Raw genomic sequence first — 72,089 nt, forward strand, 5'->3', positions numbered from 1 at the left:
TATGGAAATTGCCTTTCTGATGCAGAGAGTAAGTCTGTAATATGATCGTTTTCTAGTTCTCTCTCTCTCTCTCTCTCTCTCTCTCTCTCTCTCTCTCTCTCTCTAGTGCTGTATAGGAACTGGATGAATGCAGAAGAAAATGAAACTAACTAATGATCTTATTGGCTGGCTCCTAACACGGGTCTGCGCACTGGTGTTATAGATTTCTTTAATTTTCTTCTTATCTCCTCACTCAACGAAGTCAAAACTGCACTGCTGGCCAAGGACAAAACCGTGGAAGAAGACAAATTTACAATATTAACTTAAGGGGGAAATGTAGATAGATGTGCTATGAATGTTTGGTTTAGTGACTTAATTGAAGGTTTCTTTTAAATTCATATCAAAGTGAACATTCCAAAGAGCATCATACTAGATCCTTCTAGCTTTTAGCTCCCCTCCCCCAATGTGAAGCTCACTATCTTCTCATCAGAGCAAAAATTTTTCTTTTCTCAGCATGGTGCCATGGTAAGAGAATTCATCTAATCAGATAAGCTCAGTCTCTACTCTATAAAACCTTTTGAAAAGAATGTTTTCATTTCCTCTTGGAAATTTTCATACAAGTATGCAATGTATTTTGATCACATGCACTCTTCATTCTCACCTTCCAACTCCCTTCCCCGGACATCCCAACGGGTCCCTCTCCCGACTTCACATCCTCTTTTATAATCAAAACCAATAATTATTATTAACAATAAATTTGAGTCCAACTCTTAGTGGTGACACACGTGCATCGGTGTGGAACCATCGACAGGGGAATGAATGGCCTCCTAGCCGCCACGTTCCTAAAAGAGAGTGACTCTCTCTCCCTCAACAACCAACAACTGACAGCAACTCCTCCTTTAAAGGTGGGGCTTGGGGAGCCTCCCTGCCACGTGCAGGAACTTGACCAAGCTTGGTCTTGCGCAGGTCTTAGGCAGTCAAACACAGATGTTGATAGTTGATGTGTGTAATGGGCATGCTATGCATCCAGAAGACAGCACTTCACGGCTCTGCTCCCACCCTCTGCTACTTACATTCTCTGTGATGGAAATTGTTAAAGAATGCTCATATGACTCCCACAATACTGCAGTAGATTTAGGCAACACACATTGGCTAGGTCTGCACAGAGTGTTTAGCAGAATGAGCATAGAGCCCTACTATGGCTATCTAGTTATCTACATACACAGAATACGGCTTGATCTTTTACATTTTTCATCATCGTATTAAGGAAAGACCTCAGAAGATGATCTTGCTGCACCATTGCATTGGACTAAGAGAGGAACTGCTTCTGTTTTTTTTTTCTTTTAAATTTTTTTTTGTAAATGCATTTTTAGGGAGAGAAGAAAATTAAGCAAAGGGTCCTGTATGACTCTGTTTTTGAACCATTGGTTGTTGGATTCCCATCTTGAGGGAACTACTGTTAACAGAAGAATCTCTTTGGTCAGTGAATTGCTGAACAAAATATATTCAGTGCAGAGGAGTTCTAGGCAAGTGCAGGCCTGGTCCTGTGGAGGCTGCCTGCTGTTCACAGCACGGAGTGCGAGAACACATCCTGATGGTCACCTGGGGAGCAGGCTTTGAGAGGCTGCTGATGGATCCATCATCATTTGAGATTTTATAGGAATTCAGCCTTCAGGGTTAAACGTGCCCTTACCGTACTCTGTGTTATATATTCACCCTCAGGTATCTATCGAGAGTCAGTGATGTGCAAAACAAACAAAAACAACTCTGAATAAAATAAAACTGCCTGAGCTATTATGGCGTCACTGGTCTCCTAGAGATGGAAAGCTAATACTGGCAATACCAGCTGACACTTAGCAATCCTTAGATGCCACACAGAGTAAGTTGTAGGTATTTTCACCTGCTTAGCATAATAAACATAAATGAGAAACATTTAGAACCTGCCTTACACCTAGAAGCCTCATCCCAAGAAGTGGACAATGTGTAAGAGAATGAGAACAGTTTTGGAGTAAAGATGGAGAGGCAAAGATTTTGTAAAAATCAGCTAAGAGACATGGGCCTGTCCTTAAAAATGCTTTGGTGAGACTCCATTGGATAAAACTGGTTTTTCTTTTTAATTGTATTGATTTTTATTGAGCTCTAGATTTTTCTCTGCTCCCCTCTCTGCCTCTCTCCTCCCCTTCAACCCTCTCTCAAGGTCCCCACGCTCCCAATTTACTCAAGAGATCTTGTCTTTTTCTACTTCTCATGTAGATTAGATCCATGTATGTCTCTCTTAGGGTCCTCATTGTTGGCTAGGTTCTCTGGTATTGTGATTTGTAGGCCGATTTTCTTTGCTTTATGTTTAAAAACCACTTATGAGTGAGTACATGTGATAATTGTCTTTCTGGGTCTGGGTTACCTCACTCAATATGATGTTTTCTAGCTCCATTCATTTTCCTGCAAAATTCAAGATGTTATTTTTTCTGCTGTATAGTACTCCATTGTGTAAATGTACCTCATTTTCCTTATCCATTCTTCTGTTGAGGGGCATTTAGGTTGTTTCCAGGTTCTGGCTATAGCAAAAAATGCTGCTATGAACATAGTTGAGCACATGTCCTTGTGGCAGGATTGAGCATCCTTTGGATATATACCCAAAAGTGGTAGGTATTGCTGGGTGTTGAGATAGATTGTTTCCTAATTTTCTGAGAAATTGCCACATTGACATCCAAAGGGGCTGTTCCAGCTTGCACGTCCACCAACAATGTAGGAGTGTTCCCTTTTCCCCACAACCTCTCCAGCATAAGTTGTCATCAGTGCAAAACTGGTTTTTCATTTGGGAATGGTTACCAGCTGGGAGTCCCTGGCTTAGGGGTGGGGCTCAGTTCCTCTCAGTGCTGGCCCCACATCTGCTGCAGACCTTTGCAGCTGCTGCACATCTTTCCAGGGTCTTTGTGTGTTCAAATGTGCATCGGACCTGCTGTGTTGGAGGGCTTTGTTTCCTTAGTGTCCTCCATCCCTTCTGGCTCTACAACCTCTCTGCCTCTTCTTCCTCAGGGTTCCAGTCCACATCTGATTGCATCTAAGGCCAACTCCCTTCCAGGGAACCCATCCCTGACACTACTCAGCTGTCTAAGAATCTGAGACCAGATAGACCAGGGACCTAGGGAAAAAACAAATACTGCTGGTTTAGTAGAAGCATAGCAATAAAATGACACCTGGAAATATTGTGCTATACTCATGGATCAGTGCCTTGCTCAGTCATTGCCAGAGAAGCTTCCTTCTACAGCAGATGAGAATAATACAGAGACCACCAGTCAGCAATGTGGAGAGAGAGAGAGAGAGAGGAGACACCTGGAAATATCGAGTTACTTGTGCCATGTTTGCCAGTGTTTGCCAGTTTTTGTTTCACCTCATAGATAATTTGTGTGTATATTACAGTTTCCAGTTTCGAGTTTGTATGAAATAGCTATGTGTGAATGTGGGTTTCTGCATCCACATTTTTCTTGCTTTTTCTTTACTTTTTTTTTCTGTTTGGTTTGTCTTATCCCAACTTGTCTGCTTTTTTTTTATCTTATTTTATTTCACTCCTGTTTTCTAGATGTCCATTTGTTTTCTAATGAGAGACAGAAAGGGTGTAGATTCAGATGGGAAGGAAGTGGGAACACTCTGGGAGGAGTTGGGGGAGAATCATATCAGAACATATTGGACAAAATTAATCTATTTTCAATGAAAGAAAAGTAGAAGAAAAAAGTCAGCCAAGCATTACCAAGCATTGCTATTAGTTTTTATTTTTATTTTAAATTGCATTTAACTGATTTGTGTGTGTGTGTGTGTGTGTGTGTGTGTGTGTGTGTGTGTGTGTGTGTGTGTGGTTATGCAAGCTATGGCACCCATGGAAGTCAGAGGACAGCTTGTCTGAGTTGGTCTTTCCTTCTACTTGTGAGTCCCAGAGATCAAACTTAAATGAGCCAGGCTGGGCAGCAAACGCCTTACCCCCTTCACCATTTCCCCACACAGTGGTTGCTGTTCTTCCTATTGCTTGCCATTTCTCCCCTTCTCGCCAATTTCACGCTGTTGCGATGTCCCAGGGCATGGTCCTTATCTTCCCTTCTCTACTCTCTATTTCTTCTTTGGTACAAACACTTGGTCCAAGTTTTGGCACCTGAATACATCCTGACAGTTCCTACATTTGCTGGACTTGCAAAACTTGTCTCCTAAATCCTAAACATGCGTATCCAGCTCCATGTTGGAAACTGCTCATAGACCCAAATCATATGTGTTCACGCATGAATTCCTCTCTTCCCCATTCCTGCATCTCTCACAATTGATAAATTCATAATTCCAGTTTCCCACAATAAAATCATTAAAGTCATTTTTTGATTCCTCTTATTCTCTTGCTCCTCACATTTTAATTTGTCAAGAGATATTGGAAGCCAGCACTACCGGTTAACAAGTACGTTGACATATTCTGCTGAGATGTATTGAAGACCTACAGAGTTTCTACAATTTCTTGCTAAAGATCCTATACAATATCATGAGGAAATATAAGATAAATTCAAACTATCAAACATGTTACAAAACACCTGACTGTTACTCATCGAAAGCGCCCAGCCATGTGATGAGGAAATATTGAGCATCTGTGTACACAGATTAGAGGAAACTAAGGGGGCATGACCCCTAAAGTCTGTGTGAGATCCTGGAAGAGAAACAGACACCAGAGAAGTACACTGGGGGAAGACAAGGAACAAAGAGAATAATATGAGTTAAAGCTAGAGGAAAAACAAATATGATCTGTAATTTATGTTTATGAGCATTGTAAAATAGACATAGCAGCTAATAATGGGGGAAACTTGTGAAGGGCTGGGCAAACTCTTTCTATACTTTGCTTGCAACATTTCTACAAAGCAAAACCTATTTCAACAACAAAAAGAAATCTTGGGGAATCCTCCTTCACAAATTATGTAGCATTAGACCATATATATCTCGATGAAAACCACTCGAATTATGCTTCTAGTATCCATGACGCCATTATGAGCTTGACTGCATCTCTCAGAGGGGTTGATCCGTCTCTTTGCCTGAAATTTCCTCCACTGTTGTTCCTTATCACTGGTCAACAAGCCAAGATTGGTTTACGTGCTATCCAAGGGGAGCTTTTCCGCAGAGAACAGGATATACACATTTGGGCTCAAGAGGAAGTAAGTTTGAGAATTGTCAGTATGTGTTGGTTTTTGTAACAAAGGTTGAATGCGTGCACCAAGCAGAAGCAATGACAGAGAAGCGAAGAAAGAAGACCGAGCCATGCACACTGCAACCTGCGCTGCAATGGGAATTCCCAACGATCTTCCTTTTGCTATAATTACATTTTCCCCTTATTACTTTCTCAGCTTCCAAGAAGCTGTCCACGTTGTTTATTTGTCACCGCCACCACCATTTATTGTCACCGTCGCCACCATCACCATTTCTATGAGTGAGCTGCTACAACTCCCATGTGAACTTCAGAATGTAAGGGATTCACTTCTCCCTACATTTTTTTGGCAGTGTATCCCTCAAGTTGAGACTACTTCTTGGCATAGTGTAGATGCTCTAGGAATCCTCACTGCCCTGTTGAATAAGAGGTCGGGTAGATAGGAAGTGGGAAGGACTTTGGTAGGAAGAGGAAAGTGGATAGGGTGACTCCAGAGCTGTGGATGCGGTGACAATGACCGCACTGTACTCCATACAGTACATACTCCTTCCCTAGGCAGAAGGGAAGAGAGGTGGCAAAACTTCCTGTAAAGATGTTCAACGGTAAGCTCACTGCGTATCTCTGCCACTCAGAGGGCGTGTCAGGGATGGGCGGAGAAAACTGAAGGTCCCTGGTATTTGTGGGCATGAGAGAAGTAACAAATGGAAAGCTGCTTACAATATGTACTATATATATTCACGATTCATTCATTCATGATATATATGTGTGTATATATGTTCTTATCATGGCAGGTGGAAGCATGTGTGGGTGAACTCCTAGAAGGCAGGGGGTGGGGTGATTGAGGTGGGGGTGTTGATTAGGTAGTGATGGGGGACAGTTCAGAAATGAAGGTCACTGCATGTTAGACACGTGGTATGGCTCCTTCAGAATTTGGCAGAACGCTAGCTGGCTTATAGGGAAAGTGGGGGAGGCTTAGGGAATGCAGATATAGTTGCTCTTCATGAAGCAGAAGCAAAGGGTGGGGAGCAGAAACTCAAATGCCAATTCCATACAAATCAAAGCAGTCTCAACATAGGTGACATTGTCCTATTGTACCTGGGGCAGGGGACGAGTGTGCCAATAATGAGGTGTAGAGACACTGGCCTCTTAATTTTGTAAACGCCAAGAGCTGAGGGGACACAGTGGCATTTCTGTTGGTCTCTCTGACTATCACCTTGTCCTTGCCTTGGCACATAACTTTGTCATTACAACTTGCGCTTGGCACCGATCTGATTCATCAGGGAAGGCAGAACTCTGTGTTTGTATGCTTTAAGAAGAGATGAAGTCTACTTTGGCAAGGCCCACAAGGAAAGAGAGAAAAGAAAATAAGAGCCATAAATCCTCTGGGGGCCAGGATGCAGGATTAAAGACACTCGATCTATTTTGGAGAGGACGCAAGCATGTGTTTACCTAATGGCAGCTTCCTCTCCTTTCAGACTCTGGTCCAGTCTTTTTCCATCGGTTTGAAGTGTGGAAGTGACATTTTACATGAGAGAGTGCTGTGGGGTATAGTACGACTCCGTTATTCCTCAGTGACCCTACCGGGCCTCCTTGTGTTTAACTAGCTCCACCTTGGAGTCTTTCTCTTTCTTGTATGTGTATGAGTATATCTTCAGAAATAATAAACACTTGCGACTCAACCCCTGCTGCTCTGTGATACAGAATCAAGAAGGGCAGGATTCCCATCTTAGAACTGACCTGAGCCCCTTGATGTCACCAATACAGGTCGCATGCTCCTGAAGTCTTGGTGAAAATCAGATTCTAAGGGAACACATCCTTATAGAGGCTGAGAAATGTCTATTAATGGGTTCTGAGCTTTTAGATTGTGTTCTCTGAGACTGAACTTTAGTGAACTTTTCTTCCTTTTGAGATCGCCTAAGAACAGGTCTCCACCTCATCGTTAGTCACCTCGCTAGTTCTTGCCTGTTGAGTTTGTAATAAAATGTTGCTGATCCAGTCTATGCTGTCATTCTACATTCTGTGAAAAAAGGACAATATGTATTTTCCCAATTAGACCTTAAGTTAGATGTGCAAGATTTAGTTGTCATTTGCCCTTAAAGGGAATGCAAAGATGATTCTAGCAGGATCCTGGGCGGATAATACCGAGCTTGACTTCTCAGGGCTGGAAGGGTGTCTGTCTTACAGGGGTTCATCAATGTCTGTTTGAAAATGAAGGGGCTTGAAAGAGAGGACCAGAAAGATGGCTCAGTGGGTAAAGACACTCGCTACACAGCCTGGTGGCTTAAGTTCTATTTCTGGAACCCACCTAAAGGTGAAAGGAGAGAACTGGCTCCACAGAGTTGTCATGTAACCTCTTCATACATTGGGACATGTGAGACACCCTCCCCATAGTGCACATGCGTGTGTGCTTGCATGTACACACACACTCTCTCTCTCTCTGTCTCTCTGTCTCTCTGTCTCTCTGTCTCTCTGTCTCTCTCTCTCTCTCTCTCTCTCTCTCAAAACATCTACTTTTTTAAAGGCAAGAGAGGGAGTCATTGTTTTGGAGACCTTGAAACCCTTTATGCTGTAGCTGAACATAGTCAAAAGTAGTCTTCAAATGACGGCTTGCCAGTTACTTGTTTGCAATTAGAATGTATTTACTCAGAGTGGGAGAAGGTGGCCAGGGTTTCCTCTTCCTATGTTTCCAGTGTGAGGGTGCGGGGACTGAGGAGCTGCATGGACCATGAGTAAATATTTGTGGGATGAGTACATCAGCAATAAGCCAAGGAGGAAGCGTTCTATTGGATTCCAGGGACAGGGGCGGAGGGGGGTGTCTCTCAGACGTGTTCTCCTATCGTTCACTGGTCATACTGATAGAGGAAGTAGTGACAGACCTACCCCTGGAGACTCCTCAGTCTATCACCAGTATGAAGAAAGTGCCCCTGCCTCTTCTTGAACACTGCTAAGAAAAGATCACAGTTCATTTGGGAAGGGGACAGTTAACGGTTACAACTGGGTTGTCTTTCTTGGATACTCAACCTTCCTTCTGGACCACAAACTTCATCTAGCAACTTACCAACTACCTACCGGAAGAGAGTCTCCATTTGCAGTCTCTCCCCCCCAAAAAAAACCACGTTTGCATTAAGATGTGAACTTTAGACCATCCGAGGTTTTGAAGGGAAGGTAGTAACAAAAAGGGGGAGAATTTTGTCTCCGCTTTTTTATAGCTTACACAAACAACATGGCATCCATTTTCAGACTTTTTAACCAGCTTGAAGTCTGCCTGTCACAGTAGTGAAACCTGGGATTCTAGTTAACCCCTTTACTTTCATGAGCCCCAAAGACAAAAGTTAATCTCACTTTGTTGTCCTGGTTCTAGTCATCCATGCCAGGCTCTGAGAAGCTTTGCCTTGCTTGGACTTAGCCGTGCCTAAGTAAGTCACAGATGTGGCTGGTGGTGCTGTTGTTTCGTGACTAAGCAGTCAGACTCCCGTTTCTAAGGTGCATTTGGTTACTTCAGGTCAAAGGGATTTATTGGCATGAGATTTTTTTGCAGCTGGAAATATAAATCGCATGCTTCATAATTGCGTGTGGAATATGGAAAGCTTTTTTTTTTTTAATTAAAGCTTCAGAGCAGATTGGATTCATAGACCGTACATACTAACAACAGTAAGCCCCGCAACCTGTTGTAAGGGGCTACGATCAAGAGTTGAGGTCAGGTGGAAACCTGGGTTCCCAGGAGCCCTTGTGATGGCAGCGACCAGGCGCTAGTGCTGAATAAGCAGAAAACCGAAAACTGGTCCCCCCCCCCCCTTTTTTTTCCTCTCACGTGAACAGTCAAGTCTTGGGGTGGGGGGCAGGGCAGGGAGCAAAGCCTGAGAAGTCGACACACAGTTCGAATCGTTACACTGGAAATCTGAGAAGATGAAAGGGTGAGCGATTAAGGTGGTTTCGGTCTAAGCTGTTGTGAGTGTTCAGCCCTCGTTTTGGCACAGCTTGATTAGCCAGAATCGTTACACCCTTCCCCGGGCAGGACTGGAGGCTGGAAGATTAAGGGCAGTGCAGGTTAAAGGTGAGCTCCGGCAACTTCTGTCTTTGGGAGAGTAGACAAAAGCCCTTGTTAACCTTGGCTTTTGAAGGCTGAGCTGTCAGTCCCTCGTGTTCACGATCACGTTTTCATGTAGAAATGTTTTTGAGCAGTCTAGTATCGAAATCGGATCTGTGTCTCTCAGGTAGAAACATGTTGCCGTGCACAGTGCCCGTAATGCTGTGTGCGCTGGCAGCTTCCTCCTGGAGATGCCTATCATGTGAGCTATTCTTTTGTTCCTATAACTTTCGTTACTATTTTAGGAAAGAAGGTAATTTCTTTCTTTTTTTAAAAAAAGATGGGGTATGGCAAAAAGTACTTGATTAATCTTTCAAGTGTTTTTCATTTTTTAAAAATTTTAACCTTTGGGCTCCCTGATGTTTTAGAGACATACCTATCCTCCTTTCTCCAAAGGCTGAGTGTCTTTTTCATCTTGGGGGAACATAGCAACAGGCCATTATTGTTTGCTGATTGCTTCTCCTATGAGCAGGCAAGCTGCCTTAATGACAGCTTATGCAACAACAGACCGTGATATATAGTACTTACCTGGATGTAGCAACAACTGTGCTGGAAGCCAAGAAGAAGGGGGGAGGGGGGGCAGTCAGTCCCTTGTGCGTGAGAAGCTTGCAGATACCCCGAGGTGACTTCATATAATTCTAAAATAGCAGGTAGCTTCTTGCATAGCTAATCAAGGTATCAGTGCCTGGAGCAAGTGGAGGTGGCTGACAGTGTACTTTGGTTTCAGATGCATTCAGCTCTTTTTGAGTGATATGAGCTTAATTCACATTCTAGTTTCTATACGCTGAAAGTTCATGCATTCGGCTTTGGCAAATCGCCTCCCGAGGAACTAGAGAGCTCTGAGCTCTGACGAAGGGGCTGACCTTAATATCTTACCTGGTGTTTGTTCATTCTACGTGGAGGGAAGGGTGATAAGGCTGAATAAAGGAACATTTGGGTTGTCTGTTTTGTTTTCTTCAGGTGTGTGTGTGTGTGTGTGTGTGTGTATGTGTGTGTGTGTGTGTGTGTGTGTGTGTGTGTGTATATATATATATATATATATATATATATATATATACAGTTTTGTTTATTCTTTTTCTTTGTCTCTACCCTCTGGTTTCCACTCGTTGCTGAGCAGGGGACATGGGTAGCTCACCTGAAAAACTCGAAATTCACAGTCCAGGAAGGAAGAAAGAATTTAAAGAGAAAGAATTCACTCTGCCTTGCACAGCAGACAGGTCATTCCTGGGGAAAGCAGTCCCCGGGTCAGAGTGAAGGTCACTGGCTGACAGCCCTGGGTAGTTTCAGTTCCTGTATCTACAGATGACTTTACGATTTTTTAAAAAATCTTTTCTTTCTCTTTTTCATTTTCTTTTCACGTAGCCTGCTTTGCCTTGAGCTCTCTAGGTCATGAGAGGACAACTTTGAATTTCTGATCCTCCTGCCTCCGCTTCCTAAGTGCTGAGATTACAGGCATCTGGTTTCTGCAAGTGCTGGGGATGGAATCCAGGCAAGCACTCTGCCAACTGAGCTATATTTCCCCTCCCAGGGCTGTCTCTCTGATTCTACAGGGCCCACTGGTTATTGCACAAGGAAATAGTTTTTGTTAGGACCCTCTGCTGCTGTGTGAAGTATACCTGTCTGGTTAAATGGAAAGCTCTGAGTCCATTTACTGCCCCAGTGTTCAGGAATCAAGTGGAAAAACTCCATGTGCAAAGAGCCCATAATTTTACCCAACTAGATATTTAGCAGCTTATGGGAAATAACAAGGACTGCATTCACCCAGGCGCCATCCAGGAAGATGCGGTGGGTATTTTACATTCCTGTCTACGAAAGGAAAAACATAATTTTTCATACTCTCCCAAGATATATGGATATTCTGGTATGCAAAGCGATAGCACCTTGAAAGCTGAACCGAATTCTGCTTGGCCCAAAAGGATTTATTGCTGTCTGTATAATGCGGGTCAGTCAATCAAGTTGAATTTTTCTTCTGAATCAGTGGAAGGGAGCTCGCTCAGGCAGCTACTTGCTTTCTTGCTTTGTTCATTCACATAGTATTTGGTTTTCCTGTGCTTAGCTGACAGGTACAGCACCCACCAAGGTGAACTCTTTAACTCGTCCGTCTGTGCCTCTCTACTGCTTGCCCTGCGGACCCTCACTCATCTCTAACTCCCCTCTCTGTGTTCCTCTCATGTTCACACTGCTGTCCCCCGCCCCCCAAACTCCTCACCCCTGGGACAGTTTGAGGCTCTGTGGTCTTCTTTTCCACACACTCAAAACTCACTGTGACTAAGAAGAATCCGCATCCCTTTTCCTCCTCCAATCTCCGACCCCTCTAGATTAAAGTCTGCCACGGAGTGATCTCCCCAGCCTGTATTGTCCACTTTCGATTCCTCATTAGTGCCCTCTGTGCGTCCAGATCGGATTACTGTCACATAAGCAGGAGTAAGGGGCAGGGCTTCTCCCAGCAGGGGCTCACGCTCTGCAGTTAACACCAGTGGGAGACACATCCTTCTGACTTAGCACTCAGGGTGTGAGTTCTGTCACTACCCTGTAAGGCAGTGACAACGAGAGGACTTCCCTCGTGCGTGCAAACAAAATGTGCGCACTGCTTGACTATTGCTCGGTTCCAGTGTTGATGCTTCTCACTGACCTTCCTTCTCTTCCATCGTACCCTCCCACAGTCAGTGCGGTTGTCTTCCTTGCACGAGGAATTCGTCCAGACCCTACATTCTTTAGCCATCATTGTCCTGTCAGTGGGGGCCTTGGCACACACCCAAAGTCCCTCCTGTCACACCCTTCAGCCGCAGTCTCTGCCACTATCTGTACCCTGCCCTCCACCCCAACAGACATCAGTGCTTCCCAGTCCGTGCTTTTTAGGTCTCTGTGCCTTTGCTTTCTTTCTCTGCCCCTTGCTAAATTCCACTCATCCATTGAAGGCCTCATCAAATGCCCTCACCTCGACGAAATGTTTCCATCTCAGTATGTTCCCAAGTCTTCCCTGGCTCTGACTGAATTTCCTTTGGCCACAAATTTCCCTATACTTTGCTTGTGTTTCACGTTAGACTCATTTTGTTGTATTTTGGAATAGAGTCTGTTGTTTGTATCTGCCTCCTTCGTGGAATTCTAAATAAATTTAGGGCAAGAATTCTGGCTTAAAACAATTCAGCCTCTACTTAGTCTTACACAATTGATAAATGTTTTAAAATTGAATTGAAATTGAGTACTAAATGCCTTTCAATATGGGTGGCTGAGCTGGGGCCATTGGTCTGGGTACGTGATAGTTCAGGAAATGGAAAGAAAGGCATATCCCAATCTCTTTGACCTACAACAATGGAAATAAATGGTCCTTATCTGTCCCAGACTGTGGTCATACATGGAAAAGAATAGGAATTTCTTTTTTTGCTAAAAGTATGGAGAAAGATATGGGAGAGAGGGAGAGAGATGCTAAATAATCCCCAAAATGTGATTCTTGTGAGAATGAAGATTCAAGATTATAAGGAGTTTCCAGATTGGGCCAACATAATATCAGAAGGTTTGCTTTAGCACAGCGTGGAGCATACATTCTCATTAGCTGAAAAAGCTGCCTAGTTGTGGAGATGAGGAAGGTGTACAGAATGCCCATGGTGAGGATGCCTCTCAGCCACCAAAGCCACTTCCCCTCCCTTTCCCGCAGTACCAGTCATAGCTGAGGTCTGATTGAGTGCCTAAGTTGACTATAGTTTCCAGCTTCCCTTGCAGCTAGATCCTAGGGAAAACAATGTCCTCAATGTACGTAACATCCTGTTCCCATATTCAAGGACAATTACTGATGCTAGAACTGCTTTTGCCCCTCTTCCTTTGACTTTGCTGAAAGTTGATACTGGATGCCAGTTGTGGAGCATGACAGATCTGTGTCTTGGCTCCCTGAGCACCTGAGTAAAGGAAAGTCCTGTTGGAATTGGAACAGTGTCAACCATTGCTTTGCGTTTGTTTTTAGCAACTGCCATGTCTTTGATATAGTGTCTGTCCCTTTTTTCATCCATATAAAACTAGTAACAAACGTCTATTGAACATTATGTTAAGCCCTGGGGATATAAAAACAAGAATGAATGTGTCTCAGTCCCTGACCTTAGGCGTTTATAGTCAGATTGAAGAGATAAGACACATAATCATAAAATGGACCTTACAAGGCAGGCTGTCACTCAAACCACAGAGAATGCACAGCAGGGCAGAAGGGGTTCTTTAGGCTAACGTGAGCAAAGAGGTCTCAAGAGGCGTTGAGTCTAGAGACAGAAGGAAAAGTGTAAGTTCACTGGTTTAGAAGGAAAGGGCAGCGTTTTTTGTTTGTTTGTTTGTTTGTTTTCTGGGGGAGGGGGTGCTATTTGTTTGTTTTAGATGTTGGGATAGGTAATAGTGAATTCATCCTAGTTCAGGGTAAAAGAGCTAGTTCACATCAGAACATGGTAGAGTGACCTCTGGGGAGGTAGCTGGGATGTGACGGAGGTGAGTCTTGAGAACCAGGCTGCCTAGGAAATCCATTTCTCTCACCCAGACACCGGTGAGCTGTCTCAGGCAGCATTATTGGCTGCTGTTGTGACTCTTCCATGAGAATGTAGCCTCCCAAGCAAGAGTTGTTCACAAATGTATTTCCCACGAGATGTCTGGTTTACAGACGTCTTTCTACAAACAGCTGATCCGTGGAGCAAAGGCATGAGGCCATCCCACAGGACCAACTGCAGAGGGACAAATATGTGGTTACATGTGTCATAGGCTTAGCCTTTTTCTTTTAACCTCGCCTTTAAAACAAACTTCCTCTCATCTTCCTGGTCTCCCATTTTCTGTGCCAATGAGTTCTCACTGTACCTGTCTTTGTGTAATCACTTCTTTTAAAAAAAAAAAAAGAGTGCAGGTAAACTCCGCATGTTTAAGCCTATTCTTCTTACCTCACTGACTGGCATTTATTGATTTCCTTGTCTCAGAAGTCATGTTCAGACTCGGTTCCTCCAGAGTCAATCTTGTTTGTTTGTATTTATCAACCACCTAGCAACACAGTCCTCGAGGGAGCTCTCCCAAACAATTGCTACCTACACGCATTTCTACCACGTGGTGGAGGTTTTTCCAGCCACACAAACTCCTCTCTCTTTCCATCCAGTGGCAATTATCACAAAAGTTGAGAAAGGCCCATCACCTTGTCTTTCGCCCCTGGGAACACCAGGCCTGTGGAAAAGTTGCTGCTAGGTGTTTTTCCTTGTTTTCTCTCGCGGGTTAGACTTCTGTTGTCTGGAAAGGTGCAGAGGTTTGCATGAAAGGAGTTCCATTGCAGCTGGCAACATTTGAGTACAATCTTTCAACTTGGGCGGGCTGACATTAGCTTCAGTGTGTTCTCTCAACATGTGAGGTTGGAAGGCTAAGATGCCGGAACAGTTTTCTGTGACCCTTTGTCCTGGACTGATCTTTCCTGAGTTATTGGATCAGAGGAGGGAGCGAATTGTGTAAACAGAAGAAATCTTCCTGTCTTTAAAAGCTTGAGCTGTACACAATATTATTCCTGACAATGTCACGGAACATGTTGGATCAAGCTGCTTAGCAGCTCAGGACTGGAGACACCTTCTAGGATGTAGTGAAAGGACCTCATCTGGGTGCTGAAATCCCAGTACCTAAGTCATGAAGTGACTGGCAAAGTCTCTGGTTTAATCCACAGAACTGTGGCAAAAGTCCGGCAGGCGAGCTTCCTTTCTGTCTTCTCTGACAAGCTAGGTTTGCATAGGTTGTGGTATAGTCTCCTTTAAGTGATACCCATATGTTTCCTACTTGTAGGACACATTCTATCAGTTTGAGAAATGGGCCTATATTGGTTTCCTGGGCTATATGGAGGTGGAGTTAGCAATATCCCTATTGCTCAGCCACTTACGATTTTTCTGGTGCTTTCTCTGTCTCTTCCTGTCAATTGCTATTGCTTCCTTAGCTTCTCTAATTTAGTCTTCAATTTTACTTCCCATAGTTCTTCCTTTGTGTTTGTGAAGTTTACAGTTGGGGCAAGAAATGATAACTAATGTTAGATGGGAGAGAGATTCTTTCCCATAGTTAAAAATACGTTCTGCAATAGACTCTGACGCTGTAGAAATACAGTAGGTACTTCAATGTCTTTGGTTCTACTTTCTGGAATTTCAGTCACCTGTAAGTATTGAGAGAAAAGTCCAGAAAAACAGCTCATAAATTGTAAGTTGTGAGCTATTCTGAGGTGTCTGATGAACCTCTAAGCCCTCTCTGCATTTTCAATTATTTTCTACCTCTCTGTCTATAATGTATATGCTCCCTGTCCACCTGACCCTTACTAGCCGTCATGGCTATCAGACTGACTGTAGCTATATGATAGTGCTATATTCTGATCGCCTTTATTTCTCTTAATGACCCAAGTGCAAGACCAAAAATGCTAGAAATTTGAATTTACCAAAGTCATGGACAGAGTGCTTTCTGTAAGTGAAAAAGTGAAAATTCGGGGCTTAATAAAAAATAAAAAATAAATAAAAAATTCAGTGGAGTATATGTTAATGTTTTAAAGGTCTAGAGTAAATCAACTTTGGACTCTTAACTTAATTTGCTTTGTCCATTAAACTGTATCATGGTTATGACTATAGAGGAGAATTCATAGTATATAATACAATGTTTGATAGTGTCTTCAGTTTGTGTCATCTGCTGGAAAACTTGGACTGTTCTCCTTCATAGAAAATAGAAAAATGTCACCTGTAACAAAAAATTAAAGGTACACTGTGTGTGAATTCTATTATATTTATTTATATAATAATATATAATTATTAATAATATACAACAATATATAATAATAATATAATAAATTATATATTAATTGCACATATTTATTATATAAATAAGGAATTACAAGTTTATTATAGACATTTATTTGTATAATAAAATTTACACACTGTACCTTTAATTTTTTTTTTTTAAAAATTGCTTTTATTGAGCTATATATTCTTCTCTGCTCTCCTCCCTGCCTCCACCCTCCATTTCTATCCTCTCTTATGATCCCCATGCTCCCAATTTACTCAGGAGATCTTTTCTTTTTCTACTTCCCATGTAGATTAGATCCATGTATGTCTCTCTTAGGGTCTTCATTGTTGTCTAGGTTTTCTGGGACTGTGATTTGTAGGCTGGTTTTTCGTTGTTTTATGTCTATGAGTACATATGACATTTGTCTTTCTGCATCTGGGTACGTCACTCAATGTGATATTGTCTAGATTCATCCATTTGCCTGCAAATTTCAAGATGTTATTTTTTTCCACTGTATAGTACTCCATTGCGCAAATGTATCACATTTTCCTAATTCATTCTTTGGTAGAGGGACATTTAGGTTGTTTCCAAGTTAAGAAAAATGAAATGACAAAAAATGTCATGGCTAAAAAAGTGTCACGACATAAATGATATTGTTGCTTTCTAATTTTTTTTACTACTTTATTAATGTTTTGAGAACTTTATACAGTGTGTTTTGGTCATATGTATACCCCCAAGGCTGGGACTGTGTGAAGTCCTAAGTGAATGTATATTGTCTGACATCAGTATGGCCATATCCAGGACCCTAATGCCTCAGACCCATGGAAGTGGAAAAGCTTTCCCTTGGGTGAGGCTCACAGGGATGGCAAAACCTTCCTCCGGCCTAGGTGCCAATGTTGACCGTGTGTGCAGAGAGTGCTCCTGCCGAGCCGCACTAAGCTGCCTCCTTGCTCAGTCGTGCATATTAACCCTGCCCTTTGTTCATCTGTCTACAAGAGTGCTGCCTCCCGTTCAGTCGTATGCACGAGCCCTGCCTCTCTGTGCGCTATGCTTTAATAAACATGTTGGGCTCCCAGGAACGCTATGGCTTCTCTATCAGAGTCTACCCAATCCCAGCTCTTTCATCTATGTGTGAGTCTGTTACGTCTTCGTCCCCTTGGAACGCGAGTCAGGTCAGTCCCTGAGACTGTACAAAGCCATGGCACCCTACTCTTCCCCTGGGTTTTGCAATCCACCCAGCCCTACCTCCCTGACACCCAACTTTACGTCTCTGTTTTTCTTTGTCTCAGTTATCCGTGGACTCGAATTTCTGCTGCCTGTATATTCCTGGGTATTGGGCCACCCATTGGGGTATGGCTGGGCCTACCAGGAGCCACACCATTAAAAAAAAGCCATCAACTGTCAATAGCTCCCCAGGGATGGGGTCTCATGATCCCCTTTCCACTCCATGCTAGAACGCTGACTGTTAATTGACGTGATCTTGTATGATACTTTCTGTTCTTATCAGCCTTTCATGTAGCTATGTCAAAATACGCTCTGCTTTGATTCATTTGTCAGATTCATCAAGCACCATGCTTGGCAATAGTGATAAAGAAAGTAGAAAAAAACACAAAGCAAACAACAAACCCTTATGTTCAAAGGCTTGTCCTTATAATGATTGAAACAAATAAACAAATATATATTAAAAATATTTAACACATTAATAGCTCTGTTAATAAGGATGGAAGGAAAATATTGTAGTATTTGTCTAGGAAAGAGTCACGAGAGAAGTTGCTCTGAGCAGGCATCATTTCAGGCAAACCTAAATGATGGGAAAACTCGGACATGAAGATTCACAGCGAGGCAAAGCAGTTCACTGTCGACGTATCTGCACTGGGCAGTCACTGGGACACACGGAGTGGAGGCGTCCTATAGCTAAATGGATAGCTTCAAAAGAAGACCCACAAACCAATCAGAACGTTGTTAATATATTCCATATTGGGGGGCAATGCTTGATCTTATTATGGTAAGGGCAGTAGAGACGCAAGAATTCTTGGTTTGAGAGGTATAGCCCAGTGCATGTATCTTTTATGTTTTCTGCTGCCTATAACTGTGGCATACACAGCAGACGTCTTGCTGAATGAATGTTTGCAAAGGGATGTTTGGGATGAAATAGTTAAGCAGCAACAAAGAGCCCGTGAAATATTGATCTCTGATGGCAGGAAATACAAACTTTTACATTTCGGAATAGTCGAGTTCCGTTAGGTGTCGCTGGGTTGTCAGAGCCTGTGATATCAGTAGAGATCAATCAAGGGTAATGCTTTTGTATATCACTCTCCATCAGAAAGTGATGCCGAAAGAAAGACTTTCATCTGCAGTTAGAGAGACGGTGTAAGGGAGAGTCGGGGAGGGTTTGACTTTGATATCTTGCTGTCACCTATTCCTGTGTCTCCTCACCCTGGTGCTATTTGTTGAGTTAAAACACCCTTTCTAAAATGCCAATACACAGCACATAGAGAGACACCATCCGTGGACTAATATTCATTAGGGGCGCAGAAATGGACGTTATATGATATAAGGTCTATTTTCTGAGCAATCCATCTCACTACTTAATACACAAAGAGGCCTCCAAATTCAGAGACAATCATTTTCCCTGTTTGGGTGTCTTCTTTCCTGGAAATGAACTGTGTCACATGAGGCCCAGGCGTCTTTTCTGGGAAGCAGCTGGCATGGGAGGGAAAGAGCATGTCCACGGGATGTCAGTTTATATTCCGGTTCTGTCACTTGAGCCAAACACATCTGGCTTCAGTGTTCTCAGCTACAGCATGATGGAGGAAATATACTACTTTAAAAAATAACTACATGTGAGTGCTAGTGAGGGGTGAGCTATCTTACCGGAGGTAATTGGAAGAACAACCTCTTTGCTCCTTCCCCCAGCCCCACTTCCTTTACTAAAGATGCACGTAGCTATCCGATATCATTTTCATGCTGGTCTGCATCCTGTGTCATGAGCACAGAGGAGCCATGGGTTCTAGGCAAAGGCTCAGCGTGGTGCTGAACTGGGTACAGAGCGCTGGCTTTCCTGCAGGACGTGCCCAGCTAGCTAAAGCAGCCAAGGATTAAGTGAACTGATGGGTTTCTGTGATTAAGTTAGACTCTCAACTCATGGTAAAGATATACGACCTGGGAACATGAGCAAGTCAAAGCTAGCTGTGCTGGTTTATGCTTGGACAAAGGCTGCTGAGAAAGGAAAGGGCTGGCTCTTCCTTCAGATGCGCGTGTTTGACTTGATTACAATTTGTTTCCACTCCAAGCTGCCACTTGATTTCCAGCTTTCAAATGAAGAGCAAGCATTTGCTTTTGTACCGTGACAACTATGATCGCTCCCTGGAAAAGGATTACCGAACTTTCTGTACCTAGTGTTTATGCATCTCGCAAGCACAGTTGTTCCCAACTGTGAATACCTTTTTGTACTGGGACGTTTTTGTATCTCTGCATCTGAATTTTGTATCTCAGTGTCTGGAGAGCTTGTCTCTGTAGCTTCACAGAGAAATCTGACAAACGGTAGAAATTTGTTATCCGCAGGGCAGAGATGGACAAGTCCCCCAGGAGCTTGGTGAACACACAACAACCACCGTGCTGTGAACCAGGGGTCGTTCTTTCCTAAGAAAAAGATTTGTAGACGGTGAATGGTTCTTGCATGATATCAAAATCAGGTACAGGAAGATTCAGCCACAGCAATGCAGCCTGGAGGCTTTTTTGCCAGCAGAGAAAGGCCTGCATATGTATTTGCACATTTAACTGGACTTAAAGGTTTGAGGATGCTTTTGTATTGACAGTCAAATGATGTCATTGAAGAGGGCAATGCAAGCAATGACTTGGTAATAAGACATCCCTAAGCTTTAAAAACCTGGGCATGAGCAGGAAAATGTCATGTGCAAAGCAATGAGATTGCGGAGAAAAGCAAGAGACAGATGTCAAAGGACTTGTTGGAACAGCCCCCGGGGCTTTGCTGTGTTTGGAAGAAACTATTGGAAGATGAGGAAACCATGGAGGGGAGGAATCAAATGGGGGATGTTAATTTCAGAGATTTAATTTAGAAAGGAGTCTACTGCTGGAATTCAGTGGAGGCTTGATTTGAGGGGTGAAGTCTAAAGGTGGGGAGACTGGGTGACGCTTCATAGAAGACTCATGGGGATGAAAGAAATTGTGAATTAAGGCCGCCATAGCAAGGTGGGAGAGACTAAGCTCAGCCTTGGGTGAATAGCAAATAGATCAAGAACCAGTAGCTGCATGATAACAATTATTAGGAGACACAATCAGTGTAGACTCTTGGCCCATATGTCAGCCAATAGGCGACTGACGACTACACATGTGCACACACCCACAGGGCTCTGTATGTGCCTATAGGTAAAGGCCAACATTGACGTCTAGATATCTTTTTCTTTTCTTTTTTGATTAATCCCTTACCACCTTACTTCTCTTGCTGAACCCAGGAGCTCACTAATTTAGCAAGACCAGCAGCTGTGAGCACACACACGCGTATACACCCACACAATATACATAAATAAATAAAGCCACATTATTTTGAACTGGGGCTTTAATTAGCTTTAAAGAAACAAAATTATCTCCAAGTCGGGAAGTGAGAAAACAAAAACCACTAGAAGGAATTTAGAATAAATTCTAGAATCAGTCTTTGGATATCTTCAGGAGCACACAAGAGCAGTCAGTCTCATGTCTAGTACTATGGGGTAGACAAAGGCATAGTAACAGTAACATATCAGCAAAAGCATCAACATCTCATGGCAGAGTTTTAAAACAGATTAACAGAGCAACGACAAATTCAAGGTAGTTGGAGCTGAAAGAGAAAGGTTGCTTTCCATGATGAATTAGCCCATGAAGCAGCAGGAAAACTGGCGTTTCCTGAGCAACTGAAATGGAGCAATTAGGAAGAAACGAAAGACAGTAAGACACAACACCATAGGATGGTTTGTTGTCAAGCGCATCCAGTGGGACTGGCTCAAAGTGCGTTTAGAAAGGTTATAGAAGTGGCCCAGAGCATAATAAACTCTTAAGTCACCCAAGGAGAACATGACATGGCAGTGTGTAAATAGGCAATATGTCCAACGTGTCAACGTTTTATCTCCAAACATCCTAAGTTAGCTAATTGACCAACTGAACAAAATGTTCACTGTGACACTGTGAAGTGAAACTGTTGGCAAGCCAAAATAAATACTGTCGCATGTGACATTTCCGAACGACAAGGCTTCATAAGGATAGGAGAGGAAGAAATCCTCACCAGTGATGAATGGGACTAGAAACCCTGGGATCTTTAAGAAAGACAAACAAAGCCGGGCGGTGGTGGTGCACGCCTTTAATCTCAGCACTCGGGAGGAAGAGGCAGGTTGAATCTCTGTGAGTTTGAGCCAGCCTGGTCTACAAGAACTAGTTCCAGGACATGCTCCAAAGCTACAGAGAAACCCTTTCTTGAAAAACCAAAAGAAAAAAAAACAAACAAAAAGGAAGGCAGAACGTACAGCAGTAGTGGTTTAGGGGCATGGACTGCATCTTAGAAAGCCTGTCATTGTCTCACTCTTTCCTCCAGAAGCTCTAAGGTCATGCCCGGCAGTTCGGGAGAAATCTGTTGCCTCAACTGCCATTAGGACCCAGACTGCATTTTCTCTTCTACAGAATGCATGGACTGAAAAAGAAAGTAGTTCAGTTCTAGGTTTGCCTTTCTGTGACAACTGATGCTCAGGGAGATATTTTCATGTAGGAACTTAGACCCTGTTTGCTATCAGAGAGGAGATTACTGCAGGGACCCTGGAGTTCTACTGTGGTCTGTGACAAGTCACTCACTCATGGCCTCAGAACCACATGTTTCTTACATAAAATCATAAGTCAAGTGTTCTTTAAGAGCTTTAGTACACACACACACATATATAAAATGTACATATAATAATATAATATATAAAGTACATATAATAATCTGCCTTAGAGTGGGCCACCACACTGGGAATTGTCTAAACAATCACCCCCCCACACACCTAAAAAAAATTATCCAGATACAGAATCAACTCTGTTGTGGGTGACAGAGACTGTAGTATCTTCTAGAAAAGAAATGCTTCCCACAAGGGGATCTGATACCTAGCCCTGAACATGGCTCCTAGTGGCTGTGGTGATAGGGCCTTGCAGGAGGAGGGGTTGTTGGCTTTTTTGGGTTGGGTGCCAGGTCGTTTCCATGTGGTGTCCCGAGTAAGGTCGCAATGGATATTGTTGCTGCCATACCATGGCTGTATATAAATAATGAACTTTTGGTTGGTTCCTTAAGTGGCCATGGTTTTCATGTATATTGGGGAGGCCTACTAAGGGCCTTACATACTTTTCAGAAAGAGTGTATATATGTAAAAAGCCTTAACGTCTTCACTGTATATGCCAGTGGTTCCTTGGAGCCGTGGAACAACTAAACCACTTTCTTGGCTGATCACTGATTTATAAAGAATTTTGAGGAAGAATAAAGTATTTATAATATTAAGGTAAAGATGGATGGTGTAGCAAACACCACAATACATAATCATACAGTCATAGGGAAATTTCACCTTGCTAATGTAACAGAGAAACTGGCATACAGCTTTCCTCCATGGGACCATTCAAGGGCCTAGTTCCTTCCATGTTGTGGCTCTGTCATTGACAAGATAAGGTTTCTAAAGTTGGCATAATTTGGACGAAATCAACTGAAGTGGAAAGGGCCTAGAGAATTGTTTGAAAAACACTCTAGCAAAGTCATGCGTATCATTGACTAGTATTCAATCACATAGTCCCATGAAACTGAAGACTGGGAAAAGTATCGTATCACAATACAAAGAATAAAACAGACTTGGGCAAGTCTTCTGTCTTTTAACAATGTATAGTAACTCAAATGTTATTCAGATGTTATTTTCTATCTTAAAAAGTATACATATGATATAAGACACAATTCACAGTTCTGAGTTGAACTATAAGCAAAATTCAAAGAATCTTTTAGATAGCTTCAGCTTCTTGGTACTTGTTATACTTAAGATCCTTAGGACTATGTAACCTGTGCTCCCTAGTTAAAGATTAAGAAGGGTCCAAATTCTGCACTGCTTCATTCATAGCAGGCATTCATTGTATATGTTTTAAAGAAATAACTCGGCTAGTAATGTTTTGAAATACCAAAAGTAAACCTTACTTGCTTGATTCACAGGAAGCAAATGAATATGTTAGAATGGCCTAGCTTCCTTCTGAAAATATTATCCTTTGGCCAGCTTTCAGGCTACCTGGTTTATTTTAGGAAGTCTTACTATAAAGGTAATATGTTATTAGCCATTAATAGCTCATCAAGTCTTAAATTTTAACTTAAGGGTGAAAACTGGCCAAATCAAGCCTTTGAAAGTGGAAAAAGAGGAGAGGTATCTAGAAGTAGCAGGCCTTAAGTGGTGTATTTAGACACCAAAACGTCAGTTTCAAACTCTAATTAATTGTGTAAATAGTGTTGATTCCATAGGTAAATTGGGTAATTCTGGGATGAGGCTAGGAGATTGCATTTTAGCCTGCCAACTCCATGGTTCTGCAGAATATGACCCAGGAAACATAGCCATGCATAGGGTGTGGTGGTACACACCTTTAATCCCAATGCCTGGGAGGCAGAGGCATATTGACCTCTGTGACTTCAAGGGACAGAGGTAGAGATTGACCTCTGTGACTTCAAGGTGTGGTAGCACACGCCTTTAATCCCAATACCTGGGAGGCAGAGACAGATCTCTGTGAGTTCAAGGTGTGGTAGCACACACCTTTAATCCCAGTGCTGGGGAGGCAGAGACAGAAGGATCTCTGTGAGTTCAAGGACAGCCTGGTCTACAGAGTTATTCCAGGATAAAGATATATACAGAGAACCTGTCTCAAAAGCCAAAAGTTAAAAGTAAAAATAAAAGAAATAGAGGTTGAAATAAAGCTGCATAAAGATGGAAAATACACAGAGACTCTTGATACTGTGTGTTATTACGCTCTCTTTGAATTGTTTGAATGCTGAGGAAGGAGCAATAGCTGCTAAAAGACTTTTGTTTATAAATGCTGCTGAACTAACCCAAGATAGGTATTTTGAAAATACCTTGGCTTCAAAACTGAAGTTAAAAGGTTTGTTACTTTGGAGAAGAGATTTTGCTTTTGTTTCCACAGAAAATGAGAGGTTGTGGATTCATTCTGAGTTAAGAAAAATCCAGTATGATCAAGGAAGACCACCTGAGAAATCTCCGACAGGAACAGATGGCCCAGATGTCTGAGTTCTACATCCAGAACAGATTCAAGACTGCTGCCTGAGATGATCAAGACTCACAGGATACTCCAGTTAGGACTTGATTATAACTCTAAATTTTCTTTAGGTCCCCATAAGATCATCAGCGCCCCCAACCAGCAGGAAGTAGCCTGAAATACTACGCCCACTTTCCCAACAAATGGACTATGGGTATTTTCCTTTGTTTAAAAAAAAAAGAGGGAAATGGTGTGGGAGAATTGTCTGTATTCTGTCAATCATATTTTAATAAAATGCTGATTGGCCAGGCAGGCAGTATAGGCGGGAAAACCAGACAGGAAGTAGAAGTGATGCAATGAGAACAGGAGAATTCTGGGAAGCAGGGAGGTTCCTCTGTCATTCCTGCACAGACCACTGAAGAGACAACATATAAGCTGACAGGTGAAAAAGGTACCAAGCCATATGGCTATCATAGATAATAATAATGGGTTAATATAAGTTACAAGGGTTAACAAGATGCCTGAGCTAATGGACCAATTAGTTTATAACCTAATGTAGACTCCGTGTTATTTTCTTTGGGAATTGCCGGTTGTGGGGTACTGGTTGGACAGAAACCCCAACAAGCCAGCCCTCATGTTACACATGCAGCTGTATAAAGAATGCCCACCATACTGGATTCTTGGAATTCTTAGTGAGTTCTGATCAAACTATCTTCCCATTTTCCGTCTGTTGCTGTGATAAAGTACCCTGACAGAAGGCAACTTAAAGAAGACAGGATTTATTGTAGCTCACAAGGCGAGGTTATAACTGGTAATCTCAGGTAAGTCAATGTTACGGGAAGCTGAACTAGCTAGTCACATCACATCTACAATCAAGAGCAAACAGAAACAAAGCTGAACATGCTTGGTAGTACGCTGCTTTCTCTTTGCACCTACACACTCCAACATCTTCAGCTCATTCAGATAAGTCTTCCTGCATTAATAATGTAGTCAAGACAGTTTCTCATAGACATACGTACATGACAATCAAGACGATTTTCCATAGACGTGCTTACAGGACAGATAATCTAGATACTCAGAAAGGTTCTTCTTCCCTTCACATCCCAGTAGACTCTGCATATTATGTAACTAGGCATTTCAGTGTATAAAGGAAGCCAGCCATCTTGGTCCTCTAAAACTCTTTATACATAATCAGTTAAATATCTATGAGCATTCCTTGGTGGACCATCAAGTTTATTCAAATTTGTGGCCTATACTTATACAATGGTTGCTTTAAGCCATTACTTTACATTTTGGGTGGTTTGTTAGGTAGTTTGAGTTGCTCATTCAAGTAGAGTAGATTTATCTTGGCATTGAAAATAATTGAGAATTTGTTAGAATATAGGTGTTGTTAAAGCTGCAGAATTAAATATGGTTATTAAAGCTGTAGAATTAAATAAAGTAACATGATGAATGTAGATTAGGAGAGATGTAAACACTGAACTTGGCCTCTTGATCTTTAAAATGATGAAGGCCTAACCAAGGAGTGGTCTGTGAGATCATAGGAGAACCAACGGGAAATTGAACCCAATAAGCCAAGAGAAACAAGCGTCCTAAGGAAGGTGATAGGATCAGATCTGTCAAATGGTACTGTTCAAAGGCAGATGGTAGCCGAGAGTTAGCCGTTGGAGTTGGTAAAGCCGTTCGTTATTGACGGCACTGATGAACGCAATTCCATGCTGTCGCGACAAGGGCGCTATTATGGTTTTGATTTCAAGGGTTTTCCTAAACCACATATGTTGAAGACTAGGTTCCATGCTGGTTGGAAGGTGGTAAATGTCTAGGAGGTTAGGCCTAGTGAAAGGAAGTTAGGTCTTTCGGCATGTGTTCTTTTATCTGTTTCCTTTTACTTCCTGGCCTTTCCGGATAGCAGCTGTAGCCTACAGGACCATGATCTCCTGCCTTGGCTACTTCTGTAAAAACAGTGGGGGCCAACTGATCGTGAACTAAGCTTCTGAAACCATCTACCAAAACGATTTTCTTCTTTGAAGTTGTTTACTTTGCATACGTTCCCCCCACCTCCGCAGTGAGACAAAGATGACGCAGATCTGACTGGAGTAAGCTCGGGGGAGAAAGGTGAATCAAAAAATCAAGGTGGGAATAAAAGACACCCTCTCAACAACCTTTGCACAGTTACAGGGAACAGCAACACAAGAGATGGGTCAAGAAGCTGTGGTCTTGTTGCTCAATGGGAATGAGAACAATGAAGTAGAGAGAAAGATTGACGCGGGATGCTATCAGGGAGTCAGAGACAAATAGGTAAGAAAAGTAACTTCACATGAGGACAGACGCTGGGGGAGATCCAAGGTGATATGTCTGAGAACAATGAAGTCCTGCTGTGAGTGAGGGTATGGAGTGTGAATGAGCCCTTTCTGACATGTTCAAGTTGAAATTCAAAGACCTTTTCAATGAGCAAGAGAGGGGAAGAAAGAAGAGAGTAGAGACAAGACAGAAAGGAAAGAGAAAGATCAAGTGGTCTCAGAGGCCTTCGGCTGTGGGTGTCTGTGGAATGATGTTAGTGTGTACCCGGAGAAATGAAAACCTAAGGCACCTGGAGCTAGACATAACCAGGTTGCAGGTCTGGAAATTGGATATAGATCATGATAAGTTTAGATTTTATTGTAAATGCAAGGAGAATTCTCTAAAATATTTTAAACAGGATAATGTTTTAATATGATCCTTAGTAGCGGTGTTAATAAAATTGTAACATAACATATTGCATTTGTAGGTTGATCTCAAACTCTCTGCGTAGCCAAAGATACCCTTGAACTCCTAATCTCCCCAAGGCTGTGACCATAGGCATTTACCACTACATTTGGCTTCGCCTTGTATTTTCTTTATGGTATACAAATGTTAATGTCATCAGTGAAAGTTTGCATTGCTCAACTCCTCTGCCCAGGCTCTGAACACAAACTCAGGCATCAAGCTCAGAGGTAAGCATGGAGGAGGTCATACAAACTCAGCCGCATCACCTGCAAAGACAGCATCATTTCTCCCACCGCCTTGAGGAGGCTGCTCTTCTGGACCCTTCTTCATATTCCCCACACCTGATTCATTCTCTCATCACTGCTCCTCCACAGAGTCTCTCAGCTGCTACCCAGTTTTCACTTTTGCATTCCAAGCGGCAAACGACTTTATTCTAGCTCTGTAGCTTTCTTTGCTGCATCTTTGCCATTGCTCTTTATTTTATACGATTATAACAATTTCTCAGTGGTGAAGGACTTTGCCTGTCTTATATGTCTTTCAGTCAATCTTACTTTGAACAGAATAGGTAATACATACTCCTTAGGTAAATGAAGTGATGAGTTTCAAAGGTTCTCCTTTGAACCTATGAAATCCCTCATTGATATATTAGGAATGATAATAGTGGGTACTGTTTTGATATTTGAGATTTCTGATCAAAGTTGTTCTGGATCTACTAGAGCAGTGGATCTCAACCTTCCTTAGGCTGTGACCGCTGCACTTGGCTTCACTTTGTCTTTTCCTCATGTTGTGGTGACTCCAGTCAGAAAATTATTTTGTTGCTACTTCATAACTATAATTTTGTTACTGTTATGAATTATAAAGTGAATATCTGATATGCAGGATCTATGATATGTGACTCCAATGGATCGAGACCCATAGGTTGAGAACTGCTAATACCAAAAGCTATTATGTGTGATTGGAGCAATTTTTGTAACATGTGGGGAACATTTACTATTACCAAAACCTGTGAACTTTCAAACTTAATAAATTGCACCAGAAATCAGAAACATTTCTCCTCTGTACAATAGAAGGTACTTTAAATTATTTTTAATTTAGTCAGGCAGTAGTGGTACACGCCCTTAATCCCAATACTTGGGAGGCAGAAGTAGTCAGATCTCATTGAGTTCCAAGAACAGCCTAGTTCACAGAATGATTTTCAGGACAGTCAGGGCTACACAGTGAAATCTTGTCTTGAAGAACCAATAAAAATAATAGTACTAATTTATTATCATATGCACTGTGTGCCGGTGTGGTGGGTACCCATGTCATGGTACATATTTGGAGGATAGAGGATAATGTTGGGGAGCCACTTCTCTCCTTTGATCGTTACGTGGGTCCTGGGGATTGAACTCGTGTCCTCAGCCTTGCACGGAAGGCAAACACTTTACCCACTGAGCTTTCTCACCAGCATCCTCTTCTCCCCAAAAGTAATTTATTTGAATGAGGAACTTACTTTTATTGATAACCGAGGAAACATACCAATTACCTAAAAACAAATTGGATCAAGGATCTGTCAATTGTGCTGGTTGTAGTGACACATACCTGTACTCAGCACGAGTCTGAGGCTAGCCTGATCTATATGGCAAGGTCTTGTTTCCATAAAAAAAAAGATGAAAATCAATAAGATTTTTTTTATTCAACCACAATTCAATGAACAGGACTCTCAAAGTTTTTGAAACAGTGTATTTCCAATCTGAAGTCCATGTTTCAATCAGAAAGCAGATTAGAAGACTTTCGTATTCATTTTATTCATTATTTCTGTTTGGAATTAGTCATGTATGAATTGTGCTTTGCAACCTAAAGAGCAATGCCTGTTCAATCAGCTTTAAAGATTCATATCACCATCTCAGAGGCATGGGGCTCATCTAAGGGAATGGGGATTAATTGTGAGAACCATGCATTTTCTAAGTGGCTTTGGAACAACAGAATTTGTACCAAGCTGATGCAGAGAGTTAGCAACTAAAATCAGCCCATTGGTTTGAGTGTCCCTAACCTATTAAAAAAAGTAATAGCAAAAATGAGAAAATATAGTCTCTCCTACTTCCATTAAGGAAATAAGCCAATGTAAGTAAAATTTTGTTTTGTTTATCAATATTTTGTTTACTTTCTATCAGCTACCGCTCCATGGGAGTAATATTATTGTCAAGGTCTTATGCATTGCAGAAAAGTTTAAGTCATTCAAAAATTAGTATAAATAGAGCCATTTGTATTAAGCTTAGTTCATAACTAGAGATCATGCGATTTTATTTTAGGTGGGGCATACACTTAGTGCAATGTTAGATGCATTTATCTACAGCTCAATTTTTTCTACCTTATGTGAGAATAAGACCATTTTTTTTAGACTTTAAGAGCATCAAGAGGCAAAAGGGAACATCTCCCCCTAAAACAGAAATCATTTCCCTTGCAAAGGAAGATTAGCGCAGAAGCCTTCCTGTGTGCATTATCAAACCGAGGAGCTGCTTTGACAGTGAGTCAAGCAGCTAGATCATATTCTTATGCTATTAAATCCAAGTAACATAAAAGAATCTATCAGGAAATCTACCCACGATTCAACAGCAAGCTGAGACTTGGAAATACTAAGGAGCACCGATCTGTATCAGTTTAGCTTAATCATGTAGATAAAATTAAGTTTTTGTTCTCACTCAGTAGCCATTTATTTATTTCAGTTCAATATACTGAACAACGGAGAGCTCAAGTCTTAGAGAGTGCAGTTATTAGCCCCCCTGCCCCTTGTAAGATGTGGGCCCTGCTCTCAGGGGGTCTATGGCCTGAAATCAGGGAAAGGCGGGGAAGGACTTATTAGTCTAGTGCAGGTCTGGCTAATCCAAGAGCTGGGAGCCATGATGGCATAAAGGCAAGTGTCTTCTATTTCACCAGAGGAGTCGGGAAGGCTTCAGAGAGTATAACGTAAGTGCGTAACTTCAGAGAGCGTAATGTAACTTACATAAGCAGAGATCAAACAAAGGGCTTTCCAAGAAGAGGCACATTAGTGTGGAACACATCTCACTGCAATACTTTAGAGTAGTAAAGAACTCTGTGTGTGTGTGTGTGTGTGTGTGTGTGTGTGTGTGCGCACACAGGTGCATGCTCACGTGCACAGATATATGCGGTGCATGTATGTCATAAGGCTAGTGGATCCCGGACAAGGTAACCATGCTAGACTGACTGCACAGTGAGCCATGGATCTGCCTGTCTTCATGTGCCGAGATTACATATGCGTGCTCTGACACCCAGGCTTTTGTGAGCGTGGCTTCGGAAGATTGAACTAAGGTCACAGTACTCGCTAGGCAAACACTTTACCAGCCAATCCAATCTCAATTGGTCAGCCAAGCTAGCGATTCAATTTAGGGCCTTTCACAGTCACGTGAGGACTCTACCACTGAGCGTGTTCTCAGCCCAGCATAGTGTCTTGATAGGGGATAATTAGAAATAAATCTATATCAGATGACAGATTGGAAAAAAAGGTACTGGATCTGAGGATGCTTCTGAAGGCCAGGGAAGCCTTGACAGAGATGTGACCAACACAGGGTACTGTAAGGAGGTGAGAGTGTTTTGTGACCTTGTTTCTGACTTCATCATGTCCTTTATCTGTGCCTGAAGTGGCCTCTGAGGTCTTTTCTCCTCACCTTTCAAACCTTAGCTCCAAAAATGCCTGCAGATGAAGCCCTCCCACACCCTCTCTGAAGCCTCATTCAGAACTGTCAGGCCTCAGGACTTACTTAAAGTTATAATCGTAAGAGAAAACAGAATTCTTTTCGCCATTTACAACGAGTGAGCTGTTTCAGAAGGAATTTTTTTCCTAAAGGAAAAAGGAGTTAGAACTTCGCTGTTGTCATTTGCCGTCCCGAGTGTGACGGTTGGTCGGTGTTTTTCCATTTGGTTTCTGCAGAAATGTCTTATGTTGTTGACGGAATGCACAAGTGTAGCAAATCAACTATAATCTCGCCTCATTCTCAATCACTCAGAAAAACTCAACAAGGTGCAACACCACAAAGCTTGGCACTGAGTTTTCTCTCATGAGCTAGAAACAAGGGTAGAGACAACCTACCCCTGAGCTGTGGGTTGGCCTCATGCACTGTTGGAACACTGGCAAGGGGGTTTTCATGTCACAGCCAGTTCAGGCTGAGGGAAGGAAAGGGCCTGCGAAACCCTGAACTCATTTAGAATGTTCGATGAAGATATTGTTCAACTGTATGAGGCTTGAGAAGTGAAAATAATATGCTGAAAAGGAAACCTGGGACCTGAGGGAGGGCTCTTTGGTTAAGAGTGCTTACAGCTTTTGTAGGGGACCCGAGGCAGCTCCCAGGACCATAGTTTGTGGGTCATAACTAGCTGAAACCCCAACTCTGGGAGCTCTGACATCTTTTTCCGGACGTGTCGGAAACCAGTACATATGCGTATGTGCCCTTGACCCACAGATACACAAGAAATAAGAGAAATCTGAAGGAAAAAAGGAAGGAAGGAAGGAAGGAAGGAAGGAAGGAAGGAAGGAAGGAAGGAAGGAAGGAAGGAAGGAAAAAAAGTCTGGCTCATTGGGCAAAACTTTGGGAGGATTTAGAAGATTAAGGACAGGGACAAGGACTTGGAAGTCATGGCTGGGACAGAGGACTTGAGAGGGCCCAAGGGAACCCGGTAGGCAGCTGGTGGACTCTGTCACTGTTCATTGCTGGGTGGTTCGAAGTGAGGGCCAGAAAACAGAAGAAGGCCCAGGATTACGAGGTCCCTAAAAGTAATCATTTGAACTCGGGACAACGGGGAAACAGGTACTTTCCCTCCCCTTTGTACCCCAGGAGTTTTGAAAGCTTTGTGGCAAATGCATGGCCTTAAGTCTTTAAGTGCCATTCAGTCATCAGGGATTTTCCACAATGCCTTACAAAAATGTAGATTGCACTGTAAAAAAAAAAAAAAATTCTTTCAGTCCATAAAAGTTAGTTTGTACCGAGCAAATTTCTTTATGATGTTTAACTTTGGTTCAGGTCCCGATTCCGAGAAGTGACGTTTGGTGGCGTGAGAAGGAAAAGCAACACGGAAATAAGAAAAGACCCACGATGGATGGCCATTTAGAACACAATGGGACCTTGTTTACTCGACCCAGACTCCAGCGTTCCCTTAAAAAATGCAAGTGATTAAGAAAATGCTTTGGGAACCTAATAATAGTCCCCTGAAACCCGAGAGCCACCTCTCATCTTTCTGACTCTCAGGAACCTGCTTAATAAGAATGTATGTTTTTCATAGACTGATTCTTAGCAACAATGTAGCTTTTAATGGGTACAAAAGTCAAATAAGGCGCTGTCCATTAGTGGGCACCACAGACAGCTTTCAGTGACAGGCACTGGCAGAGAAGTTTACATGTCATCTCTGTACCTGTAATTGAGTTTAGTGCCAGGTCACTGTGGGTTCTCTCTCTCTCTCTCTCTCTCTCTCTCTCTCTCTCTCTCTCTCACGTGTGTGTGTGAAATTCCTCTAAACAGTTGTTTCACAAGGCTTCTAAATAGTGACTAGAACCAATGCACAATTCGAGAGTCCAACAGTCTTCCTTGCAGGTAGACACAATACACATGACACACATTTAGGTAAGAAACGGTTCACTGTCTAAGGCATGATTTAATATTGTGCTCTAAAAATTGCTGGCTAAAGGTACTGTCGGAAGCTTACAGTTGTGTCAAGGAAAATACTTCTCTCTCTCTCCCCCTCCCTCTCCCCCCACCTCTGTGTTGCATGCACACATATGAACAATATGCAGGCAAGTTCATGTGCATGTGTGTGGAAGCCAGAGGTCATCTGGCATGCCCTCCTCTATTGATCTACTTTGTTCTGAGCCAGGGTCCCTCTCTGAACCTAAAACTCATCCATTTGGCTAGATTGGCTGACTGTTGAGCTCCCAGGATCATTTTTTCCTGCCTCCCTACCTGATATTACAGGTACCGCCATACCTAGCTTTTTCCTGGGTGCTAAGGATTTGAACTCGGGTCCTTATACTTGCATAGCAAGCAATTTGCCAGCTGAGTCATCTGCCCTGCCCCCAGAGGCTGTCTTTTGAGTAAGATAAATAAAAATAAAATCCCAGGACTTGAAATAAGCCCGTGAGACCCAGTTGGATGGTATTTCACAAGATCAGATACAAATGACCCGACCAATCCTTTTTGGTTTTAGTGTTTCTAATTCCTCATGTTGAAACCTACAGTTTTCTGAGCTAGGAAATCAAGTCTTGGCAGAAGAGTGCAGTTTTTCTTGCATGACTGACTTGCCCAAAAGGAGGAGGACGTCCGAGAGAGAACGTGTGCCAGGTCCTACCACATCAATCTCAATCAAAAGCATCTTGTCTGTACAGGTGTTGTAGCAAGAAGTTTTGGACGAAATAGGATGCCAAAAATATGAGGCAATCTCCCTCTATAACTATCTAAAACTGTTCTCCTTTCTCTGGGCAAAGCGTCAGTAGACGTGTGGACGTTATTCCCGGGCTCCTCACTGGATTCCAGGCAGCAGACAGACAGAGGCAGGGCCTTTTTAAAAATATGTAGTTGTCATGATTTAAGTTGCTAAGATCTAGAGTATTTTGTTTGTCTGAATGTCTAAACACTAAAAACCTTGGCCGTCATATTAACATGGCAAATTCTATCCTTTGGCATTTGAAAGCACAACATACATGATCCTTTATCTGTCTCCGAGCTATTAGCTTCTTGGCCTTTGGCTGGCCGATGTATACAGTATCTATAGTTATTGCGTGCAAGGGCTCTCCACTGACTCCTAAGGTCTTTGATCAAACCAGTTAAACTTGATTTTCCAGATTGCTGAAGAGACAAGACCTACAACTATCAGCTTTTCAAGTCCTGGCAAGTAATGGAGACCCCTTGCTCCCTCCCTGACTTTATCAAAATCACGGTAAACAGGGGCCCGGGTTCTCATTGAAATATGCGGCATCAGGATCTCACCTCAACTCTCACAGTCGTAGCAGCACAAGACAAACAACAGTTGAAGTAAGAAAAAGGTTCCCTTGGCGGCAGATGCCAAACTAAATAATGACACCCAAAGCAAAAACATGCTTCACTGAAACCAGGCTTCAGTCCGTTCAGCCCTACTGAAAACAAAGCTTTTCTTGTGATTTCTAAAGTGAACATTGTACTTTGCTCTGGCAGCCATTTGTGTGTTTTTGAATGATCCGACTATGCACAAATCCCTGGCCTGTGGACCTTTCAGCACCTCATCTCAGGAGTGATTTGAAAACACCACTGAAAATTTCTGCACGAGAGGCTTGCAAGTTCCTTCCTCTTCATCTCTTAAAACACAGCCTTCAGGTGACAATGTTTGACACACGTTGCTGTTCTCTCTCCGTCTCTCCCCTTTCCTCTTTCTCTCTCTCAGATATTTACAGGAGACAGAGAACTGCATTCCTTATCCCCTGGACCCCACTCTTCACTGGCCCTCCATCTTCTTGGGCACTGCTCTCTTTCTGTCAATCCCACCAAGGCACACTTACCTACTGGAGGATGTCTGCAGTCACCATCACCGCAATTTGTGCAGCCTGCACTGGGAAGGTAGCACACAAAGCCCAGAGAGTTTGTTCTGTTTTTATACTTAGTTTTCTAATTGAACAATGATATTTATGCTTGGTTAGTAAGTAGACAATTAGAATAGCAGAGTATGAACAATACCAGTTTGAGAACACATGAGTGTTGGGGAGGGAGTGTGATGTAGGAGGGACTTTTATCTATCTGTTGCTCTCATTGGTTAATTAATAAAGAAAACTGCTTGGCCTGATAGGTCAGAACATAGGTAGGTGGGGAAGACAGAACAGAATTGTGGGAGAAAGAAAGCAGAGGCAGGCAGATGCTATGGCTCTCCTCTCCCAGATGGACGTGGGTTAGAATCTTCCCGGTAAGCCACAACCTCGTGGTGATATACAGATTATTAGAAATGGGTTAATTAATATGTGAGAGTTAACCAATAAGGGGCTGGAGACAATGGGCCAGGCAGTGTTTAAATGAATACAGTTTCCATGTAATTATTTCGGGTAAAGCTAGCTGGGCAGCAGGAAGCACCCCCCCCCCATTTCTTCTACAGAGGTGAAAGCAGGTACCAATTTTCTCAGGCCCCCTCTTCTTTGAGGGAAGTTCAGAGCTGACAATGCCCACATAGTCCTTGGGAGAGGCAACACAAGGCAATAGCATATGATCTTGTACCAGATCCCAGCACAATTTCCAATTGCTCTACTAATATTTTCAATCTAAAATTTGAGGGAAACCCCTGTGTGAGGCTGAATTCCTAAGCACACCATTGCATTCTACATTTTGAAAGTCTTCAAGGATGTAAGAAGGGAACTTTCTTTCCCTCTCTGAAGGCATCGCCTGGTAGCTCTTGCCTGGAGCTACTCGGCAAGTTGACCTGGTGTCTCCCCATGTTAAGACAGAGCAGATGAGAGAAACAAGCATGAGGAACCCAACAGTGACCTGTCTACTTGTGAGATTGTGAGTAGATTCTCCAGAGACCACCATGGTGCCCAAGTACAACCATGCACGCATCCAACGCTAGGTGAGGCTAATTCTATAACCATCACAAGACTTCCCTGAAAAGTCATCTGCATTAGGATCAAGCTTTAAGAAAGACAGACAACTACATCAATGAGCAGAAAATTCATGTAGGATTACTGCTCTGGTTTCTTATTGAATCTACATTCATCCCTAAATGAACCCCCCGCCCCCGCCATGTGTGTTTAGGACCGTACTCTGTTGTTTTCTCCTAGAGCTCTGATAACTTCTCGGTTTCCTTTGCCCGTAAGTCTCACTCTAGATGGTCTAGCTAGATAAGCTTGTTTACCAGTGCAGTTTCAACTCCCTCTTCCGTGGCGGTGAGTCTCAAGCTGGGATCTGGAGGCAATACCCCAGGGTTTCAGTGTCCCTTATCCAACTCCATCTGCACTTCTCTCTCTCTCAGATAGCTCACGCTGAAGCTGCACAACAGGGTCACGAGATTCACACCTCCCTGTGCTCTGTGACCTGCTGTGTAGGTAGCATCCCTTCCTTCACCGCATTGTTTAAGGCATAGACCCAACCAAAAGTTCTCTCCATCCTCCTCTTCCACAAGCATCTAGTCAAAACAGCCCCTGGAGAGCCCCCTCTCCCAAATCTCATAGACCTGCTTGGATACAGGGCACACAACTCAGCTCCACCTCCTGCCTACTGTCTTGTCCTGTGTCTTCAAGAGTGAACGTTCTGAGCTATGGCTCAACTCTCCGTTCTCCTTCAAGCTATCCATGGCTTCCTCTTGTTTTTAGGATGGAACCTGAACTCTTGAGTGTTGCTTACAAAGCTTCTGTGTTCCTGGATTCTTTACCTCGACCTTCTGTCTCTTTCAGCTACCATCTTTTAGGTCTTTCAAACTCTCTTACTTTAGGATCCTCTGCATGCATGCCTACTTGCTTTGCTCTGGTTATGGTTGCTTGTACTTAAACCTGGCAGATGCCTCTCCACCTGCAAGAAGCCCTGTTGCTTGCCAGTCTAGTGATAATGCCTCCCATCACCCCCTTACTATTCCATATTACAGTACTTATTTCTATGCGTACGAGCATCCCTCCAGGAATTTCCGTTTTCATCCTCCTATCAAGTCAAGGATAGTGACTTGACAGTTACATTACTATACATAAATACTTTAGAAGAAGAAACTCCACAGATGTATACCTAAAGAGGTTATCCTAACCAAAGCCTGACTTAATGAATGAGATAAAGAATCTGCCTTTTTCTTTCTATATCTCCAAATGTAGTCCTTGTAAAATCATGTTTAAGCAAATATAAAGAGATTGCAGAAATATTGGGACTTGAAGGACTCTTACAGATCACCTTTATTTTATGCACGAATAACCAAGGTCCAAGGAGAGAAAGTCACTTTGTCATCCTGCTCTAGGATAGTTCACAACCCTGCCCTAGCACACCTTCTTCGGGCTTCTTAATTTTGGCCTCTTTGATGTTTGAGATTCTGGTGCACTTCTTTTTTAATCTCAATTTCTTTAGATGACTACTAGATAGAACAAATTTGTAATATTTAATAGCTACTTGACATTTATCTTTGTTCAGGTGACTCTAAAACCTTTATCAATTTTATTGGATCATCTGCTTCTCTCTTATATGTTTAGGAATTTCTTACATATCCTGTATATTAATACTTGGTCATTTGCACAACTTGTAAATTTCTATTGAATTTTTAGTCACCCAGGATTAAGAATATGCAGTCACCCTTGAGGGAAACATTCATCTTCAAGGAAGTATTTGACGATATTTCTTAGGAGTGCTGTTTGCAAAAGCACACAATTGGAAATGCATAAATGTGTGTTTGTCTACTCCAGTTTGCCAAATCCTGAATGAGTCAGTAAATTATGGTATGGTCACATAATGGAAATAAGAAAGCATAAATGAACTAACTGGTTCTACATGTTCTCTGCAGAGTGGGTGCCAGAAACTAGTGTGTGGCATAGAAGGAGAGATAAACTGATACACACAGCTTCTGATGTAGTCCGATGCTAATTTACGCTAATGTATGCATAGATGCAGGTGAGCTAGAAGTGAAAGTAGAGTGGGCTAAGCAGCCTTGAGTGACTGCTGTCCAGCAGAGGATCAGATTTCAGTTCCAGCACCTATGCCAGCCAGGTCGCAACCCTCTGCTGCTCCATTGCCAGGAAAGTAGGGGCCTCTGGCATCCTTGGCATCCTGTGCTCACTGCAATACCCTACCCCCTTAGAGAAAAAATACACACAAACTTTAAAAGACAAGTAACCCCCCCCCAAAAAAAAGACCATGACAGGAAGAACATTCTTCCACCCTAGGGAGGAAGACAGGATCAAGGTAGGGAACTCAGTTTGGCCTGTGATAGGCCTCTTTAAAAGGGACTTGTGGGAAATGAAAAGATGCTAGCACACGGTAAGTGTGCACATGAGCAAAGGAATGCCTGTATTCTCACTCTGTATTATTTGTGCATGATTGAGCTATCTCCTGCTTGAAGAAAAGATAAACACATGGCGAACAAGAGACAACAAAGCTTTCTTCCACTAATAGAATACGCACATTTTTGATACATATTCCACCAGAACATGTTTAAACAACATGCAGTAGAAGAGGTGGAGGCTCTAGCAATACAGGAAAGGATAGAAGGGAAAACCGGGGGAGTGAAGGAGAAGGTACAGGAAGGGAATCGAGAGTTGGGGGAGGAAGAATGGTTATAAACTACTCCGCTAGCTAGCTTACTTAGGGAGGAGATGGAGGGAGAAACACATCATCGTGAGTCACAATCTCTGATTAAACTTTTATAAACCATTTATATTGACATATTATAGGAACTGAAAAAATTCATGTGGACCAATGTGTCCTTCATGTTAGTCACAAGTCAAATAAGGCCCAGAAAAACTGGAAAAATAAGTCCTGGCATTGTATTTGAGACTATCTAGCTACCTACTCCAGTCTTTGAATATCATTGTGCTGGGTAACTTTTTGTTGACTTGACATCGAACTCTACTATGGTTATATGTTTTAGCCAGATGCTTAGAAAGAATACAGAAGTTTGGATTAGGAAGCAAGGATATTGTTGTGACTACAGAAATGTCACAATACAGACTTCTGGGGATCCCCGCAGGTAACACCTGTGAAATGGGTGTAATTATGGAGACTTTCAAAGAGGGACACTAGAATTAAATCGCGGCCACCTCCCACCTGTGCCCAGGGGTACCTTGCTTGCTCGCTGATCAATATCATTCTGGTTACATCTGTCTTTTATGACTCTAATAAAGACTATCTCATTAGGTGGCCCAGGGCCAAGAGATAACTGTGAAGATCTTCCCTGAAGTTCTTACAAAAGGTGGCCTCAGGTCGCCATCTCTAAGGTGAGTCACACTGATTTTCCTCAGGGACTTTCTTCTAGTTATGGGCTAGCTGGGAGATCTGGAATGTACCAATAACGTTCAATCTCTGTGTTGGTAACAGATGGAGATGACTTGGTGAGGAATGAACCTAATAAAGATAGAGGACGCAGCTGACTGAGACACGAGGTCCTGGCCCCTAGACTTTCCAGCCCTAAGCGGCCTCACATCCCCCAGCCAGAGACAAAGGTCTGAGGATGTGCCAGGCTCGCTAACACCTTTGCCATGAGAAGAGGGTCTTCCAACCGTATCATCAGGAGCTTTCCCTCCAGCAGGCCAGCACTACAAACAGTTTCCTAGATTAGCTAAGTGCATCTTCAAAAGGAGTAGCGAGCTTTATCCTCATGAGGTGACACAGAAGACTGGCAGGTTCTGTTTGCTAGGAGAAGGTAGACCCAATGAAATCAAAGAAACAAACGTAAGAAACTTCAGCTTCTGTTGGTCACCTCAAATTGTGGCATTGTCAGGTGATTTCATTCTGTTTCTTCTCAAGCACGTGTGCTTTTCTTTGTAATATTTGGGAAGGTTTTATTTAGACAGTCACCTGTGTGGTTGGTATTCATTTGTTTTTCTGGCTAAACTGTAAATCTCTCAAGACTCGAGACCCAATCTCTTTGGTTATTTACTTCATCAGAGCCTCACCAGGAATCTCATTTGCTTTCAGCAAGACCTTGTTGACCGTGTTTGTGAAGTGAGGGAATTATTGAGTGGGTGAGGATAAGAACCAAAGGAGCGAATGAAGAATGACTGAACTCAATGTAGAACACATTGAAGGTAGATGGGCTGTTGGTGGGAGACCATTGTTCAACAATATAGACCAAGTTCTTTAAAGATGGGGGCCTAGTGGGCACAGTGTGACACCGTGATTAATAGCAGGGTGCTGTGATGTCTAAGTTCCCTCACTTGTTATGTGACCTCAGGTAGCTCAGTTCCTCCCTGTTTTCCCCCTTTACACAATGAGAACAGGAAAAATGAAGCTTTTGAATAGACACGAGGACTAAAAAAGACAAAGGGGCGGTTTATGCAAATGTTACTAAAGGGTTTTTTCGGGGGGCATTACGTTAAACAACACTCAGTTTTATTTATGAAAAAAATGGGTAGATTAGTGTTGTTGTCAATGGAATCAACAAGAAAAACAGTTAGGGCAGAGCTGTATGGAACATGGATGGGGGCTGATTCTTCAAGTCACTGTCGAGAGCTGAGGCTTGGAGCAGCCATGCCTGAGGCCCAGGAAGACAGTAGGGTAGTGGGTAACCAAGACTTGTTTCTGGGTATAAAAAGAAGTCATCCATGGATATGCTGCCAGGTACATATAGGAAATTTCATTTTTTGTGGATTGGCCACATGTGACTCTGTAATGTCACTACTCAAGCTCCAAAGACCTATCTAGAGTAAGACCTTGAAGTTGTCCCCTTTCAAATAAAGACAGTCAGTACAAGCTCTTCAGGTTTGGGACTCTGGTCATCAAAGTTTCAACACAATTTCTGTTTCGTCGTTGGTACTGGCTTTTACGACCTAAGTGAACTGCTCTGCCATGACTCAGGATAGAAAGGCCTTGCATCCATATGGACTGGCATCTTACCTTCCTCCCTGTAGCCATTGGCTAGAGATGACTTGTCCGAGAGGATATCACTTCCTTTTCTCCATGATATTATAGTCTCGCTTCATGCGATTTCTGGAACAGGAAGTAGAAAAAAATACCTATCATACAGAATTCCATCGTCTGTTTGATCAGCAAGCTGTACTCTCTTCCCCTTGTAACCTCATAACTACATTCTACCCAAGATAGAGATGTCTTATATGATATAAAATATTTTATATATTGCTTGGGGTTGAGGAACAGAGATGATCACCTTTCATGGGGATCAGCACTGATATTTTCTTTGCAACTTTAATTCCTTCTGTATTTCAGAAAAAAACTAAGAGCTCATATGTACCCGCTAAAGACATAGTTATAATCAGGCTTGATTTTTTTTTATGATTGTTTCTGTGGTAAGGGGATATAAGCGTTTATTTTTCAAATGCTATCTCCCCCTGGCTTCCTTTTCCTTAAATTGGATGCACATGTAAGCAGCATGTACGTTTTCCTTTCTCTTTTTTGAAGAGATAATGACTTTATTTATCTATTTGACTTTTTGAGTCAGTGTTTCACTATGTAGTCCTGACTGTTCTGAAACTCACTCTATAGACCAGGCTGACCTTGAAATCACAGAGATTCTCCTGCCTCTGCCTTCCGAGTGCCAGGATTAAAGGCATGAGTCACTACTGCCAGTTTCTAGAAAAATTAAGCAAGTTCAGTAATTTCTCCCATTAAATTCACACTGTCTTACAGTTTGGTACAGTTGATAATGGGAGAGTATTAGCTAGCATCTGTTTTTACATCCTGTCTGTCTCAGGGACCCGCCTCTGTGAGTTTTGACAAAGGTATGACCTGTGTTCAGTATGAAAATCATATGCAAGGATTTCTTTGACCCACAGATTTGTGTGCTACCTTTTGTTTCTTGCCCCCAGCCCCCCACTAGAATAATTTTACAGCTTCTGGGAACCCCCACACTATACTAATAAGCAGAACAATTTTAGAAGCATGATCAAAGCTAATGGACCAGCTGTACTAATTTTTTTTTCTATTATTATTTTCATCTTCTTATTTCTTCAAACTCTGCTTCTGAAAATATCTTGTTAAATAAAGATTATTGAATTACTCAAAACTTACCAGTTAAGCTTGTTTATGTACCTGTGAGGCGTGAGTGTGTGTGTGTGTGTGTGTGTGTTGTATGTGTGTAAGATGCTTGTGCTAGAGTGTGGACCTGTGCCTGTGCAAAAGTTTCAGAAACACAACAGGTATCTAGCCCTCCCACTCTCTACCTTGTGCCCTTGAGACAGTCTCTCACCGAATCTAGAATGAGGCTGCTCGTCAGCAGCCACCAAGCTCCAGTGAGCCTCTATCTGACCCAGTGATGGCGTTTCGGGCACGGGCAGCCATATCTGGTGTTTTTACGTGGGTGCTGGGATTCAAACTCGGGCTTTCATGCTTGTACAGCAAGCGCCCCTGCCCACTGAACCATCATCGCTCCAGACCTTTGTTTTGTTTTGAAGTCAGGATGCTTCAGCTTCTCCTGTGTTGGAACGGCAGGTGGGCATCAACCTGCAAACTGTATTTTTATCATTCACACTGCCAAGTGTTTTCAGCATCTATTCGCGTCTCTAGTATTGGAACTCTCCCTCAGCCCTGAAAAAAAATAGAAGTCTAGAATAAGAATAGACATTTTCTCTGTATTTCACACTCTTCTTCGAGACGGAGGCATCGACTGTCAGCCAAGGCTCATTTGTGGGTCATCGAATCAGAGTAATTGCTCCCGTTAGCCTCGCCGGCTTCAGCAGGGGCAGAAGCAGCATTAAATCTAAGTTCTCGTCGTGTGTGGCATTGTTTGACCTGAGCTATCAGAAGGAGCTGCTTGACGGTGATTTTCTGGATCTCCAGGCCTTCCCCCACAGCTTCTCCTGACTCCTGAGATTCATTGTCACACAGGCAGGCTTTGACATTGCCGTAGTGTGTTGAAGAACTAAGGCATGTGAAGAAGATGGTACAAGGAACTTCTCTTCATCTGCTACCAAGGGAACAGAAGCTTCCAGACCCTACAGTTTTCTAAAACATCGCTTGCCTGACTTGTGTGACCATTAACTTTTCTAAATTTCATGACCTCCATGGCTTCTTTGAGAGGGTGATATTTGGATCTTATATTTTTTTCTTATTAGTTAAGGAAAAAAGATCACACTGAATACATTATGAAGACCACTCTTCTAATTAATGAAAAGACTTGACTGAGTTCAAAAACAAGTGACTCTTTTCATATCCAAGTTTCTTTTAGAAGCTTCTATAAATTATTACCTTCCTCTACATAAGAGGTGTCTTATGACTAAAGGCTGAGACAGCCTCCATCGTGCGCTTTAACAATGACTCCTATGTTTCTTTTGGTAAACTCATAACGTTAATTACACTCTGCAACAGATGGAGCGCCTTCCATCCAGCGCCTCAATGCACCTTGCAAATGTCATAAATCTTCAAAGCCCTTCCATAATGGAGGTAAGTGTCTATGGCCACAGTTTTATAGGCGAAGAATCACAAAGCAGGCAAGTGTTTTGTTTTTTTAAAGTGGAATATGCTTTGGTCAAAGGTTTAGTCATCATTAAGAAAGTTCTGAAAACCCATGAATCCTTCCTGAAGGATAACTGAGGGATGTATCTCATTGGTGAGCTCGACTTTTCCTGCAGGGGAACACTTGGACAGTATCATTTGAAAATCACATGTTAATCAATTGAAAGTTATTTGATGATAATTAATCAGCATTTACAATGATTAATAAAGAACGTGACTCCCGGACCTTCATAATGAAACAGCAAATTCTGAAAACAGAAATGGCCAAATATCTCTTCTTCTTCTCTTTTTTCTTCTTCTCTTTCTTTTTCTTCTTCTTCTTCTCCTCTTACCCCTCCTCCTTTTTCTCTACCTACTGTTGTTATCTCTCTCTTTCTTTCTCTCTCTTCATGATGTCTGGCAAGGCACGGCAACTGTCAGAAGAAGCACAGTGACAGGAACTGGAAACTGGCCGATCACATTTTCATCCACACACAGGAAGTGGAGGGAGGCCATAAACTCTCAATGTCTACTCCCAGTGACTTCTTCTAACAGGGCTAAAGCTTCTCAAGTTCTCACACCCTCCTCAAATAACAGCACCAGCTGGGGATCAAGTGTTGAACTATCAAATTACAGAGGCCAATTCCTATCTAAAACACAACCTGCTGGTTCCAAAGACTCATCTTAGGTTGTCAAGCTGGCCTCATTATGCAGAAGAGACTTACTCACCGAACCATCTCATTTGTCCTCCAAACATTTTTTTTTTCACTTGATCTTTGCCAAAAGGCCAAGGAGTGTGATCTATCAACATTTTTATAATGTGTTACTGTGGCAATGCAATTTAGAGATGACTTCAGTGATTATCTAGTCAAGAGTTTTCATAATTTAGATGACAAAATTGGGATAGAGAAAGGTTAATAAGTAACTTGCCTGAAATCACTCAGTTTTTCAAACCTTCATTTAATTTCTCTGTCCTCCCTTTTGATTGAGGAAGGGTTTAATTTGGCTGAGTCATCCAGTTGGTTGGTGACATCAGTGACTAAACTCCAGGCTCCTGACGCTCATCAACTCATCTTCCCAATGCAGTGAGTTTTTTAAAACACTCATAGTGTGTACTTTTTACACCCTAAGAATTATAAAGTCGTAAGATGTGGGCATTGTGGGGAGGATTGTTATACTTTTCTTTAGTTTCAGAGGAATCTGATACTTAGAGGGTTTAAGGGAATCGCTTGAGGTGCTCTGGCGACTACCAGTACCGAAGCTGAGACTCTCCGTTCCCCTTCCTTCCACAGAACTGAGAATTTCATTTCTTAACTAGGATCCCAGCAACTAAAACCATCCATCCACAATTTTGCTTTGACTTTTCAGAAGTACGCTTTTGTGAAAGACAAATTTTAAAAAACAAGGTCATGTTAAGGAATTAAACAAAATAAATCAAAACAAAAACTCCAGGGATAAACAGTATTTGAAATTCTACTGTTTCTTTGACACGTGCTGAACCTGGAAACCCGACAATGGGTGCCAACTTATAAGGACACCGAGGAATTGCGAGATCCCAGAGTGCTTTCTGATGTTTCAGACCTCAGACCATCCAAGTTTTAGGTGTATGCATTTTGTTTATGATTAAAACTGTCAGCTGGTTATTGTGGAATATTCTGAAAGTCTTAGATAACCAGGAGACTGAGGCAGGAGGATTTCTCAACTCAAGAGTTGGAGAAGAGTTGGTAGGATAAGATCTTATCTCAAACAAAACTGCCAATCAAAGGAAAAATAAAAAAGACAAAAGGTAGGTTGGAAGAAAGGGAATGAGGGAGGAGATAGGGGTTGGAGGAAGAACATTAAAGGCCCATAGGTAATGTATGGTAATCCTCACTAAACAAGAATAATTAATGAACACAATACACCAATTTATTTGTTTGTTTATTTATTTATTTGAAATAGTGTTTCGCTGTAGCTTTGGAGCCTGTTCTGGAACTTGTTCTATAGACCAGGCTAGCCTCGAACTCACAGAGATCCACCTGCCTCTGCCTCCCGAATGTTGGGATTAAAGGCGTGTGTCACCACCGCCTGGCTTTTTCTTTCTTTTCTTCTTCTTCTTCTCTTTTTAATACTAATTTTTAAACCAACACTGATAACCTAGAGCTTATAGAATTTTTATGTATTTTGAGTGTGTCCACTCATTCTGTGACCACCTAATTAAAGAGAAGAATGCTCGAATCCTTCTTCAAGATAGTTGCTCCTGTATTTTACATATCCTTCCTTCCTTTGGAAGTTACCACAATAATACGCACTTTGGGCCATCTGGCCTACTTTAAAATTATAAAATAAAAGAATTTATATTAAATAAATCTTGTTATACGATGCCTTCCAGTTGTCCGGTGTTTAACGACAGCTGATAATTCACATGACAGCCCTTTGGGTATCACTGGAAGCTAGGAAACCCGTTTTCCTATACAGAAATGGTGGCGGGAAGGGCTGGAGTTGAACTGGAAGTGGGCAAAGGGGCTGGCCGAAGACTATCCTCCTTGTCACATACTCCTGGTAGGCTCTCAGTGTTAGCTGGAGAGTAGATGCGGTCCGACCGTGCTGGGCTCCAACCCCGAATGCACTTCTGGACTGACTTGCTCTTGTTAACATCTGTTCTGCTGCCTTTACATCTCCCAACCTTGCTCAGCTGAGCTCCGGTATGCTAATGATTTCTTGCCACTATTTGTAAAGGAAATTAACCGTGCAGCTCCGCGTTGCCTTGTTTATCTCTGTGTGTCCTGGGGTCTTTGAAAGGTTGTACTGTGGAATTTGTACTGTGAGTTGAATATTAATAAGATAAGAAGAAACAAGTTTCTCTTTCCTACAGCCTCGGACTGGCAACACAAGTGGGAAAGTCGGCTCACACGTCCAGGCCTAGAGGTCCCGGCCCCGCGCTGGGTTTCCTGTTAATTCCTCATGGTCACTGAGAGGTTAGTGTAGGATGGTTTGGATTGAAGCAAAATGTGGAAGAACTCGCAGTCTTTTACATGAGTTGTGTGCTTTGCTTTGCTACAACTACTGAATTTCGGCCTTCTTAATGCCTGTGCTTTGGAGTGAAGGGAAGGCTTAGAATGGCATTTGGCACCAGAAAAAAAAATTAAAGCATTTTAAGTTTCTTAAAGAAATACTTCAATAGGCTCTTTTTTAAAATTATCATTCCTGAATAGTCTCTATACAAAGTCTCTTGCCTTCCTCTCCTGGCTTGCAGAGGCAAAGGGCCCATAGGTTGGTATGGAAGGGACACTTAAACGAAACCTAAGCTGGTGGTGGCCCACACCTTTATTCCCAGCACTCAGGAGGCAGAGGCAGGCCAATTTCTCTAAGTTCAAAGACACCCTAGTCTACAGAGCAAGTTCCAGGGCAGGTAGGACTGTTCCACACAGAAACCTTGTCTCAAAAAAGAAAAAAAAAAAAAAAGAAAGTTGAGATGAGTAGGTTCACACTGTGAAATTTCTCCCTGTTCCTTCCTTCAGTTGATTGACAGGTAGATCCAGATGTGACTCTTTAATCAGTGGATATTATAGTTTTCTCTCACAGGGAATACCAAAGTGTCTGACAGCGCTGGAGTAAAGTCCTTCTACCATCTTTTCTAATTAAACGGATGACCTGATGATTAGGCTCCTTTGTTAGAGAAATGAGAACGTCAGTATGAACCCCATGAATCCATAAACATCAGTTGTCTGCCTAGTAACTGAAGGTCCGGCTCAGGTTCTAGCCTTTGCAATTTGAATTCAGGTTGTTCAACATACAGGGAGGAGCTTTTACTGTGTGTCCCATGGGAAGGCTGCCTAAAAATCTATATCTATCTATCTATCTATCTATCTATCTATCTATCTATCTATCTATCTATCTATGAAAATGATGAAATTGAGTTAGTTTCCCAGTCATTCATCTTATCTTTTAAATCCTGATTATTCATAATTTTGTTTTTTTTTCTTGTTTTTTGTCTGGTAGCTGTGATGGTGTGTTTCTGAAAACCCAGTACCTGGGAGGCAAAGGCAGGTAGATCATTGCAAGTTTCAGGCTAGCATAGTCTGTATATCAAGTTCTAAGACAAGTAGGACAACTTAGTAAGATCCTATCTCCAAGAGACAAAGAAGGGGGCTAAAGAAAGAGGGAGCTCAGCCAATGAAGCACCTGTTCTTCAAGCACTAAGACCAGAGTCTGATCCTCAGAAGCTCTGTTAAGAGGCCAGGCATGGGGGCATATGTTGATAATCTCAGAATGTCTCACCTAATTTGTAAGCCCTAGGCCAATGAAAGACACATCAAAAACAAAACAAAATAAAACAAAACAAAACAAAACCAAACCAAACCAAAAAACTAGGTAGGCAGTGAATGCCCATGGAGGAATGACACCCAGCAGGTCCCTGGGGTCCCTGGCCTTCACACCTATTCACTCCCACCTGCATATTCATGCAAATTCACATAAAAAGCCCCCATTCCCAAAGAATTATATACTTTCTCATATATTGGCTAGCTGGGAAAAGGTACAAAAGACGACATTATTACAATAAATCTTTAGATATGGGGACGGAATCAATAATGAGTCAGTGTTATAAGTGAATTGGGATTACATTTATTTCTACTAATGAATAAGTGACGTGCAAATCTAATTTGCCAGAGCTCCTGAAATTAGGTCAGTTTCCGAGAGTCACTTTGTGGTGCTGTTAACTGAATCCCTGACATGTGTCCAGCTTGGTCTCTGGTCCTAAGAGGAATCAGATGATAGAATCCCAGGGACAGCGAGCAACGCAAGGAGCTAATGTGGATGTTGACCTCAATACGCTTTTTTTTTTTTAAAAAAAAATTCGTGAGTGTTCTATGTGCAAGTATGTATTTCTATAGAGTTTTCTTCTGAAAGGCTCTTGCCTTCCAGGCTCTTAGCTTCCCCACACACCATGCAAAAGACCCATAGGTAAGAGTTCTAGATTGGTATGTTAGCGACCCTTAAAAGGAGACAGTTGAGGTGAGTAGGTTCACACTGTGAAATTTCTTTCTGTTCTTTCCTTCAGCTGATTGACAGGTAGATCCAGATGCAATCTTTTAATCAATGAACATTGCATTTCGCACTCTTCCATTTTCTCTCACGGGGCATACCAGCAACTGAAAGCCACTTATCTGTGCTTTCCTCTCAAGTGTTTCCATTTATACAGCCCCGCTCAGTTTCCATAGAAATAATATTGTAAAACTTTCCTATTTACTATTTCATCATAATTCTTTATCACCCATGATTCAGAATTGATAATCCATATAATTACTATGATTCTTCCTCAATAGACACAAAGACCTGAAGTCGCTAAGAAGCTGTATGGTTTGCTCAGGCAAAAACAAGGATGAGATGTGCATCTCTAGTCTGCCCGGTTATTTTCTGTTTCACGGAGTCCCTTGCTTGAAGAAGAGATATCTGAGCATTTGATGAACAAGCTGTGGAACACTTTATTGTCGTACCATTGCAAAGAAGGGAAAGGAAACCACAAACACCTTCCAGTCACCCACTTTCACTTTCCAGATAGTTTTGGGCACAGACAGACATAGCATCTTCAAATGTGGGCATGCCACGCCACCAGCTGTGTCCAGCAAATGTGATGCTTGTATTAACTGTGTGAACACTTCATGAAGAGAATTTAGTCCTTTCCTTACACATTCTCAACATCTATCATCTACTCTCTGTTTCTGGCTTTGTAGGTCAGACTTTGGTTGTTGGTTGTCGGATCCATTTCTGACTTGCTTTTGTTCACAATATCATCATTAGCTAGCACTGGACACTGCATAGAGTCTGTGCTGAACATTCATATTTGCTGAATGAAGGGAGTAAATGATTGCATCCATTGGATAGAGGGACACAGTTAGTAATGACACTGTTGATAGTAGATGCCTGGCTTGGTGGCTCTCTTTCCTCTTTTTCTTTGAAGTCCTTGGTGTCTAGGTCTGGGTCTTTTTTGTTTCTAGTGGTGTAACTGGTAATTGGAAGCCTAACTAGATCGTGGCCTCACACTTCAGTCTCTCCTAATGGTATCCCAATCCCATCAGTGATGGCAGAATAAAGGGGACACGAAAGGGAGGAGAGGAAGGAGAATTCCTTCAGAATTATTCCATCCCGTTGGAAGGCCAGAAATTGCTCTAGAAGCTTTGTCTTCATTCATTCAATATCTCCAACAAACAAACCAGAAGCAGAGTAGTTTGTTCACTTCAAAGAGCTAGTAAGTGGCAAAGGCAGAATTCAAACCCACGGTTACCATTGTATCTCTTGACTCTTGACGGGGCTGCAAGAAGCACCGGGAAAGATCAGGAAGGAAGACGAAAAGGAGGAAACAGTGATCACTACTGGAGAATCGGTGACAACCAGGCACTACCGTGGCAACAGTACTAGAAAAGAATAGAAATCCCAGATCCCAGCAAGACCTTTCCCATCTGGGATGAATTTCATTTGATCTCTTTGGCCTCACTCTTCTAATCTGCTAGGTGGGTAAAATTATTCTAGATAAATCTCACTCAGATTGTGGTATGAGGACACATTTTGAAAGGATTATGAGTAAAGTACAAAAATTTTTAAACTACATACTTTAATAACTCATATATGGCAATATATATTTTAGCAGTTATTCTCAACAATTCCTCATGTGGCACCTATAATTTACCTTACTCAACTAAGGAGAGGTACAAAATGAGCAATATCAGTCTCTTAGATTCAGTTCAAATACTACTGAATTAACTGCAGAAACCATTAATATTATTATGGATATTATAGATACAATAGAATATAATCTATAATATATATGTACACACATACACACACAGACTCATTGTGACGAATCTGGTGGAGTTTCTTTTTACTAGCTGACATACCAGTATTATCCAATGTCTCCCAATACGAAGGTGGAGGAGGTGGAGCTAGGAGGGAAGGGGTGGGTGGTAAACATGCAATCAGAGGAAAGAGCTCCACCTATTGATTGCAAAGCCTCTTCCAACCACACTCCTAGAGGCCAGCCTAATTCACAGTGGATCACATACAGGCTATTCACGTTGGAGAGCAAACTCATCATTACCCCCACTACCATCAGAACAAATACCTGCCAACCCACAAACCCTATAACTTACTGGGCACATGTTTTTCCACCTAATAATCTCAATTATGACTCTATCAGCGGTGGTTAAGATATAGTCAAAATCTGAACCATGAGGGTTAGGGCCCTAATCTTTCATTTTTCAGGTGTGTGGGAAATTTGAATAATACCCCGAGTCTTGAACTTTTCATGTACAACTGAGGTTTTTTTTTTTTTAATTTTTATTTTAAATAACTTCTGCCTCATTGGATGGTTATGAGGATTTGTCAAGTCAATGTAAAGAATGTACAAAAAAGTGTAAAAAATAAGTAAATGGTAAATGCACACTCATAGGGAAGGAGAATGAACAGGAAATGCACAAACTGAGTGTCACAAAAATTGTCACGGAACTCTAGAGGGGCCAAATTAGCAGCTGACTATAGAAGACACCAATGTCTGTGCTCTGCGGCACTAACTGGCATCGCTTCTTAGCATATAACCTATGATTATGACCCACGATCTGAAGGCACGGAGCGAGCTCATATTTGTAGGAATAATGGTGTGGTATTTGAATAAAATAATTTAGTCTTTTTTTGTAGTAATTCTTTTCTTGGTTTCTTAATCATTGCCATCCCAACTCCTTTGGTTTGTCCAATTATTACTACAAGAATTTTCATAAAGAATCGTGATAATGACTACAGATTATGATTAGCCTAAGACATTTCTCTTTGTACTTTGCTTGTTATTTTAGGAGTCCTCCCCAAGCAGATTTCACACTTCGAGGTTCTGTTTCAACACGATTACTAAAATCACTTGCTGAACTCCTCATACCAAGGTGTGCATGACAGTCATAATCCATAGTTGTAGCTCTTCCTGAGAGCGGTCACCATCCAGAGAGACTGCAGAAAGCCTGCCTGATGCTGAGCATGGTGTTCCACTGGCTCACACTGCTGAGGCAATGGCTTAGGAGTGTTGGAAGACTTGAGTTGGGGTTGAAGGTGAGACCCCTTTGCTTGGGCTGACGGATCATTTGTCCCTGAGAAAATGAAACAGCCTGAAAGTAGACAAGTTCTGAGCTGCAGTAGTTTGAAGCTGAAGTTGAATGAGAGACAGAACCACAGAGGGGCACACACAACATATTGCTTCATTCTCTTCCAGATGTGAACATATTGCAGGATGCAGTCTCAGTTTCATGACATGGGAGGTCAAATCCATGACATCTGATTGACTCATAATTAATTATATTAGTGTTATTTGACCTTTCTATATATGGGATTTACAAAGTACGTCAAGCAGCTTGGGAGAAATAAAGATAATAAAAATGTTGGGAAATAAAAAAATTAAAAGCATTGTGGGAAATTTGACTGGGGAAATTAAACAACTACAGAGAATTGAAGTTTTTCCTATTCTATGGCATGCTATTTGCTGAAAACTAAGTAGTTGGTCTTTGTTTTCATAGAGACCAGAAATAGAAATGGTCTGAAGTTCTCCTAAGAAATCGTATACTGGCATACCAGAAACAATGTCTTCATTAAACTGGAGAACTTGCCAAGTGTGAGTCTTTGCTCCGGGAACTCTGGAAACACTGAAGAAATAAGCCATAGGTAATCTGATGTGGTGTTGGGTTGAGGCAGACGGCTTAACTGGGATTCCTCTAGGCCTCATCGGGTACTTAGTTTCCATGATTGCATAAATAAGAACTTGTGCACAGAAGTAGGAATAGGAGCAGACGCACTGTCAGGCATGGTCCATTGAGCAAAGCTCTTAGAAACGTCTCTCTCAATGTGGAGTTAGGATATATAACTATCGTCTTGTGACTACCTTGGGAGGTTGGTCAGGCACTCCTATCAAACCTTACTAACGGGGCGGTTCAAGCAGCAGAGGTTTGTGGAAATTCATGATTATTCTGGCTACATGCACATATTTTTCTAAACATAATTCATTAAATAAGAAATAAATAAGTCAGATGAATTTGTCAGAAATGGACACAGTTTAGTGAATTGAGGGTAGTTTTCTCATGGCATGTCTTAAATTGAAATTACGAAGCTAATATAATTTCATGGGATAGTTGATAATGTATCTGCCAGTGTTTTCAAACTATTATCTTCCTTTGCAGGTATTTGTTCTTATTATTTTTAAATTGTGTATATGAGTTTATGTTTCAGGGCTCCCCCAGAGCGAGAGTTACAGGTGGTTGTGAACCCTCAGACATGAGTGCTGAGAGTCAAACTCAAGTCCTCTGAAAGTGCAGGACATCGTCTGAGCCACGTAATCGACATCCAGCCCTAAGGGCCGCATTTAGAAATTAATGGTCTGTTATGGTTTGAGACTGAAATGTACCCTATCACTTAATGTGTTTAAATCTTTGGTCCCTATCTAATAGTACTGTTCTGAAAGGCCATATTGCCTTTGGGGCATCATGAGTTGGTGGCTGATGCAGGCCACTGGGGCAAGCCTTGAGGTTATATCTGCCCTAATTCCTCACTGAGCTCTCTGCTTCCAGATCTGTCAAGATGCAAGGAGCTGCTGCCGAAAGCACCCAGCTCCACTGATGGAGCTGGCCAGACATCAAGCCTTCCCCATCAAGATGCTTCGTGCCCTGGATACTGAGTCCAGCAAGCCCCCTTGAGTCACTTCTGATGGGTATCTTTTCACAAGGGCAGCAAAGATAACTACTACACTTCCCTTAACACCAGAATTAGACACTCCCACATCGTGAATATCACTGCATCTAGGAAGAATGGAGAATTTGGGAATAACTGAGAATTCAGTGTACTCTGAGAACAAAACCCAGGAAGAGGGCCCAGAATTTGACTGGTTTTGTAACTCCGTATCTGCAACCCCAAAGATTTGCTTCTTTGCTTGGTATGGAGAAAATCTCTGTTATAACAAAAGTCATCAACTCTGGATGCAAAATCAGCAGAGTCAAGGGAAACAAAAGGATCAGGGCAGACTTGGCAAGACACTTTTGCTAGGTGAGCATCTCAGGTTGTTAAAGGTCCAACCTGTCCTGTGTTCTGATCCATTCCTATGTTCCTCACAAAGCAACGTCGAGGTAATGACTTCCTTTCCAGAACACTGGATGATAGGTTTTCCCGTAAAATCATTCTCATCTTCTCAGTCATTGACTTTCTCATTATAAATGTCTGATAGTTCAGTATCTGGGAACTGATACCGCGTAAACGTATGCGTGATGCATCATCCAATGGCACACTGTATTCGGCATCTGAATCTGTAGATTCATATCCTTGTATATTATTTGCATTGTGGTGAAAGCAAACAAGTAGAGATTTGCTGAATAGCTCTTTCTCACACTCTTACTTAATTAAGCTGAAACAAAGTATGAATTATAAAATTAAAATACATTTTATTTATTTCTCTTGTGTGCACATATTTGGAGCTTCAAAGATAACTTGTGTAAGTTGGTTTTCTTCTTCTGTCACATGGGTCCCAGGGATGGAACTCAGGTCTTCAGGCATCCTGGCAAGTACCTACTCACTGAACCATGTCAATGGCCTCAAAATATGATTTTAAACACATTTATACAATGATCATTTTTTCTTACTCTCTTATAGACAAGCTTTCCTTCACTGCTTTGGATGGCAGGAATCAGAATAATAGGTCAAGCCTTGGTGGAAGAAGGTACTGAGCAGCCCTTAGGCCGTCTAGCAAGGATAATTTTCATAGGAGAACAGGAGTGGGATTGATGACTCATGTCCAATAGCCACGTTTATCAGACACATTGTACGTCAATTGCTTTGAGATGTAATAACCCTTGTACTCATTTGGACATGCATTAGGAGTTTCCTGCATTGCTTTCCAGTACCCCAATACAGAGGCTTTGTCTAAATGACTGGAAATGATGCTATAAACTTCTCTGGATAGTCCTGTATTGGTTTTAGATAGCAATGGATTTCCTGATTCCTGGAGCAGCGCTCTGGTGAATCTCACCACCACACTTGCTGCCTCTCGCTGCTGTGACCTTATCAGATTTCATAAGCCGAGCAGGCTTTGTCTGGGGACGTTTGTGAATGGCAGAGGTCCAAGGAAAACCAGGTGCTACAGGAAGTGGGGCTGGTGATTCAGTCAGGTGCATTCTTTCTTATGATTCAGGCTGACCCGCTCACTAATCACCGTGAGTGGGCATGCTGCTTTCAGGGGTGCTCATGAGTAAGGTCTATGGTAAGAGTCTTAATCATTTCTGCTGACAGAGGAGCTTTCATGGAGATTTGCTCTACCTTACGTTGTTAGAGTTGCAACAGACAGGATCAATTCTGTTGTAGCAATAAACACTAAAGGTAATACCATTTTAGGTACGCTATATGCTCCGCTTCCTATGTTTGTTCAGCACGGCAGCATGGGATACATTACTAAGCACCAGGACATTTTACTTCAGGGCTAAATTGACATTTGACTACAAATGTATATTTTTTATTTCGTTAAATCGTTGGACATTAAAGTAATCTATGTGTATATACTTGTGCGTTTCCGTATCTATGTATCTATCTATAAGCCATTGATACATGGCCTATATCATCTGTTTATATTTTCTCCAAAGGCTTTTAAAAAAAGGACTCTCAAACAGAAGCAGCAGCATAATGGATTAGAAACAGAAGCAAGAAGTAAACACTATCAAGGAGGAAAGGCAGGATGGGAGCTAAGGAGCCCGGGCTTGCTTAGGCACCTAAGTTTGCATGTTATAGCTAACATATACAACATAATTATGATAAAACTATCTTTCCCGATTCATCTGAGAAGGCATAATAGTAAAGTTCTTGCTTTTTGATACTACACAGATCTAGATTTTTTTCAAGTGAATGTTACCTTAGGTAAGTTGCTGTGGGGGAGGTAAGAGGGGAGAGGAAGGGACAGACAGAGGGAGGAAGGGAGGGAGGGAGGGAGGGAGAGGGAAGCCACAACTTAGACAGTAGGCGGGTATCAACCCTCTGTAAACTACTTGTATTAAGAAAGATTGCCTACGTGCCATGTTCAGCCCGACTCCTGGCACATAATAAAGTTTATCAAATGCTAACTAATTTTGCTATAAGTATTGTTGTGTTAATTTCTGTATAGTAAAGGTAGACCAGTAAGATGTTTTGCAACAGTTTTATTGAGCACATTTGCCTTTAAAACTACAAGGCTCTGGGGTGCTTAGAGGGGCATTAAGTCCTACAGTCTGTGGAGCAGTTGGTCATCGCCACCCATTCCTTCCCAGCTTGCAGGACGGGTCCCCCAAGGACATCCTTATCTGCTGCCATGGCTGTAGCCAAGGTGGAGCAGTCCCTCAGGCATCTTTTTTCCTTTCTTCATTCAATTTTTCAAGGATGATGTGTCCATGTCCTAAAGATTTACATGGTCAACACAGGAATGAAGTAATTGGCTCTTCATGCTGGTGGTGAGAATGTATAGGAAATGTTGGGGCTTGACCTCACTCTGTAGGGTTTGGGATGACTGTTGTCTTGGCTTTGCCTTTCTGCCTAGAACCTGAAGAAAATAGAATCTTCCCAAGGTGTTGACAAGGACCTTGTACAACCTGCTGAACTCCTCACTTATTTCAGGGCATATTCTTCCTGGTGTAGAGCATCTCCCAGTTCCCTGCCACAGGCGCAGACACCCACTTACTGGGGTGAGACTTTGATCCTACAGTGTCAGTCTTAATGATTGCTCAGGGCAAGCTCCCTGATGTTCCAGATTTCAGAAAACAAAAATCTATTGAAGATACAGGGAAGTAGGTGTGAGCTGCAGGGCGAAGGGAGGGAGGACACCTTGGTCCTTTCTCAAAATGTTTTGTGATTTTAGGCCCTTCATTTCTGAAATGAAGAAACCAGAAAGGTTCATTTCTGGAAAACCTTTACTATAAAAGAGCAGAAAACAAGCCTTCCAAACCCTAATTTTAGATACTCCAGATTCTCTTTCCAGTGTCTGCTTAAAATGTAGGAAACTAGTATATCTGTGACGGGGTAATTTCAACACCAGAGAATCCATCAATCTGAAAACAAATCAGCTTCTTTTTGTGGGGGGTGGGGGTGGGCATGGCAGTTTAGTTCACATTAGAAACGACTCTTAGAGAGTGCCTCCAAATGTTCCCAGCATCTGGTGAAACTTCGTCCCTCACAACCAGTTTGGTAAAGGAGCTGAACTGCTCAAATGCTACTTCCGAACTCTGGGTGTTCATTCTAGTGAATTTGCACCTGGGTCGCTTCTGAGTTTAGGTTTCAAATTGTCTATGGCCTCTGCGCTTGTTCTCCTCTCTGATTAAGCACTGAATGCGACTGCTTTGTGTGGGCTTTGGAATCAGGACAGGTGCAAATGCTCGCTCCGCCTGACTGCTGTATAATTGTAAGCGGCCCATTCCAACTTTTAAAACTAAATTTTCTCATGGCTAAGCTGAGTATTGATGATAATTTCATGAAGGCTAATACGAAACTTTTGATGAATGCAATGTATGATGCGTACAATTTGTGTTAGCTGCTACTATTACTGGAGTAATTATTTTAATGCTAAATGTTATTTTCAAGGGGCTTCAGAGCTCAGCAATTAGGAGCCCTGGTTGCCTTTCCAGAGGAGCCAGCTTTGACACCCAGCACCCACGTGGAGGCGAGCACACAACTGTTTCTAAGAGTTTCCAACAAATCTGATGCCTTCTTTTTGCTTCCAGTGGCCTTGGGCACACATGGGGAACCCAGACATGCAAGGAAGCCGAGTCCCCACATACATAAAATAATAATAAAAATGTAAAAAGTGTGAACGTCCAAAGCAATCCATTCAGATTATGCAAGAGAATACTTTACAAAGGAAAAATTCAAGACATTGAAGAGATGTTCAAACTCATTCAAAATGTAAGAAATGGAGGCTAAACATTAACAAATGCTTTTTGCCTAGAGAATTAGAAGTAATTGAAACCAATAATCCGTTCTGGAAAACTACAGTGAAATAGAGAGATGCTTTCATAGATGGAGGGTGAAACTTTAATTCAGCGTAGCCTTTGGGAGCACAACCCAGTGTGTGTCAAGAGTTGGAAAGGATTCCATGTCGTTTGATCCAATAGTACAGGAGGCGATATCTCTAAAGGGGGTGGTCGTTGAGGTGGTCTCTCCTCCCATCTCCTCCCAAGCTTTTTTTTTTTAATTAAAGAGTTACATGTCAATGTAAAAACAACACATGGAATTAGAAAATACAAAACTTTAAAACAATGTTTTCAATATTTAAGATTGAGAGAGCTACTCCCAAGATGTTAGAAGCTGAGTGGGGCATATCACGGTATTTTATTTTTAACACGTGTGGTATCCAACTATTTGTGATATCTCCAGCACCTCCACGAAGACGGCTTCTCATCATTTCAAATGTGGCCTTCCCATATCTCTAAGCCCCATTCTTCTTTTATTCTTTGTTGTCCTTGTTTGCTTGTTTGCATGTTCCTTGACCCAGGGTCACACTGTGTGGTCTAGGCTGGCCTGGAAACTGTGATTTATTAGACTGGACTTAAAGTCATGACCCTTCTGTCTCCGTTTCCTAAGGGCTAAGTGCCAGTGTATTGGGCTTGAGATGCTCTGATGAAGGAGGAGTGGACTGGGGAAAGAGAGTGGGAGGAAAGGAGGGAAGGGAAACTGCAGTGGGGATGGAAAATAAATGAATGGATAAATAAAATAGAATAAAAATATGTTTCTGTTGTCACTGATCACTTTGGGATCTCTATCCTTTGGAACAATTAGAACAATTTTATTCCGTAATTTTTAAGATTCAAAATATCTTCTCTTGAAAATTTTCATTGATCTGTCATAAACCCTAAAGTAACATCCATATCAATGATTTTGGTCCAGATAAATTTGACTGATTTAATTTTTTATTTGTATTTGTTTTCGCTTAAAATTTCCAAAATAACATCTTTTTTTCCCTGTCTTTATTACCAGGAAATAAACACAATAAACATTTCCCTTTCCTATTCTGACTCGGAAAGTGCTAGTTTTTGAGGGCTGAGTGAATTGTCCAGCTGTCTCTGTATTTCAGTTTGGGCTGTTCAGTATGAAGTAGAACCGACTTTCCGACGGACAAAGATCTTTGCTTTTTATTTACTCTCGTTTCCTGTACAGGGACTAAATTATTAAGGATATTTTCTACATTTCAACATCCGAGTCAACAGCAAGTGAGCAGGCAAGATCCCTGCCTGTCCTGTCAATGTCTTCCTTTTGTGATTGCTATGACAACATGGACAATGACCACTCCAGGGCTTTTAGCTTTGTGACCCATACGTTTCTAGCAAATCCTATTCTAAGGTCAGTAGAGCCGTGCTCAGCAGAAGAAAACTAATGTCTATAGGGTAGCCCAGGTCCTTGGAACCTGTTCAGGTCGCTCTCCATCTTCTGCACCCTTTCCTTCCTTAGAAAAATTGCGTGCGGAGCTGTTACTACTTGGTGTGTTGAGGGAGAAACATGCCGAGCGTTTCAGAAACAGGATGAAGAGCACATGGTCAGTACGAGGCAGTGCGAATCTGTCTGACGACAGCACCTATAACCTTCCTACCTTCTCAGATTGCACTGTGGTTGTCTTCCCGGCAGTTATTTGTTTATTTCTACATCTATCTGCCCACGCCCACTTGAGAAAGGATTTTGACTTGGTTACCAACCTCTGTGTTTCTACCCTTAGCAAGCCCAAGAGGCTGGCAAGGTTGGCATCTGCCGTAGGTAGACTGTGGGAGGGAGCTCTTCCTGTGCTCATTCATCCATACTTAGTGTCACCCACCAACCTTGACAAGCTTAGGACAGAAATGAGATGGTCCAGTTGGGTCGGCGCTGTGGGGAGATCAGCTTAGCATGGGAAATTGAGGTTGGTAATGACTGTACTGGAGATGGGCTCTGATCAGGAATTTTCGTTAGTTCTTTTGAGTGATAATTTTCTTCAGCAGCTTTTAAAATTCAGAACATTTTTTGGGAGTTTGCATACATGTATACAATGTGTCTTATTATATCTGTCTGACCACTCCCTCCCTCTAATCTCCTTTAGCCTCACATTTCCCTCCACACTTCTTGTCTTGCCCTCTCTTAAAAAAACAAAAAAACAAACAAATAAAACAACAACAAAAAACCCAAAACCTTCTGAGTCCAATTAGTGCACGTGGGTGTGGGGTCATCTAGTGTGGCATGGGAAGCCCACCAGTGACCCTAGTAGCCACCAGCTGTATTTGGCAACTTTTGAGAAGTGTGTATGTGTGTGTGGGTATGTGTGTGTGTGTAATATTAGGTATGTCCTGATTCAAATTACTTTGTGAGGAAATTTCATCAATTTTAAGGAAGGGTTGTTGGTATTTGCTAACATCTGTGAAATAGCACTTTAAATTTATCTTTTAGTTTTCCCAAATGTCTGCAGATAGATCTCATTATCCTTTTTCTATTGATGCAGAAATTGAGACAGAGGGGAACAACTGAGTTGCTTAGATACCAGAGTCCCAACATAATTCTACTGAACCTTAAAGTCTGTTTTCTTTCTCCTCCCTTCTGTACACACTCTGGTTCTGCTGATTTGGGTAGGTGGGCTGTCGTTCTAACCATCACAATCACATAAAAACAAAAGCACCTAGTGTCGTTGGGAACAGGAGGCTGCCAAGGAGAAAGGCGAGACTTCAGCCAAGCAGAGGAAATTAGCCTGTCTCACAGGCTTTTCCCGATGCCCTGAGCACAGGCACGTTATGGTTTTGAATCTTGATTTACTCCGAGGTCTGAAATTTGCTTCTATGAAACTTTGGTATTCATCACTGAAATCAGCATTACTAAGGTACTTTGATGTACGAGCATGGAGGAAAGTCTAAATACTGATTTGTCAAAGGCAGCCCCGGAGGTTAACAAAACGACTTTCTCAGCCTTGTCTTTTCGCTCAGCTGATACAGTCCTGCCCTTACATTCCCGCTGAGGTGGTAGGCTATTAGTTCAAACTCCTTTATCTAGAATGGGATCTTCTAGAATTTGCTTGTCCTTGGGAAGAATCGAGTTCTTCTCTGTGGCATTTCAGGGCCTGGAGAAGCAAACAAGTTCTGCCAGTGTTGGGAAACTGTGAGTCATCTCGGCTCTCATGCTTTCTGACTTTGAATGAAGAGCGGCAATGTTCACATAGAAACCGTATAATTTGTCACGTTGAGAACAGGCTGATCTTGTCCTAACGCTCTTGCAGAACTCCAGATACCCTTAGATGAGGAGAAAACTTCAGAAATTAATAAAACGAGGCTCAGCCTTAAGGAATATGACTAATACATCTGAAATGAGTGACTCAAAAACACTAGGGGGGTGCTTGTAATTTTACCATGAAACAATTGGGAGTTGCTTGAGGTCTTTTTTTTTTTTTTTGAATCACAGCAACATTGTGTCCACATATAAAACATGAGAGCATTTCCTCATTTCATAGATATAAAGGAAATCAGCTGTTCGCTTGAAACAGAACAAAATTTAATCCCTAAAGAACGATATATTAGTATCTTGATGTCATTTAACCACCTAGAACAGAGCAAATATTTGATGCAGCTTTTGAATATGGATATTAATGCAGGATTTTAATTCAGTGATAATTTCACAACCTCAAATTCTTGTATCTGCATTTCCCTGAGTCCCTAGTGCCACTGTGTGTGTGCGCGTGTGTACGCGCACATCTCTCTCTCTCTCTCTCTTTCTCTGTGTGTGTGTGTGTGTGTGTGTGTGTGTGAGCCTGTGATGAGCCATACAAGCCTGTGGGGACAAGTGAACGCTCAAGGAGATGCATAGATAACAGCCAGGCCCTCGGGGATGTCAGCTGTTTTGAATGGCGGTAATGGGCAAGGTTCCATATTTGGTGATTTTTGCCAATTGCAGAGCACAAATTGGCAAAGTGACTTTTATCCCTCAGAATCAGCAATTTCGGACATGGAAGAGACACATGGCTTTCGAGTCAAATCCCCTTTTGTTTCGAGTAGCAAGCAAAGGGAATTCTTAGGAAGTAAAGCTAGCCTCTCAGAATTACCCACCATCTTGTGGATACCAGGCTTCTCAGAACACATTGCCAGCAAATAGTTCCTAACAGAATTTTGTTTAGAAGTTCACTGGTTTAGGGGATGTGTAAGTAACAGGAAGATCTCGGAGAGATCACGTAAGTCCTCGTCACCAAAGGAGACCTAGGTGTTTTTTACTTTCTTCCTAATTTCTTGTCCTTCCTTTCAAATGAGCTAATCAATTTCTTTTTCTCTTTGATCCTTAAGCCTCATTCCTGGAAACGTCACCTATTGTTGGCCGAGGAGGCCCTTCCTTCCCCTGTGTTCACCTTTTCCCCTAAGCTTTGCTGCGTAACTGGGAAAACAGTAATTTCTTCCTCGACTCTACTTTGTCTGAACTTGCGGGAGGTTGTGAGTCACCCCACTCCCGAGACACAAAGTTTGCTCAAATATTTACTGCTCTGCTCTCTGATTTACTTAATATTAACACAATTGTCTGGGAGGCCTTATGCCTTTGGTACATATACTAATTCTATTGTTTGTCTTAGGTCCCAAACTACCTTGGAGTTCTAAATATGCTAAATGCTGGATCCTTCCCAATTAAGGTTTTAGATAGAACGTAAAATACGCTTTTCTTTTTTGCTCAATGCTAGATTTTGTTTTAGACAAGGCCTGTTTACTTCCTTATTCTCAAACGTTTCTAATAATCTCACAGGGTAAAGAGAGGTTTCGGCCACTGAATATTTTCCCCCTTCATACAAGGAAACTAAGCCTTTAAAGAAAGTTTCACAGCTTTGTTTAAAGTTGAGATTCGTCTGATTCTATGGCTAAAATTCTCTGTATCATATTCAACACTCAGGTCTTCCCACCCCACAATCACCGAGAACATGAATCAGGACTGGGGTGGTTTCTCCAAGATCATGCTAAGAATGAAGCAAGAGTGGGCAAAATTGAGAACAATGGAATGGCAAGATACTCTCAAAAATATTGGTGGTGGCTGTCTCTGTAGTTACGGATGATTAAGATTTCCTTTTTAACCATTGTGCTTTCTAAGTTTTCAAACTAAATAAACATACATTATTGGTAGAGTTAGTAGTAGCGCCTGTCTGTCACCTCCCCCCAAAGTCAGCTGATTGGTGGTGGGTGGATGGAATAGATGTGAAAATGCTTGGCTTTGGATGCCAGCGCAGGCTGTGTTTGACAGCTCCGGGAATGAGGAGACATCCGCAGGTGGAGATCCCAGGATCTCTTCCCTTGCAGCATCTGGGAACAAACTTTCCAGTACCCCAAACAAGCTCCAACCCCAAACAAAACAGACTGTTTTATCCCAGAGGCAAGAGGAGCGAAGAACTGATAGAAAAATCATGTTTTGTTTTCCCCCTTCTACTTTTTCTGCTTCTTTCTTTCTGTTATAACACTGGGGAAGGGGGATAGAATAGAATTGCGTCCCTGATTGAGAACATGCTCGGGTTTTTGTGGGCTTTGTCTCTTCCTTTCTGGATTTAACCGCTCTCTCCTGGTGGGCCCCATTTTATGCCTCATTTGCATACACAGTCAGCCAATCAGGGCCCAATAGGCGCTGTATAAAAACGTGCAACAAAAGTCTCCCCCCCCCCCCCACTACTAGACCGATTCTGGGCCCCAAGTCTGCTCCTCAGGCTCGGGACAGCCATTTATCTCCCAGATCTTTTGGGGAAGGAGGAAAAGTACTACTGTGACCTGCCAGACTCAGTCGCACCGCTAGAGACCCTCCTCCGGCAGCGCAATGCTGGCCGGTTCCCACTGCTCCTACTTGGAGAGCCACTGTTCCTGACTGGGGCCTTTGCGAGCTGCCAGCGCCAACTGCTAGGCTAGTCTCTGACCAGCTCTGGGCACACCTCCTCTGCGGAGGACTACGGATGTGGCCGACACACTTCTTAGGACTGTGACACTGGTCAACAAGCTTCTGATCCCCCAGAGCGCAACTCTGTGCTGTTTGCGCTGCCATAGCTCCTTGCTTTCACATTCAAGCATATACCCTGAGGTGACACACTTGTACAGTGTCTGCTGTCTGTCTGTCTGCTCTGTTCTTGGAGGGAAGGCAAGACAGGAACTTCCTTGGAAAGTGCAGAACTGACTGTCCCACAGCCTTTGAAGAAGTAAATGAGTAGGCATTAGGAGGCTAGAGATGAGCAGATAAATAACCAAAAACATGCGTACGCCGTTCCTTCCAGTAATTTGGGTGTGAGTACACTTCTATGATCTTAATGCTTGGTTAGGCTGAAGCAGGAGAATGGGGTGTTTGAGGCCAGTCTACACAGCATAGAGGCCTTTGTCTCAAACAAGAGAATAAACGAAATAAAAATCTAAGATGCAACATAAAAGAAAGGTGTGTGCCTGTCATAGCGGTTTAGGGCACAGGGGCCGTTAACTGCATATGGAATGATGGAAAAAAGATCTAGGAAGAGGACACACAGGGTTCAAATTCTATATCACAGATTGTGATAGCAAAATATGACATACCGAATACCTCTAATCTTTACCAGGGTTTTAAATTCTGATGTTTTTATTTCTTTCAAAAATTTGAATTTATTTTCATTTTTGGTTTCATAGCTTTATACAAGCAGGGACTTATTATGTCTTACTTTAATGTTCTTAATAAGAGAATAAAATAATCTAAGACAACTAACTAACTTGACTAAGGCAACAGCACTATTAAGAACTGACCTGTGTGGTCACTAATAATACCAAGAGGGCAGACAATTTCTGTTCCATTACCTTCTACAACTTTATTTAGATCCTGGGGAGCCTAGGGATCACAAAAGAACAACGGAGAAAAATATTCTTGCACTGACCTCTCAATTCACTTGATAATCAAAAACCAAGGGTTATTTTTAATTTTTTATTATTACTATTATTATTGTGTGTATGTATTTGTATGTTCACAGTGTGTGTGTATGACAAAGCATATGTTATGGCATGTGGAGGGCAGAGGGCAAATCTATGGAGCTGGTTCTCTCCTTCTACCCTTACATAGGTTCCAGGTTTTGTGACATGCGACTTTACTCACAAAGTCACCTCATCAGCTCCAATCAGTACCGTTTAATCTTTGCTCCAGGGTGGGAACACTGGTTTTTCTTAGCTTGGTTCAGAAGTGAATTCGGAGCAGTCAGGCTAGCTTAGTAACAGTGGCCTGTTCTTTAGTCTTGATGCTAAATGTGTTGTCATTCTCCACACTTTTATTAGTATTTGTTTCCTACAGTTATTTCTGAATACTGTCTGTGGCTTGTTTGTGGTTGTTCATTTTTGACAGTTTTGTAATTGTATATAAATGAGTGCGTGTATTCTGATGGCACCCACTCCCCCACCGTCTGCTATCTTCTCCCACCTCCATCAGCCCTCCTCTCCCTACAAGCCATTTTTCTATAGTCATTGTCCTTTTGTTTTGCTTTGTGACGTATTGTGCTTAAGCAGGCTGTGTAACTATCCGCTGGAACCTGCAGGCTCATCAGTAGGACACAACCCAAGACAATATTCTCCACCCCCAAGTATCCACGAATGACCAACGTTTCCCCAAGGACAAATAAGCCCCTCCCCAAATCCATCACTAACTGTTGACAGGCCCAGCTTAGCGTAGGCAACCACAGCTGCTTTGAGTTCATGCTTGCAACAGCCATGTCACGTCCAGAAGGTACACAGCAACTCTCTCTATAATCTAGCTCTTATAGTCTTCATTTTCCCTGTTTTGTGATGTTCCCCGAGTTCAAACTATATCCTGGTTTGAACTAAGCACCAAACACTCTTGTCCCGCGCTACCGTCTCGCCAGCAAGAACCACGCGGTACACATAGGATCCTTCTGCAGAAAAGCTTTATGTCTCTTGGGAGCTAGAGCATAAGCCACACGGCGGAGACACAGATAAGATGGAACCCATCCCTTATATAGGAAACAGACCCTGCTTTGGACGTGTCACTCTTTGATTGGTCAACTGCTCCCAGTCCCAGGTGATACCTTGGGAATAGTGGAAAAATACCAACACGTGTGAGCTTTCTAGCTCACCTGGCGGTGCAGCGCCATCTATGGTGGAGAGTGTGGTTGCGGCCTTCTACACACTCTCTTATTCTTAACACCTTGTACAGAAAGCTTATAGTGAGAGTCTATTTTGTAAGATTTACTGGAAGAAGCCCTGGGAGGCTGTTAATAGGCACGTTGATACCGTGTTTCCTTTCCAGTGAAAGACAAAGGCAGGAACCTTTCAAGATTGTGATCACTATAAATTGACTTATTCATTCATTCCATCAAGGAAGATTTGTTAACTTTTCCTATGGCGAACATATAAACGGTTAGAATAAAGAGCAGCCAGTGATAGTCCAACTAAAGGGCAGGCAGATTAGAGGGGTTAGGACAAAGGCACTGCAGTTTCAGAAGGATCTGTGAAAAGCTTCTTGGAGAGTGCAATGCTGCCTCTGGGTTTTGTTGCTTTGGAAGGGACAGCATCCTCAGGAAAGAACAGTCAATGCAAATGTAAGGAGGTGGGAGCAAGAAGCCACAGGAAGGGGAGAGCAGATAGGAGAGCGCCACTGGAGGGAAAGAAAAGCACAGAAATGCACACAGAGTCTGTAGATGGTTCCATTCCTGGAAGACAAGGACAGTGTTTGCCCTATAAGGGCTAAATCTTCCCTGCAGGTGATACTCAAGTCTCAGGAGGAACCACAGCGGTCCTTGGTGGTGCTGCTGAGAGTTGCGGCAATGGTGGCAGCAATGTTGAGAGAGGTAACAAGGAATGGAGTGATCTGGAGACAGAGGCAAGAGAAGAGAAAGAAGACACTCAGTAGGCAAGACAGGTTATTGGAGAGGGAAATGAAAAGCCACATTGTTCTTGTTTGTTTGCTTTTTCATTTTCCATCCTGTGTGCATGACTGTTTTGTCTGCATGCGTGCCTGTGCATCATGGGCATGCCAGCCCAGGGAGGCTAGAAGAGGACGTTTGAGCCCCTCCAACCAGAGTCACAGACAGCTAAAGGGCTGCTGTGTGGGTGCTGGGAACTGGACCTTGGTCCTCTGGAACAGCAGTCATTTCTACATCACATCCTTGGTGAAACTTTATCTGGGTTCTATTTGATGAATATGGCAACAACAGGTGGTCTCACATGGGCGATAACAGAATTGTTAACTCAGATTTCGTAGTTAGCTTAACTAATTCAAGAGGGCATGGAAATTCTGCGGGATTGAGAGACCTCTATCAAACAAGAGCACACTCAGTTAAAAACAGGTAACAGTGGCAGCAAGGAAATAATGTAAGATATATAATTAAACTATGCAGCTCAGCGCTACAGGATAGAATGGATGGGTAGCTTCTAGTTAACGTAGAACTGTAAGATTTAAACATTTATCATTTACATGAATAATCAACATTATGAGTAACTAATATCCACAGAGAAAAGAATCATTGTCCATTGTTAATATCATTTAAGATGCTGGAGCAAACGTGTTGCTTTAATGGAATTCAGTGACGGTGCCAATCTTGCATTCTACAGCTTCGAGTTAATTAGGAGTCCCATGGACCCTACAGTGTGACGTCACTGAACCGAAACATGGAGTCGTCCTGACCATTAACAGTCATCCCAGTGAGAGTGCAGTATTGCTCCGATAGCTTCCATTATGTCCTCAGGGAAATTTTTCTTTAAAACAGTCTTTGACAGCTTCTAGCAGCTAGTATAATTAGATCTTCCTTCCTCTCTCTATGAACCTGATATATAGCCTCAGCAGGTACAAAGTCCCCACTTATATACACATGTCTTACATATGCACTGCAAAGTCCCCACTTCTGTACACATGTCTTACATATGCACTACAAAGTCCCCACTTCTCTACACATGTCTTACATATGCACTACAAAGTCCCCACTATGTACACATGCCTTACATATGCACTACTTCCTTCCTCCAACAGCAGCATCAACTGTGAGAATTCTCTTTCCTTATATTTTCAACTCATGTTTCTTCATCACTTGACAAACATTTTTTGGAGCCTAACACACAGGCCCAGTTTTGAGCGTAACTGGCTAGCAGGAAGTCTGGGAGTGATGGTGAAGCAAGCAATAGTTTTGGAAGACAACAGCGAAGGTTTGAAGCTTGTTTCTGCTAAATGACAGATGGGAACCTTGAATAAGTTTATTAACCAGCTTGAGCATCCACCTTCGTTTGGACAATGGGACAGGAGGATGACGTGGCCTTCCCTGCACTGTTCTTGTAAGATTATGGAGAGATGGCTGCTCGTGTGAGGAATGAAGCATCGATTCTGTGGCAGATACACTGGCCACTGTGGCCTCACAGTTCTGCACCTCCGGAGAGAAGAGGAGCAAAGTCCCTCATCTCATCTCCGTATGTGCTCCCCTGTTTTGTTTCTAGCTGCATCACTGCCGGAGACCCGCATTCCTCCGTTCTCTTTCTTGAGATTTGGCAGAAGAGAGACCCTGTAGGATGTGTTGCACTGATGGACTCTGCAGGGTCTGATTAGCCACGCTTTCTGACCCAGGGTGCTGACCTGTGGTCCACATACTGCCCAAGACAGCTGCGGATGTGGAATGTGACCCAACACAAAGCTGTAAATTCTGAAAAAACTCTGCCGTGTGTGTGTGTGTGTGTGTGTGTGTGTGTCCCAAAGCGTGGACTTTGTTGATGGCATCATGTTGTAATGCTAGCAAGCTGGGTACCACTTTCGGGTGTAAGCTATCACGAGCTGAGGCTATAGCATTTTGACTACAAGCTCAAATCTGTAGAGGGCCGCAACCACACTCTCCACCATAGATGGCGCTGCACCGCCAGGTGAGCTAGAAAGCTCACACGTGTTGGTATTTTTCCACTACTCCCAAGGTTTCACCTGGGACTGGGAGCAGTTGACCAATCAGAGAGTGACACGTCCAGAGCAATGTCTGTTTCCTATATAAGGGATGGGTTCCATCTTATCTGGGTCTCCGCCATGTAAGCTTATGCTCTCCCTCTCAAGACGCATAAAGCTTTACTGCAGAAGAATCCTATGTGTACCGCGTGGTTCTTGCGGGCGAGACGGTAGCGCGGGACATCTGGTGCCGAAACCCAGGAAAAAGAAGAACTTTGCACCACCGGAGACCCCTTGGACACAAGGAGGATTCAGAACTGCAGGGTGTTTGCTCAGAGAGGTATGACTATTCTTGGACTTTTCGGTTTTGGGCTTGACTTGTCTCCACCTTGGAAAGGTTTCGTAGAGGCCTTGGTACTTCTTAGCAGTTCTCTTATCACTTTGAAATTGCTTAGAAGATAAATCCTGCCAGGCTGTTGTTGCAGACGGACAAAATGTATTGGAGGAAGTCCAGGATAGCATATCAGAAACTGAGTGCAGTGAGAGGTTAGGCGCGCCTGTAAGAAAAAGAAGTAAGGAAAAAGAACCCCCCGGTGGAATGGGGGAGACTGAAAAGGAAATAAGAAAAAAGGACCCCCCGGTGGTTCTAAGAATGGGGGAGACTGACCTACAAGGTCAAAAGCTTTATGTTACAGTGGTTTTAGACCAGCAAGTCTGCTTCTGAGTTCTGCTTTACTCCGTGCACTAGTTTGGACTCGGAATGAATGCAACTGCGGCTGGAGGGTGGCTGGAGCGGAGCATTGCTGAGTGGCTATGGTGGGGGGCACGTCGCGCCGGCTCAGTTGGTGCCTGGCCTGGAGGGTATCACAGCAGTACCGAGAATGAGAACGGTGCCACAAGCTGCCAGGTCAGAAGGCTTGCAATGTGCCTGAAACTGTGAGGGGCTCTGAGGCTGGAGTGGCTTCTGTTCCGCTTGGCTGAGCTGAGCTGTGCTGATCCTAGGTAACAAAGGCATAGCCTGGGGCAACGGGCGGGGCGAACAATGCTGGCTACTAGCCCGAGAGATTTTCCATCTGAATAAGGAACTGAAGAGATAGCATAGGGGTTAAGAATGCTGCCTGCTCTTCCAAGGGTCGTGAGTTCAATTCCCCAGTGACCACATGGCAGCTTACAACTATTTGGTTTTAAATCTAATGTTTCAGGATCCACAGGGAGGTAGATGCAAAAAGCCCTTAGATTTTTAAAGTGATTGGGTCGTTGGCTGGGTCTGTGAGAGTTTGTTTACAGCTGCTTTTGCTGTGGCACAGGTGTTGAGAGTTGGCTAGTAGGAAAGCGGCCCTGTTCGCCGCCTCTCCCATTGGCCCCTTGAGCCGCAGCGGCTCTGGCGCGGACCTTGAGATGTTGCTGCCTGTGCCGCCTCGGTCTGAGTGTCGGCTCCCGCCACACTCCGCCACCAACACAGCCTCAGAGAACTAGGCTAGCCCCGCGGGGAAGGCAGGGGCGCCTGGGGGTGGAGCCGCCACTTCCTGGCCTGGGACAGGCGGAGCCGCACAGCGGGACACGGGGAGCCGCGCAGCGAGCAGGTCCAGGGCCGCACACAGCACTTGGATGGCGGGCGGGCTCTGGAACCCGAGGCCACCGTACCGACAAGGAATACGGGAGCCAATAAATCTTAAACCTAATATCAACAAACAGGGCCTGGGTTTTTCCTAGGCGCCACTGGGACAGCACGGCCTATATCATAAAAAACAAAGACCCTCAATCAGTTATCTACCACAGTGGCTACAGCCCTGGATCAACAGGCTACCATAGATACATCTATTAGAGGTAGAATAAAGAACAGGTGGATAGCTTATGGCAGCTTGCCCAATTGGGCTGTGAATGGAAAACTCCAGCCTTATGTGTGACCAGTGTACCATATGAGAACTTTATAAAAGTGGCTAACTTGTCCCGAGAATTGTCTTTGTATCTTGCAGGAGAATTTTGATGATTTGCTGTCCTCCTTGAGATGGTCCATCGTGACAATCAACTCCACGCAAGTGGACATAAGCTTGGCCGAAGAATTCCAGTCCTGGATCGTGTCCTTCATCCCCTACTTCAAAGAGTGGGTGGGGGTGGAAATGTTTTGGAACAGTCCTATGCTATGGATTAGTGTTTCTCCTCTGGATGGTCTGCTGACTCAAATCCCAAAGCCATAGGGACAAAGTGGTTATTGCACAAGCGCTGGCTGCCCTGGAACAGGGGGCCTCTACTGATGTGTGGTTATCTATGTTAAAGCAGTAAGGTTTAAGCCAACCAGCTCCTGCACCCCTAGGACTGTGGTCCATTGCACAGGGTGGAGTGCTTGGCTTAGCTAGCCCTGAAGGTTGTCGAGCTGAAGAGCATCGCACAGAGAATGGCCCTCTCTGAGAGATAAGTCGCTCTGCTTAAGGGTTTCCTGCCGTATATTCCCTTTCCCAGAAAATTGGCAGAGGGCAGGCCGGATAGGTTCCAGGTGTCATGAGCCTAGGGACAGATTCCGTGTAAGCCCATTTTAATGTTTTCATTTTGGGAAGTACGACCTCTATCTTTACCTTCCTAGGGAGTTGCCTTTCTGCAAAGAAGTAAAATTAGGGGGAGATGTAGAGGGCCGCAACCACACTCTCCACCATAGATGGCGCTGCACCGCCAGGTGAGCTAGAAAGCTCACACGTGTTGGTATTTTTCCACTACTCCCAAGGTTTCACCTGGGACTGGGAGCAGTTGACCAATCAAAGAGTGACACGTCCAGAGCGGGGTCTGTTTCCTTTATAAGGGATGGGTTCCATCTTATCTGGGTCTCCGCCATGTAAGCTTATGCTCTCCCTCTCAAGACGCATAAAGCTTTACTGCAGAAGAATCCTATGTGTACCGCGTGGTTCTTGCGGGCGAGACGGTAGCGTGGGACACAAATCAAGTCCTTTGATACTCTTTAGAAAGAAGGAAACTGGTACTTTATATTATCTAGTTTTACTGCATGTGCGCACGCGCGCGCGTACACACACACACACACATGCATGTGTGTGCCTTTCTCAAACTATACAAAATATGTAGGTATCACTAAGCAGAAATTTACCAGTTCAGTGAGCTTCCCAGGGCATGCCAATTATTCAGCAGAACTTAAGACTTCACTATCAAAGTAGAAAAACTAGAGAATTTGAAAAAAAAATCACCTCTGGAGTTTGGTTAGGAATCTCAGAATAATTAAGAAAAATGACCCACGTTCCCTTTGTAAATTTCTCGAAATCGTTGGGACTTGAGAGTTTAACACCGCTTTTCATTCTCTTTTACAATTTTGAGAAACTTGGGCTTCTTCCGACCCAACTATAAATGCAATGAGTCACATTTTTACTAAGAATTTTGAAGTAAATGAATAAAAAAACTAGAAGCTGTTGAGCAACAATTTTTATAAGACACAGTGGCAGACTTCATAAAAAGTCAGGATGTAGGCCAGAAGGACATTAGCCTTTTAAATTATATGCTGAAACTCTTTATCCATTCAAAATAGAGCCCTGTTCAAACAACGCAATGAAGTTACTATTGAATGAAGAAGATATTAGCTATTTGCCTAGACTCAAATAAAAGTGTAATACACACTCCTTCCTGAGTATTACTAGTCCCGCTTAATTTTGATAGTTATCCTATAAACCAGGTACTTCAGCCATTAGTGCTCAACACATGAGCAAATAGTCCAGGTGTGTTAAAGTAGGCATCTGTCTTCATATGTCCTAGAGTGGCTGAATCAGGAGGAACACAGCCAACTCCCCTCTAGAACTGTAATTCTAGAAAATCCAGCCACAAGAAGCCATTATCTCTCTGGAGACAAGTCTCTAGCCATGTAATTTTCCCGTCAGAACTGAGAGGAATGGGGCAGGAAGACGGTTCAGCAGGCACAAACACCAGCCCAAAGACCTGTCCAACTCCTGGGGCCTGAGCATCCAGCTGGAGGTGGTGATGAGCATCTTTAAATCCCCCACTCCAGCCCGTAGAGCAAAATCGGCTGGAGTCCCAGGGTCCAGCCAGCCTGGGGTGCACAGCGCAGTGACAGAAACAAGAAAGACCCTTGCCGAACCTGTGAATCTGCCATAGAACATGTGCATCAACACTCATACACACACACACACACACACACACACACACACACACACGAACGGCATGGGGCTGGTCTCGCTTTGGAGCTCTGACT

At 42.7% G+C, this 72,089-nt stretch overlaps 1 long non-coding RNA gene across 2 annotated transcripts; it reads left to right on the plus strand.

Annotated features, from left to right (window-relative positions):
• Nucleotides 1-8,996: 8,996 nt before the first annotated feature.
• Nucleotides 8,997-41,589, plus strand: LOC146892175 (uncharacterized). 2 transcript variants are annotated; one of them, XR_015004758.2, is made up of 5 exons: nt 8,997-9,200; nt 31,991-32,234; nt 33,802-34,309; nt 38,798-38,877; nt 38,978-41,589. It is a non-coding gene; the product is annotated as an uncharacterized LOC146892175 (long non-coding RNA). The 2 variants fall into 2 exon arrangements; XR_015739489.1 differs by lacking the exon at nt 8,997-9,200 and adding an exon at nt 25,889-26,528.
• The last annotated feature ends 30,500 nt before the right edge of the window (nt 41,590-72,089 follow it).

The sequence above is a fragment of the Myodes glareolus genome, chromosome 12 (assembly GCF_982192425.1).
Source record: "Myodes glareolus chromosome 12, mMyoGla1.1, whole genome shotgun sequence".
Classification (NCBI taxonomy): domain Eukaryota; kingdom Metazoa; phylum Chordata; class Mammalia; order Rodentia; family Cricetidae; genus Myodes; species Myodes glareolus.